This window comes from Phragmites australis, chromosome 22 (genome assembly GCF_958298935.1).
Source record: "Phragmites australis chromosome 22, lpPhrAust1.1, whole genome shotgun sequence".
NCBI classification, from domain to species: Eukaryota; Viridiplantae; Streptophyta; class Magnoliopsida; order Poales; family Poaceae; genus Phragmites; species Phragmites australis.
This window is the reverse complement of record NC_084942.1, coordinates 22,622,887-22,691,710: the sequence shown is the minus strand read 5'-3', so window position 1 is coordinate 22,691,710 and position 68,824 is coordinate 22,622,887. Positions and strand designations below refer to the sequence as shown.

General features: G+C 44.4%; 8 protein-coding genes, 1 long non-coding RNA gene and 1 pseudogene across 17 annotated transcripts; 4 read left to right on the top strand and 6 right to left on the bottom strand.

Moving 5' to 3' along the window:
- LOC133904623 (phospholipase A1-II 4-like) overlaps positions 1-7,578 on the top strand; it is a 14,306-nt pseudogene extending 6,728 nt beyond the window's left edge.
- Positions 7,579-8,948: 1,370 nt separating this feature from the next.
- LOC133904965 (probable mediator of RNA polymerase II transcription subunit 19b) lies at positions 8,949-14,403 on the bottom strand. Of its 9 annotated transcripts, none has more exons than XM_062346634.1 (8): positions 13,970-14,403; positions 12,241-12,308; positions 11,865-11,972; positions 10,857-11,143; positions 10,533-10,772; positions 10,139-10,435; positions 9,366-9,424; positions 8,949-9,291 (listed from the first exon to the last, which is right to left on the bottom strand). In XM_062346634.1, exons 3-6 carry the CDS (start codon positions 11,896-11,898, stop codon positions 10,295-10,297), a joined length of 702 nt encoding a protein of 233 aa, XP_062202618.1. In that variant the 5' UTR covers positions 11,899-11,972; positions 12,241-12,308; positions 13,970-14,403; the 3' UTR covers positions 8,949-9,291; positions 9,366-9,424; positions 10,139-10,294. The 9 variants fall into 9 exon arrangements, with proteins under 9 accessions (XP_062202618.1, XP_062202623.1, XP_062202621.1 ...); XM_062346639.1 differs by having other exon boundaries at positions 8,949-9,424; positions 10,139-10,281; positions 10,376-10,435; positions 13,970-14,399; XM_062346637.1 differs by lacking the exon at positions 9,366-9,424 and having other exon boundaries at positions 10,139-10,281; positions 10,376-10,435; positions 13,970-14,396.
- Positions 14,404-15,819: 1,416 nt separating this feature from the next.
- On the bottom strand, positions 15,820-19,417 carry LOC133905293 (hydroxyproline O-galactosyltransferase GALT2-like). Its single transcript, XM_062347053.1, has 7 exons — positions 18,475-19,417; positions 17,699-17,931; positions 17,301-17,591; positions 17,073-17,201; positions 16,806-16,979; positions 16,609-16,716; positions 15,820-16,523 (listed from the first exon to the last, which is right to left on the bottom strand). The coding sequence occupies exons 1-7, from the start codon at positions 19,274-19,276 to the stop codon at positions 16,317-16,319; spliced, it is 1,944 nt and encodes a 647-aa protein (XP_062203037.1). The 5' UTR covers positions 19,277-19,417; the 3' UTR covers positions 15,820-16,316.
- A 4,081-nt stretch (positions 19,418-23,498) lies between these two features.
- Positions 23,499-30,720, top strand: LOC133904727 (auxin response factor 25-like). The gene is made up of 14 exons (XM_062346233.1): positions 23,499-24,467; positions 24,835-24,947; positions 25,287-25,385; positions 25,462-25,518; positions 25,623-25,778; positions 25,891-25,975; positions 26,337-26,427; positions 26,533-26,697; positions 26,775-26,897; positions 26,961-27,036; positions 27,205-27,364; positions 27,451-28,598; positions 29,923-30,113; positions 30,213-30,720. The coding sequence occupies exons 1-14, from the start codon at positions 24,419-24,421 to the stop codon at positions 30,409-30,411; spliced, it is 2,712 nt and encodes a 903-aa protein (XP_062202217.1). The 5' UTR covers positions 23,499-24,418; the 3' UTR covers positions 30,412-30,720.
- A 692-nt stretch (positions 30,721-31,412) lies between these two features.
- On the bottom strand, positions 31,413-33,459 carry LOC133905094 (remorin 4.1-like). Its single transcript, XM_062346803.1, has 4 exons — positions 33,288-33,459; positions 32,307-33,198; positions 31,974-32,055; positions 31,413-31,801 (listed from the first exon to the last, which is right to left on the bottom strand). Exons 1-4 carry the CDS (start codon positions 33,457-33,459, stop codon positions 31,595-31,597), a joined length of 1,353 nt encoding a protein of 450 aa, XP_062202787.1. The 3' UTR covers positions 31,413-31,594.
- A 5,668-nt stretch (positions 33,460-39,127) lies between these two features.
- LOC133905086 (suppressor protein SRP40-like) lies at positions 39,128-42,083 on the bottom strand. Its single transcript, XM_062346792.1, has 7 exons — positions 41,796-42,083; positions 41,623-41,687; positions 41,467-41,510; positions 40,400-41,376; positions 39,808-39,897; positions 39,645-39,706; positions 39,128-39,473 (listed from the first exon to the last, which is right to left on the bottom strand). The coding sequence occupies exons 1-7, from the start codon at positions 42,024-42,026 to the stop codon at positions 39,368-39,370; spliced, it is 1,575 nt and encodes a 524-aa protein (XP_062202776.1). The 5' UTR covers positions 42,027-42,083; the 3' UTR covers positions 39,128-39,367.
- A 3,699-nt stretch (positions 42,084-45,782) lies between these two features.
- On the bottom strand, positions 45,783-47,779 carry LOC133904622 (uncharacterized). The gene is made up of 3 exons (XM_062346094.1): positions 46,944-47,779; positions 45,914-46,850; positions 45,783-45,827 (listed from the first exon to the last, which is right to left on the bottom strand). The coding sequence occupies exons 1-3, from the start codon at positions 47,777-47,779 to the stop codon at positions 45,783-45,785; spliced, it is 1,818 nt and encodes a 605-aa protein (XP_062202078.1).
- Positions 47,780-51,424: 3,645 nt separating this feature from the next.
- On the bottom strand, positions 51,425-52,218 carry LOC133904305 (uncharacterized). Its single transcript, XR_009907458.1, has 3 exons — positions 52,167-52,218; positions 51,775-51,838; positions 51,425-51,695 (listed from the first exon to the last, which is right to left on the bottom strand). It is a non-coding gene; the product is annotated as an uncharacterized LOC133904305 (long non-coding RNA).
- Positions 52,219-57,543: 5,325 nt separating this feature from the next.
- On the top strand, positions 57,544-59,854 carry LOC133904621 (cationic amino acid transporter 1-like). Its single transcript, XM_062346093.1, has 2 exons — positions 57,544-57,946; positions 58,464-59,854. The coding sequence occupies exons 1-2, from the start codon at positions 57,544-57,546 to the stop codon at positions 59,852-59,854; spliced, it is 1,794 nt and encodes a 597-aa protein (XP_062202077.1).
- Positions 59,855-65,142: 5,288 nt separating this feature from the next.
- Positions 65,143-67,682, top strand: LOC133904329 (uncharacterized). Its single transcript, XM_062345796.1, has 2 exons — positions 65,143-66,722; positions 67,353-67,682. Exons 1-2 carry the CDS (start codon positions 65,314-65,316, stop codon positions 67,369-67,371), a joined length of 1,428 nt encoding a protein of 475 aa, XP_062201780.1. The 5' UTR covers positions 65,143-65,313; the 3' UTR covers positions 67,372-67,682.
- Positions 67,683-68,824: the final 1,142 nt, after the last annotated feature.

The following is a 68,824-nucleotide window of genomic DNA, read 5'->3' as shown; positions in this document are numbered from 1 at the left end:
ATGTACTCCTACTCCTATGATAAATGGTCAAAATTGATCTTTGTGCCATGGCCGATGGCTTCTATTCGGTGACGAAAATTTTGTCATAAAGTAATTTTTATTTTTCTCAACGCTCTATCGATTTTAGTCACGAAAAGATTTCTTATATCATTTCACTTCAGAACGAAATTCTTTTTTCTATTCCTTTACGATTCTTTCGAAGAAAAACTGTTGAAAATAAAAAAATATATAAACTAAAAAGAGAATTGGAAAGAAAAAAGAATATAATTAAAGATGATCTTATATTATTGGTTGGGTTAACACTCCCTACCGCTACTTGGAGATCAGCGATTAGCTAGCTGCTTCTCGTTTCCAAAGCAGACGCTAGGTAGCCGGCTAGGGTCAAACGAAAACTGCAAAAGCAGACGCACAAGCCCACGTACGGACCGGCCGGTCCCGAATTCCAAGGAAAGGGAAGGAAAGTCGCCAAAAGCTTCGCAGAGTTCCAACGCATGCCATTTTCTTTCTCACTCCGTATCTGTAAACTTTTTCGCCCGTCGTCCATGGCGATTGGACTCCACTCCTCCTGATTCCTGAAGCTTCCTTCCAACGGCCAAACTGTTTCACCGAGCGCGTGCAGCACACGACATGATCACGTGAAGGAGAGGTAGACGACTTGGAAAGGAGAGCTGGCCGGGGAAGACAGACGCAGGTCACCGCTCGTGCCGTGCAGCGACGACGAGACGAGACGAGACGAGGCAAAGGAGTGTGCGGCCATCCGCCGAGATCCTCCATTGCATGCACTGACAGCCCTTCTGTTCTCGACCTAGGCTCAGGCGGCCGGCCTGCTGCTGTACGTAGGCAAGCAGGCGATGGAATCATATGCGTATCCGTCGGCGGTGGGGCCGCGCAGCCCTGCGTGTACGGCTCCGATCCCTTTCTTTGCTGCAGCCATTCATGCATCGAGTGCCTCGGTTACTGCGCCCATGACGTCACCCCCTCCCAACACAAGCGCGCTAGGTGTTTTTTTGCAGGTAACAAAGCCGGAACCATATACGGCCATGATCGCCCGTGTTTTTGTTTTGTTTTGTTCGCTTTTTTTTTTAAAAAAACATAGTATTACTTATATGCTCATAAAACGTTCATAAAAATTGAAGATACAGAGTTTAAAGATTAATAAAATTATCATAAGTGTCTCACATCAATTGATATGTCTTATATCACTGAAAGAAATTACGATTTTGTAAAACACGTCAGGAACAAACATAAGGTTTGATATGTGACGATAAGAAATACGATTACCTCCGCTAACTACTCAAGTCAAAAGCTTGGTTCTCGTTCGCCTGGTTCTTTTGATACATACCTTTAAAAAAAAATTGAGATGGTTCTTTTGAAAGTTGCGGTACTAGTACTTTTTTTTTTGTGTGTGTAGCGTTCTCGTTGGTCGACGAACTCGCATGAGATGAGACCCAGCAGTGAACGGGCCCGCTAGAGGCCCGTTATACCCTCCAAAGGCCCAACCACGACATCCCCAGGCCAATTATGCCTTTATTTGGGCCTGTCTACATGGTGTTTTGGGCCTGCTTTTTTTAATTCGGGCTCCGGCCCAAGTTATAAAACACCTACAGCTCAATTTTCCTCAATAAATAAATCAAGCAGCTTAACCGCCACGTGGTCGCTGATTACGAATGGTTGCGAATACAGCAGTATTTTATTTTTTTCAAACCATTTTTGGTATACTCGCTAGCTTATTGCAAATGTGGCCAGTTAACACGTAACACACTGGAAAGACTGCCATTTTTTAGAAAATAGGAACTCAAATTGGCAACGTAAAAGAGTCAAAATTGAATAATATAGACGTGCATCCATATCTTTAGGTAACTTTTGTTTGTTGAGCGAGGTGGGATGTTATAATTCTATTTATATATTTGAGAATGAGATGATTTTATTCTTATATAGATGATTGTTTGGTGGGTAAAATGAAACAAGTCTATTTTAGTATCTTGAGTTTATTGTTAGTGTCACGTTCGAAATAGAATGTCTACGTTCCATCTTTTTTTACGGTTTCGTCCTAAATCTTTAAAAAATATTCATTGATTCTAAACTATTTTATCACACTGTTCTCTATCCAAACATCTCAAAAACAAATACATCCGCTTCATCTCATCTCATCTCACAAACTAAATACTACCTTAACTAATTGAGCCAGCCTCAGTTGTAGGCTAGATGGGACGGGAATAAGAAATGAAGAACACGGTGCTGACCTGACCTGATCAGGGTGGTGGTCCTTGTGGCTGATCAGATTAAACAACAAATGCGAAAGATGTTGTTTAATCTGAAATGGATACTTGTTCTTAATTATACCGCAGTTTGAAAAAAGAAGCACCAGCAATTCCACTGTGGGTAGGAACATTTCTTCTGCAAGACCTCTTCTAGGAAAACGAAAACAACGTTGGCATATGCCTTTTCGAGCACACTTTAAAAAAAAAAAGCATGTATCGATCAGTAGGTTCAAATAGCCAGTAAAGATATTCTTTACTCCAATACAATAGTGTTTGTTGGAGTTACGCTATATTTAGCTAACAAGTTATATACAAATGTAATATCAAGTATGTTACAATTTGGAAGATATATTAGTACTCTAAATGTACTGAGATAATATCAGGTATGTTACAATTTGAAAGATATATTAGTACTCTAAATGTACTAAGATATGAAACTTTAGATTCAAATATCTCTTTATCATTATCCCAATGTTTAAATAGATTTTTATCCATATCAAGGGATTGAATGACCATAAGTTGCTTTGATGATATACTCATATTAAATTTCTTCAATATCTTCTAAATATATGCAGATTAGTATACTAGTATTCCTGAAAGAATATGCTCAAGTTGTAGATTTAAGCAAAATTTATTTTTACCTAAATTATTCATCTCAAATTCTATCTTACGATAATTGTGGTTCTTGTGTATTTTTGATGATATTGAGATCACCTATATACATTGAGATGATACAAAATCCAGTTGACGATTTCTTTATAAACACATATGAGCAATTATCATTATTTGAGTAACCCTTCTGCAGAAGGAACTCATTTAGTCAGTTTGTACCATCTTTTTTCTATTGTTTTAAGTCATAAATTTATTTTACACAATACATGCTGTGATTTACTTTAGAATTCAGAATTTTAAACCCTTCGGGGACTTTCATATATATTTCCAAATCAAATTACTAGATTCTGCCAATAATATTTAATATCAGAATGTTATTCCACTCATAACTAGAGATATGTTACATCAAAATCGATGTCAAGTCTCTACGTGAACTCTTGTACTACAAGTTACGCTTTGTATCTCACCACCTCACTATTTCATTCCAATTATGGACGAAAACTCATTTTCATCCTATTGGGAAGGTATTTGGAGAGTATGTATTACTGATACAAATACCTCTTTTTACTTAAGCGAGAGTAATTCTACCTCAATTGTCTCCTTCCATTCGATCCAGTCGAAGTGCTTCAAGCACTCTGCCATGGCCTTTAGTTCTGGATCTACCTTGAGATCTTTTTTTTTTGCTATTTTGAGGAGAAATAAATGTTGACAATTGTAATCTTTCTCTTGAATAAATATAATTTATGGATATTTCATTTACCGCTTTCAACTCCTTGTGATTTCCCACAACAATAGAGTTATGGTGTTCTGATATCTCAGTACCTAAAGTAGTGCGCACATTTGTGATGGGTCTTGGATGTAGAGCATCCGTAGACCCTGTCACGTCCCAAATCCTTAACCACATAATTAAACATAATCATGCTTCTTAAGTATTATGTTTAATTTTGTGCATTTTTATTTTGGAACGCTAGTGCAATTCATTTAAAGTCAATCGGCCGAGAGAAAGAATTTCGAGAGAAAAAAGAATGAAATTCGCAGTTAAAATTGACCATTTTTCTCTAACACGTGGACCCTACATGTGGCCCCACCAATCCATCTCTCCCTCTCTATGGGAAGCAACACAACTACTTCCTCACTCCACTCCAGTGCTCCCTCTCTCCTCAACCAGCCAAGCCAAGGAGCAAGAGCTCTCCCTTCCTCTCAAGCTCTCTCTCTCATTCTTCCCAAAAATCCCACCTCAACAGAAGGAATCGAGGTATGCATGTGCTAATAACGCATCCACTAGCTCCTAAGCTATACATCCATCCATCCAATTTATTTTTGTTTTCCTGAAGGATTCAAGCCGGTTTTGATGTCTTTTGATGTTCTTGGTTGAAGTACAAGGAGCACGGGTGTTCTTTCTCTTTCCGAGCTTTTTCTCCTTCAACCGACGGACCCCAAGCTCGGCAGAGCATCTTGGGTGAGTCTCCTAGGCTCCCATAGCATAGATGCATATTTTGGTTAGATGAATCCCGAGTTTGAAACTTCGGTTGCAAAGTGCCCGAGTTCTTGAGCTTTGGAGCTAAAATGAGGATTTAGGGTGAGATTTAAGTTAGGAATCGTGTTGCTACGTTAGTGAGTGAGTTATATACTCTATGAACTATCTTAAGCATATCCCCTTTTTGGTTTGGAGATGCTTGCAATCAAATCGGTCGAGATTTCAGCTCTTAAAGTAGCCTCTCTAGACAACCCAGATAACCCGGATTGACCCGGATAGCCTAGGTAAACCTAGAGAAACCATATTGAATTGCCTTTAGAAATCGTTAGGGTTTATGGTGCAATTTAAGTCTACAACCCTTTAGATAGGGCATATACATTTTGATGTAGCATAGATTTAGCGTGCAAGTTGTATCGACCGGGAAAAACACTTTAGAACTCAACTCGACCAGAACCCGAATAGTTCAGATTAACCAGGGTCCGGGTAAATTTAATTTAGATTTAGCCGAGAGCCCTCACCCGGAGGTTCACTTGAAGGTTCCGGAACCCGGATACTCCGAGTTCAACCCGGAGCGGCCCAATCCGGAGTATTCGGACACGACCCGAAGGTTCCGAGTTATTTCAAAAATAGTTAACCGAGAGCTCTCACCTGGAGGTTCCGGAACCCGGATACTCTGAGTTCAACCTAGAGTCTTTGGCTTCGTGTTACTTTTGTGATGTTGTTTAAATCGCAAGTTTCATTATTCCCCCGTATGTGCCAAAATGTACTCAAATATGTCTAAAAAGTACAGCTAAACTACTTTTAAACGGTTAGAAACGACGCGAAAACTACGGCTAAAAATGACAAAAACTATTTTTCTAGAATTATACCTATTTTTGCTAGAATTAAAACTAATTTTATATGCAATAAAACATATTAAAAGCATTTATTTTATCAAAGAAAATATTTTTAAACTTTATCAGAATTAATCTATATTTTCTAAAACTATTTCCCAAATTAAAACATTTATTCTAACATTTTTGGAATAATTTTTACACTAGAAAAACATTAAATAATATTGAAAGAAATAAAAACAGAGCTAAAAACATATTAAAACATTTATCTAAATCATTTTATATTTTTTGTATTTTTTTTCTAAACATAAAACGAATAATCTATTTTCATGAATTATTTTTCTAAAGAAAAATCGAATTGCTGCGCAACGCTGATGTCAGCACGCTGACTAAGACTGCCACATGATGAAACCGCCACCATGTTATTAAAACCACCTAAAAAAACCACTCCGGAGGGTAAAATAGACGGTATTGATAGTTTGGAGGAGTAAAATAGATGGTTTAAAGTTCCGGAGGTTATCCGGATAAACGTGATAGTTCGAGAGAGTAAAATGGATTTATTCATATTCACAACATATAATAAAAATACAATAAAAAAGGTTTTCCAATGTGATTTTATGATCTAAACTAATATAGTTTGGTCATTATATTATTGCACGTATTTAAAAAGTGCCACTATTTCTCTGAAATAAAAGAGTGCCATTATATCTTTTAATATGCCACTATACCCTTAAAGTCAGAGACATCATGGTTCACTAATGCGTTTGACCACCGATAACCCGTACAGTAATTTGGTAAAATTTGATAAAAATCGGATAAATTTCGTCAATTTTCTTAATTTTAAATTTGAGTTTGATTAAAAACTGATCGACTTATGAATGCGGTGCGGATCTAATCTACCGGTGACCAGTAACCAGCAGTTACCGACGATTTTTTTGAAACCTGAGAGACACCCGATGTTCTAAGACGAGGAATTCGATTATAGTTCAACGCTGAATACATGCACTATATACAGGGTGGGTGTGGAGTATGTGCCGCACCCCATGCAAAATTGTTGTTACACACTAGTTAGATCTTCACGTACGTGTATTGACTATTGAGAGAGAGAGTGAGAAGTTGGCCAGCGACCTCTACCGCGGCCTCTACTGGCCACCGCCGCTCACGTCCTCCACTGCCTGTGTAACATTGGAGATGGACACGCTCGGCCACCGTTCACCGGCGACCACGTCCAGTCGAAAGCGCTGCCGCCCGAGCTTGCCAACATCTCAGCTCGCGGAGACGAGCTCGACGGCGCCGGCAACTGGAACTGGTCCCGCGACGAGGTCCTCAAGTACGGCGACCTCTCACAGGCCGCCTACGACGCCTTCCAAGTGCGCGGCGGGCCGTCCTCGCACCGCGGCACCTGCTGCTACGGCCTCCGCCGCCTTCTACCCTCCCTCGGCCTCGCCGGCCGCGGCTACGTCGCCACCGCCTTCCTCTACGCCACCGTCGACATCGTCCCAGGCGTGGCGCGCGACGACCACCGGCACTGGATAGGCTACGTCGTGGTCGCCGACGACGCCGAGCGCGACCGCGCAGGCTACCGCGACATCGTCGTCGTGTGGCGCGGCACGGTGGCGCCGGACGAGATGTTCAAGGACTTCGAGGGGCGCCTCGTGCCGATGCAGGGCGGCGAGGAAACCGAACTGGGAACCACGCGGCGGCCACCGCCGGATCGCGGAGCTCCCGACGTGCGGGTGGAGCGCGGGTTCCACAGCTTGTACGCGTCCAGCTGCGACGCCTGCAAGGAGCACGGCAACCTCAGCGCGCGCAGTCAGGTCCTCCACGAGCTCAGGCGTCTGGTTACGCACTTCAGCACGAAGCACCCCGACGAGAAGATCCGCGTGAAGGCCACCGGACACAGCCTCGGCGGCGCGTTGGCCGTGCTCACCGCGTGGGACGCCGCCGAGGTGCTGTCTTCTGGCGGGGACAGGGTCCCGGTCAGCGCCGTGACTTTCGGCGCCCCGCGCGTGGGCAACTGGGCGTTCCGCGACGAGCTCTCGTCGCGTCGCGCGGTGTCAGCGTGCTGCGCGTCGTCGTCAAGCAGGACGTCGTGCCGTTGACGCCGCTAGCCAACCTGGGGTACGTGCACGCCGGCAAAGAGCTCGTTCTCGACGCGGACAGGTCCCCGGACCTGAAGACCTTGAGCCGGTGGTGCTTCCACAGCCTCGAGCTGTACATGCGCCTCCTGGACGGCCGTGAGAGAGCTAGGGGACCCGGCGCGCTCCGGTGGGACAAGGAATACTGCGTGATGCCGGCGCCGGAGCCGGACAGGGACGACATACCGCTCGAGGAGTCCGAGCTGGACCAAATGATTTCTGCCGATAAGCTAAATGATGCGATTTTATTCGTGTAGGACTTCTCTAATTTCCTGAGCTTCTCTTTTTTTTCCCCACTTGGTTGTAACGTAAGCGCCTTAAGAATAACAATTTGTAAGCCTTTTTTTACGGATTTATTGGAGGAAATCATGCGAATTTCATAACGTCGGATCGAGTTCATAAGGGGTAACGCTTCCTACAATCCCAACTGGCATAATGATCCCGATTTATCTTATGGCAATAATAGTGGTAAGGCAACTTTAATAATCAATCTTATGCTAGACCTCCCGTTAATGCTTATGGTCCAAATTATTTTTTTGACTAGATGCTCGCTATTACCGACATGTTCTAACACTGAATCTACAAGCTTCTACATGAGGCCGATGGGCCTCCTTGAGGCCTCCCTTCACAACGCAACCTATTCCTAGACAAGGAGCCCCATTTTTTTTATATATTTCAAAAATAAAAATTGCAAAAATAGGCATTTGTTTCAAAAAATTACAAAAATATGTTACTTCTGTCTGTTGGAAGCGTGATGGTCACATGTCATTAGAAAAATAAAAATACAATATTTCAATGCTCTCGAAATTTAAAATACTATTGAAAAAGTTATGAAAAATTCTTAAAAAATATATAGTGTAGAGGATGTTATAATCTAGCTCTCTAAAGAATTTCAACTAAAAAAAAACTTTACAGTAATAAAAAAACAAATTTTATTGTACATACAAATGTACAATAAAATTTATTTTTGTTTCTCATTGTACAAATCATATTTTTCTCTGAAATTTTTGGAGAGATAGATCATAGTATACTCTGCACCACCAAAACTTTTTTATAATTTTTTTTATGATTATTCTGATAGTTTTCTGAATTTTAAGAGCAATGATACAATTTTTTTTATTTTTAAACATATCACCCGTTGGAAGAAAAATAGTTTTATTTTTTAAAACCTATGATCTATTGGATGAGCGATAGGTGTATGTCATCCTTCCAACGACGACAGAAACCTATTTTTACAAAAAAAAAATCAAACGGACACCTACTTTTATATTTTTAAAATTTTCGAAATGAAAAATAGAAAAAACTCAAAGGAGGCCTCCCTCCACAGCACACACTTTCCTGGGCCTCGCCTCAGAAGAAAAAATATCAATGTTTGGACTGCCGTTTTAAATCACTATACCTAGGCTAATTAGGTTTTAAGATTTTACTCCTGGTAATGCTTTCATATAAAACTGACAGTCAAAGCTATAAATTACAGATGCCAGTGCCGATGTACAAAATATCATATGTTCTTGAACAGAACATTAGTAACTCGTGACACTGCTATCTCAATAGGCTCGTTTTTCGTAACCGGTCTTCCAGAGTCCAGACAGAAATAACTCGTGGAATAATTTGAAACAAACACAGGGAAATAATATTTTTCGACTGAATTGAGGAATAGAAGTTCATGTTTTGGCTTCCCACATAGGACAGCTTTCCTAAATATATCTACCAACCACTAATCAATAGTCATGCTACATCAATGGTCTAGTCAGACATTAACTTGAAAGAGTGCACTAGCCCTAGAGAAATCATGATTACAAGTCTTTCTAAACGTTCCTCAACCAATTTGGTCGGTGGAACGAAAAGCTGCACGGTACATTGGATTAGTCCCCTAATACACATTCAATTTTGCACGAACAGCCTAATTAGCTTGTAAAATTATCTTGTTCTTTCCGAAACAGCTCCAAATGATTGCCCATTCATGTTATCTGCACCATTCACATAAAAGTAAGATAGTTCGCTAAACTGCATATGCAAAAAAAAAAAAAAAAAAAAAGCCTACACTTGTTTGCAAAGTGTTGGTCCCAGTTAGCAGACTGATATTCACGCGGCAGCGGTTTGCTATATCATATTTGAATAATTGCAATGGTTATGAAAAGTAGAGATTATTAAAGACTTGCAAATGACATAATATCATTTCGTAACAAATATCAATAAGTGTTTGCAAGCAAGTATTATCAGCAATGCATCATGATGTTCCGCATCAATGATCCTTTGTTATGGTCTAAGCATTAGAGAGAAGCAAATTGAAACAGCCTACAAATACAGCATGATGCAGATCATGCCATAAGACATCACGACTGGTAATGCCACTTGAGAGATCCTCTTCCGGAGGTTGGCTGTAGTTTAATTCATCCAAGGAACATCCAAGTTTTCACGAAGTGAGCATGACGAGAAACAAAAGGTAAAGTTCTAAAATGACTGCTCCCACAGAAAATTTCAGAGCAACTGTGTGTCTGCGTCTACCATCACCAATTCCAGAATGGCAGATAAATATAAAATGAGACGATGTTAAGCAAAAGGCGGGTATAATTGTCACCAAGGGTTAAGCCAGGAAACAAATAAATATATAGAACCACTTAAGTTTGACTTAAAAAACACAAGCTAGCAACGCACTGCTATCTGAAACATTTGCATCTTCATGTTCCCACAGAAAGAACAAGAAAACCACAGACATGAGACACAAGTCATATACTCTATGGTCTGTCACTATAACCAAGCAAAGTTATAGGAAAAAGAAAACAGAATCCAACAGCAAATGAAAGAAGCACATACCGTTGATCTGCACTGGATTTTGATGACAGAAACCTTCCAAGTCGACTTTTAACAGCATATTACATGGATTCACAATAGAACTAAGAAGGAAAGTGCACCTAACCAAGTCCATTCCCCATCTCATCGGTTTTGGAACCCTTGTGCTGCCATATGTTGTTAAACCATGTCGACAAAAGAAAAATTTTGATCTATGAGAAAATGTATTACACCAGCAAGGAAAGAATGACTGTGTGCTACCTTGCTTTTCTTGTGCTTATGCACATCCGCCGAATCCTCCGGTCCCTCGTGCTTCCTCTTCTGAAATAAATTGTGAGTGATGCCCAACATAAGGAATATAGTATGTCATGATGAGTACAAGCTATTGGACTTTTAAATATACAGAACATGAACCGACCTTCTCATGATGTTTCTTAGAATAGTCGCCACCAGAATCATGATGCCCACTTTTATCTTTTTTCTTATCCTTGTCTTTGTCTTTATCTTTGTCCTTACTTCGATCTTTATGCCGATGTTTGTGCTTCTTACGCTCCTTGTCCTTTTCCCTGTCTTTGTCTTTGTGCTTTTTATGCTTCTTCTCTTTGTCCTTGGACTCACTTTTCGGTTTACCCGAAATAGTCGGTATACCTTTTTCAGCCTGTTGGTTCAAAAAAATGTTGTAAACAGTACAATGAGAATATCCAACAACATAAGGGAAGTGGGATGATAGAAAGGGTCTTACAGAGGGCAAATCTACTGGAGCTGTTTCTCGAAGTTGGAACGCTTGCCCCAATGTTTCCATATCAAAGGGCTGAATATAAGCAGGCTTATCCCTCAAATACGCATTTTGAACTAGTTGATCTAGCTCCATTCCTTCTCCTTTACGAATTTCAGTGTCTCCCACAACATTGTGAAGATAATGTGTATCTGAGATTGCCAGTGGCAAAGGCCTCTTGCAAAAGAAATCATGGTGCCCAAGCAGTTTGTAGTGGCTGATTAAATCAACAGCACCAGTGAGCTCCCTAGGCCCTGAAATCCAAAAATTGTATTATCGAATACATGCATAGCAAGAACAAGAGTCGAAAAAAGATAGATGACAGATAAAACCATCTAACAAAATTCAGTCCAGCTTACAATGAATACTAGCTGGACTATTAGGGTCCAGAAAACAACTTCTAGTGTAGCACAGCATAAAGTACTTATTGTCCAACAAAGCACATCGTAGACCACGAAGAAGTCAAAACAAGTTAATAAATGGCCATTGTAATGACCAGGGACTAAAAAATAGCGGTAACTGGCTGGTTATCTGTCGTACCAGTCTAGACAGGTAAAAATCATCAGCCCCAAAAGTTTGGAATTTAAATTCTGAGAAAATAATTATTACTATTTTATTTGTGTACAAGCTAGTGAGGACAAATCATGTTCAAGGGGGCAGTGAGATGATAGCTTTTATACTAGTCTGTCACTTTGTCCCTGTCTCATTTAGCATTTTGGATTTCCGTAATTGAATAATTGTCATGTAGGCAATATATGAATAAAAAATAATTATGTGTTTCCATCAAATAAATTTATCGTTGCTCTTTTTTCAGCAGTACGACCAGTTCCGTCGATAATACAAGCCACATGTTCAAATTTCAGATAGTGCTACTTGCCGATATAAAATTGGTAACAGCAACTGGTAGGCAAATTGTACTGGCTGAGGACTGGTATTATTCTGTATCCAGTTTCGTAATCCATGGTTAGGACTTACAGCATATCATATTGCTTATGCACTTGGAGATCATGAGTCAGGACCCCAACAAAAGGCAGCAACCCATATTTAACTACAGAAGTCAACCGAAAGCCTAGCTCCAGCCTCCTAATTGTCACACATTAATAGCTTTGATCAGATGAAGTGACATTAGCTGCTGTCTTGCCAAGATGCGAAGTATTCTTGGACAGTGCCAATGCCACCGAGCATTACTCTGAGGCAGTTAAAAACTAGAACAGCATGGTATTAACCATGGAATGATGAAAAAATGAAGCAAAGGTTACCCCGTGACTTAAACTTTAAAACCTTTTTTGCTTAAATTCTTTTTGTCTACCAATTTCAGATTATTTTTTCTGCATCTTAACCAAAACTCTACCTTTTCCAAATTTCTTGTCATCAGATTCCATCAGATTGGAGCTTGATCTACGCAAAGTGCATCTTCACCTGAAATTCAGTTAGGCAAAAATGTAAAACAAATATGCAAAGGTAAACTGAACTGGCTTTGCGATGAACTAACGGTTATATTTAATTGATTCCAAAAGCAGACTCTAGTATACAGCGTATTGAACCGCACAGACACATTCGATCCCACGACCACCCAAACATCAATAAGCAGTGCACAACCAGCTAAACTCCATCAGTCCATGAGACCATGATAACATGTGAAAAAAGATATTATCATCTTATGAACATATAGCTTAGTCCGATTTGCACTTCTTCCTGGCATAGAATCACACTGGGACAACTTAAATAGTTAAGTGGCACTGCTTAAATTAGTTTTCTTTCTCTTTTTTGCAATAGTGAAATTATATGTCATGTGTAAAGTACTGCAGTTTTTGCTAATTACAGTGTCGAGAACAGCCTTTCATTTGTTCCACACAGAGCAAGGTGGATGTTCCGGGTATTATAATATGGAGCACACCAAGAGTCAAGACTCAAGAGAAGGATCCCGCCCATGGTTGGTACAACTTCTTCTTTGGCATGTTCCGGAGGAAGTAACAGAGCTAGGATTCATACAGTAAAATCAGGGTAAAAAGGAGCCAAAGCATAAGTCCATAACAGCTCTGTGTTAGGAAACAGGATTCTTGTGTGATACAACACCAAGCAGATCCAAGATGTGAACTAAGCAGCAAAGGCCCTGAAATTGGTTCCAATGTCCAGCAATATAAACTAAAAGTTTAGAATAATTCATGTCATGACCATACAGCAGCTTGATCCTTGCTCAATTACCAGAATAAGGCAGCAATTTCTGCTCTGTTTTTCTTTTTTCCTTTGGGGAAGGGTTACATGAGGCATATAGTACAGCATTTGGGTTGCAAAAAGGAGTTAAAGAAAAGCTTTCAAGCAGACGAATTTTAGCAACAGGTGTTTACTTGCACTATGATATTGCGTCCACATTGTGCTAGAGGCATCTCCAGAAAATAGGGTGAGCGCTAAGTAGAAGACTTTCAATCAGCAATCATCTCACATACAATCACCAGTGCTAAAGCGCAGAAACAGCCAAGTACCACAATTGGCAAAACAAAACGCTATATACACCAGACAAGCATGCCACTATACCATTACATATATATATAGTTATACCATTACATATATATATATAGTGCTTCTGACAAGATAACTAGACAAGCAATTGCCCAAAATAAGAGCACCGGCAACCTACCTGTTCCGAGCGTTCGAAACTCCAAACAGCATAATGATTACCAGCATAAAATTCAGCATCGTAGCTATCGATATTGACATCAAGCACCTAATTAAACCACTAGAACTCAAAAACTCCAGGAATAGCCGCTGGACCGAACCGGGACGGACCTAGGGTTCGATAAGATTCAGTTGAGCCCAAAAATTCTAGGAAAATAAACTGCAGCTAAACACTGCCGAAATTGGTCTTGCAGGCTAAATAAGAAGAACCTAATCCAACTACGGATGGATGGAATGCACTAGTAGGGCTACGCGCAGCACACGAACCCGCAACTAACAGAATGGAGATACGAATTCGATTCCTCCCGGTGGCAGCACGGAACGGGCCACCTCTCGCAACACACTGAATCGATTACGAGCTCGCAACACACTGAATCGATTACGAGCGAGCTTGGGTTACTCACCAGCAGAAGAAGGAATCGACCCCGAGCCCGGGCGGATCTCCGCCCCCACGCCAGCCCAGCGCCAGCAGAGGGCGGGGACGGGGAAGCGGAGGAGAGGGACGCCAACACCTCCCGACGAGCAACGACTTCCGGCGGAAGGGAGGCCTGGTGTGCAGCGTCTGGTCAGTCGCCGGCGGCGGTAGCGGAGAGAAAGAGGGAGAAGGATCGGAAACCCTCGGCGACTCCCCTCAATTTCGCTGTTTTCCCGTTACGGATTTTTTATATACGCCACTTTAGGCATGTTTGGATGCAGAAAGGTTCCGTTTCTTGCTAGAATCACTTGAATCCGTGTCAAACACCCCTGCTAGGGATCGATTTGAAGGAGAAACGGATATAAACCTTTCTGAATTTTGGTTGCGCGAGAGAATCGATCGAAACCGAGTTTCGTATGAGAATTATCTCCCATCTCACATATAATCTTCAAAAATCCGAATCTATTGAACTAACTAAACAATTGAACGAATTTATTCTAATTCACTAGAGAAATATTTTCAGAAAAAATTCAGAACCTGCCAAATGGTCCCTTCAAGTTTGAAACCTACTAGTTCACTGGGGCTTGTTTGCATCTCGGGATTTTCAAAGAAATTAGCTTATCTTGAATTTTTCTCTAAAATGTCTCGGTTTCTTTGTTTTCACTGGCGGATCAGAATAAACTCATCAAAAGTACATACGACTGATAACAACAATGGCGATAACAACTCTCCTCTAGATCCACGGCGTGCACAATGGGACAGGGCAATGCGGCGGCGGTGGCACGACGTGCTAAGGCGGTAGTGGGCACCGACGCGATGAAGCGCACGACAAAATACCACTCTTGAGTCTCCTGTCACCCCACTCGGTCTGGGCTCCCGCTATGGTGTCTTCTAGATGGGCTTCTGCCGCACCTCAAACATCGAGAGGAAGACGACCAAAGGTTGGAGACAATTTGATCTTTGTGATGTGGATTTTATCGATGGCTGTTACACTTAGATTATGATGTGTCGGCTTCTTCTCCTCCTCTTCCGCACCTGTTGTGAAATAAGAGGACTGTGATGCATATGGTGCCGTGCTCGTCACTATTGTGGCATCCAATTGCAACTTGCTACAAGGATGAGGCAGAGGCAAAGAAGAGCGTGGGACATCGGCATGCTTGATGGATAGGGATTAGGGTAGTGTCAATGGAGTAGACCGTGAGGTCTAACCAACAACACTTACTAATGGTCGTACATGTCACAACGGACGGAGGGCAAGCACAACATCAACACCAATTGAGTTTTTTTAAAGAGTTGTTAGTAGACATAGTTAAATGTGTCCTAAAAAGTAGTTCGAAATATTATAAGTTTCCTATATTTTTTATATATTTGTACTAATAATTAATTAGTATTTAGAGTTCTGTGTTGGTGATGGTATCGATATCTAGGTGTGAAATATCAAGAACTATCGATTTCATTTTTTTTTTTTTGAAAGTTCGGTCACTCAGTCTCAACGTCAGATTTGGAATGATATCAAAATGATGCTTTTCCCAAGTGTCAACAGCACCCACTACTTCTCGTTGGATCATCCTTGCATCTTTCTATTTACGGACTCTTTTGCTCTGGACGAGCAAACAAATGACCTTAATTTTACTAGCTGCACTTTTTATGCGCTGCTTGAGCTTTTGTATTTCAAACATATTATGGCTACTTTAAACTTTCTTTGAATTTTCAGTTTTGTGCTTCAACGTTGTAATAGTATACTAAGCCGTGTGCATCTCACAATGCACAGATCAGAAGTTTCTTCCATTGTCTAGGCGACATGGGTCTTTATTGTGTATGCAGCAATGCAATGTCAAATACCAGTGGAGGATGTTTCTGTAGTTGAGTCAGCTAAACTGCTGGAACAGTCAGTGCACAACATGACCGCAGTGTCAAGGTGACAACAAGTCTGTCCCCAACACAGCGACACAACCACACACCCATTCTGGACAAGATTACACAGGCATGGCAACCGTTTCTTCCTCCATTTAAACTGCACACCATCAGTGGATACAGATTTGCAGTTCTACAAGTGGACACCCCTGTACAAGCAACCAGTGTGGATTCCCGCTCACTCCTACTCCTCCCACATGTTTGCATTCACCTCAATGAAGGTGAAGCAGTTGGTCACACCTATATATCTCAGTGTCATGATTGAAGAACTTGCAATGTCGAGATGGTCGAGTAGATAGAACTGAAGCCAAGCGAATGAAATGGAGATCCTGATCCATCCACCTGCCTGCTCTACATGATCGTGTGATGAAGGATGTCTCCTGAACCGCCATTTGTTCCACTGAAACCCCTGGGGCTTCGTGTTATCTGTAGTTACAGCAGTGTGCTCGCCCAGTCGACAGTTTATCCCAGAGGCACAGCATCTGCCTGGGAGACTGGTAATGCGCAGTGAAGTAGTTATCTACGCAGCCGTATTGACAGAACTTCCAGCTGTGGACGTACTGCACAGGGGCAGTGGCGTTGTAGTCCTCGACCCACATGCCCATGCTCACATCTTCCATCTTGAACAGCTGCAAGCGGCAGATAGCCATCAGGTGGCGTTAACAGTAGGTGCATGAGGAAACAGATGCATTGCAGTTCAGAATAAAACCTCACCCTCAGGGAGTGGTTTGCATGCCGGGATGCTATATCTCTAGCAATGCCGATCGATAGAACATAGCCAGGTCCATTGGCGTATGGGGGATACACTGCTTCAGGCCATTCCTGCAGGCACATGCGTTGTATGAGCAAACATATGCATTTAAAACTGAAAATCCATCATGTTTATGTTGGACAAACTGGCGCTAAGGTACCTCATAGCTCACAGCCCATTTGCCATGTCTTAGAGGCCTGTGTAAGAGATTTAAGTTGCCCAGATAAAGAGGTAAGCTTTTGTTGTAGGTAGAAATTTGTTGCAGTATTATATCCAGCCTCACAAAGGTGTCATCATCGCACTTCATGATATAATCTGCAGTAATATTTTGCACCTACAAACAAGTGATGGCAGTCAATATTTACAGATGTTGTAGGATAAATCGGCAGTAGCCATCTAATATGTAAAGAATTGCAGCATGACTTACCCCATATTGACATATCGCAACTGTTTTCAGAACCACCAGCTCATACCGGTCGATAAATGGCAGAATGACTATGTCTCCAAAATATTCCGCTTCCTTCTTTAGTGCTGCATTTATCTCCTTTCTATGGCTCTACAGAAGCAAACAAGCCACAATCTCAGTCTTGTGGTGCAAACTGCTATATGAAGATCAAACCATAGCACAATGTGAAATCATGAGAATTTTTCTTACCAGAGCAACAAAGAATCGAGCAACCACATTTCCCAATTGGATGGCAGGAAACTGCATCCAGGTTTTTCTAATAGCCATGCGCTCAGCGAAATGGTTTGTAGCTGAGAGGATGCCAATAAAAAGCTGAATTGGTTCCTGTGGCACAGGGCGAGCCGTCCACCTATCGGACATTTCCAAGACCTGCTGGAGAGAAAAACTAGGATGGGCCCTTGGAAGGGCGGTTGCATACACAGAGTGAACATCTATGCCCCCGGTTACAGCTAAGCCTGTGGCGTCTTCAAGAGCAAATCCCTGATAAGCATTGATAACAGAAAGAAGTGATCGGTGATTTCATTCCCAGAACTTTACAGCATCTCTACAGTGCGACAAAATCTTTGTCAAAGGAACAGAAAATATACCATCCTATGAGGAAATGAGGCAACATGGCGGCCTCCAACGTTAATATGGTATCCTTCAACACCAGCTTGGATAGTGAGAACAAACATCTTCCCCTCTGAAAATGGGAATGGCCATGTCATCTCTGGTTTCTTTGCTCGGCCAATGAACCTGTTCAACCATGAGCTTGTCTTTGTTTCGTTCGGATTAAACGAGTCCCGCCGCTCCCATTTCTCACATTTTTTTAGCCCATCGACTGCAAAGTCAACAAAACTGAAAGCATGAATACAAAAGCCATAGCATAGCAACCGATAGCATTTGGGATGCTGCGATGGAAGCTTGTTGGCACGAATCCTAACACATTTGGATATTGATGAAAACTGATGTAGGTAGTACATTACAACATGGCTTAAAACAAAACAAAATTTGGGATGTGTGGCAATTACACATATCAATTAAGAACTTTGAATCGATGCAGCAAAGTTTTCGCCTTTTGAGGTAACAGTGTGCATCCACCCAATACCCTAAACCTCTGACGGGAACAAACAACATCAACTTAACAGGTGACAAATTAGCTAGTATCTGGTTGAAATGATCCGAAACTTCAAGGAATGTGTCTCAGACGGCATATTATTCCATACAGCTAGTTACTTACCATTTCCCAAGAACAGGGAACTTGTATTGTTCAATTAAGCAGGCGTAAGTGTGCCACTAGTTGCAAATTGCAATGCAACCCAAGGTTTCCACTTGCATCGTTGTCGTCAATTCGAAACAAAGAACGGTGGAATGCGTCTCGTACCATGGCCATCGTCCTTGGAAGGGGTGCCGTCGCAGCGCTGCGCCGTGCCCCACTGCATTCGGAAGCAGGTGTTCATCTCCAGCACGGGGCGCCCGCTCCAGTCGCCACGCAGGCGCGGGTTGAGGTGGAGGATCCTGGGCGGCTCCTCGCCGTCGGCGGCGCGCAGCCCGCGCAACTCCACCGCGAACTGCGCCACCAACACCGTCCCGTTCCCGACGCCCCTCCGCTCCAGCGCCTCGACGTACTCCGGCCGCGCCGCCCGCGCCGTCCCCACCACCGTCACCGCCGACCCCGCCGCCAGCCCGCACGGCAGGAACGCCGCCGTCTCCCCTCCGAGGGCGATCGAGCCGGGGCACTTGGTTCCCCCGCCGTCGCGGGAGACGATGGACTCCTCCACGTCGCCGGTGAACGCGGACGCCTCCTCCCACGCCCTGGCGCCGAGCGTCCACGCCTCGGCGGCCATGCGCTCGAGCTCCGTGAAGTTCCCCCGCTCCCCGATGGCCTCGTACCGCCGGAGGATCTCGCCGGTAATGCGGCCGTACCCGGCCACACCACCGCCCGCAGCGGCTCGTGCGCGCGTGGGGGGCGCCGGCTCCTCAACCTGCCGACGCAGTGGCTCGCCCCCGCTAGCGGCGGGCACCGTGCTGACAACCGCCGCGGGGCCCGCGCTGCCGAGGCCGGCGAGCTTAACAGACACGAACAGTAGGTACGCGAACGCCGCCGCGGCAAGTAGAGGCGCCAGGCGCCGGCGTGCACGCAACCGGCCGCCGAGGAAGACCTCAGAGCTGCGCGCGCGCTTCATGGCTCCGGCGGCGGCAGCGGCGGCGGCGATCGCCGGCCAGGAGCGGGCGGGAGTTCCGGACCCGCAATCGGACCCGGATCCGAAATGGTGGTGGCGCTTCCTGGGTCTGGGATCCGAGATGAGACGGCAAGGGAAAGCGATGGGTTGGTGGTTATGAGATAACCATTGCTGCTGCTGCTGACCTGGCGCTTACTTAAAGTGGTGTTGCAGGTGAGTTACTTCTCTCTCTTTTCACAGCAGGTTAGTTACTGTTGTGTTTAACTTAATTACGTGGTATTTGAAGTTACTAACAGTCGAGGGGTTTTTATTTTGAGTTTAATTTGGAAGTTACCACAAGCGAAGTTACCGATACCATACTTCAACTACACACTAAATTTTAATCAAATTGTTACTCTCTATAAAAGAAATGGATTGAAAATACAGTGACACTCATTCGGCATAAGGTAACCACTATATACTGATGAAGTAAGACATACTTTTCATTGACATGTGTAGGCACACTATGATTTACTAGACGGATTTTCAAAATTTCTCAAGGATGAGCTTTGATGGACCTTCACGTACATATTCTCTATCAATTCATACTTTGATAGTTCGAATGGTAATTTTTACTATTACTATTTCTAAAATATTGACCATATAATATTTTCTCTGGTCATAAATACTTATCGTGTTGATTAAAATTCGATTAAATATTTTAAATTTTAACCGGTAATAACTTTCAAAATAATTAGTTTTCAAACATAAAAATATCACTAATAGATTTGTCATAAAAATACTTTCATAACATTATATTTTTATTATATATTATATAACATTTTCATAGAAAATATAGTTAAAGTTGCACGTTGAATACATAAAAAATAAAAAAACAAGTTTTTATAATCGGAGAGGGTAGCAGTATAAGTTACAGTAAAATTCATACCAAAAGTACCCGTACAACGTGCACCAGTAGATAGTCCAAATTCACAATGGACGATCCCAACGTTTTGTGTAATGAAACGAAACGGAGGCTCAAATTGGTTTGACTCCTGCCAGAAGGTCGTCGCTGCTAATCCAAATAGTGGCTGGCCACCTGTCCTTGGAGTTTTTTATTTGATATTTTTAAAATAAAAATGCAAATATTCCTAACCGACATCTATTTTTGCGATTTTTTTATTTTCGATATATAAAAATAAAAAACCCTGTCCTTATGTCCTCTGCACTGGACCACCCTGCACGTGCGCGAACTTCCGCTGTTGGGCCGGCCCAACCTCGGCTCGTCCATTCCGGCCCAACCGAGCGAGTCCCCACCTGCCCGACACGCCCTGCCTGCGCTCCTCCTCTCCCGGCCCCACCAGCAGCAGAGCTCGGGTCGGCACGCGCGGCGAGCGAACCGGCCAGATGACCCGTCCCGTCGCGGCCCTGCGCGATCGGACGGCCGCTGCTGCTGCTGCCGCCATTCCCCGTCGTCAGGTCCCGTCGTGTCGGCACCGCCTTCCCGTCCCGTCCCGTCTCCCGGCTTTCCACGCCCGACGCACCGCGCGGCGCAGCCCACGCACCGCGAAAAACAAAACCGACCCGGTGGGGCCGACAAGCCAGTGGCGGGGAGGGATGCGGGTAAGCTCGCGGCGAGGTGGGGGCGTCGGAGAGGACGGGCCAGGCGGGAAGGGAGGGGGTGAAAAAGGTAAAAAAACAGAGAGAGAGAGAAGCGCGTGCGTGCGTGCATGGAGGCTGGAGCGTGGTACGGTTCTGCAAGAAAGCGAGGTCGGTGCGTCGGGTAAAAAGGGTGTGATTTAGTGGAATCGTATTCATTAAAAAGAAAATAATTAATTAGTTGTACTAAATTGAATTTATGTTTAGTGGACTAAATTTAGTATCGTATTAGCGAATGTAAGAGTTAAGAGTGATTAAAGACTCGTACGAAGAGAATTTTGTGACACTAATCATTAATCTACTTACCTAAACAGATATAGCAGTATGTATCTGTAGGGCTAACCTGCGAAGGAAAGTTCTAATCGAGCTTCATGCTAAACCAATACTAAACACATATTTATATTCACTCGACCTGATTACAACAATAAATATGATTAACCAAATATATTTTTTCTTAAATGGAGAAGCGCGTGCGTGCATGGAGCGTGGTACGGTTCTGCAAGAAAGCGAGGTCGGTGCGTCGGGTCACACCGTAAATCGGCCGGCCAGCCGGCGTGCGCTTGGGCCAGTTTGGTCGCCGGCGTCACGAAAGGAACCAAAAACAGCTGCCACTTGAACTCCAAAGCTCAAACTGGAGGTCGCAGCACGTCATAAAACTGTACGATTGGAAAAAGATTCAACGTGAACTCTGTCGTCACGAGTACAACGCTACTTTTTACTGCATGGAGCGAGCGAGTGATGGAGTACAGGCAGGCGGCCAGGCCACTCCACAGGCCACACAACTACACAGGGCACCTGCCTGCCGTCCATCCCTCCTCTGACGGCCCAGATCATTCCCCCCCGCGCGGGGCACACCGCACACTTACGGACGGGATCCTCTGAGTTCGGGCTTTTCGGCACGGATTCAGATTTAAAAATTTTAAGTTGATTATATCTAGTTTTTAGAAATTTAAGATTTAAAACGGTAGATGGATTAAGAATATTTAATTAAGTTATTTAATTTCATTTTAAATAAAAAATAAATATTTAAATTATTTTATTTTATTATATAAATTTTAGATCTAATATAAACCTCGAAACTGAAGCTATAGTTAAACTATCTTCGCATGTCCCTTCTTTCCGCTATGCCTTTTAAATTATTTTATTTTATTATATAAATTTTAGATCTAATATAGATCTCGAACCTGAATTTGTTACTGTCTTCACATGCCACTTCGCTCCGCTATGCCTCCTTAAATAGTTAACGGATAGACATGATTTGTGATACATTAGTGCTACAATGCTTTATATACAGTAAAATCGTCCTAGTATATCACGAATAATATTGTGATATAGTATTTGACTGTAAAATTACTGAACACAATTAAAACTGTTACTCTCTTATTCCACCCACGTGAAGTCAGAGTAATAGGATCCCGCACCTACACCAAGGGAGCGAATCCTCGTACGACGCGACGACTGGGTTGCGTCAGAAATGGCCGTACTGCCCTTGCAGACGCACTGGGATCGCTGGGAGCCTTTTGGGCCGTTCGAAGTGAGTGCTCGTCGGGGCAGGTACTGCAAATAAGGAGGAGAGGACGAGGGTGGTACGGTAATTTGCGCGCTCGATCTGCTGCTATTACTGTCACGCACCAGATTCTCTTTTGTTAGCCAATGCACTTCGAGTTCGTGGACCTATGCACTTTAAATCGTTCCAGAAAACTGGTGGATATATGAGTTTTTTAATATTGATTAATATATTCTTATATTTTTAGAAAACATAATACATGTGTTGCAATACATGTATTGTAGTAGGAAAAGCACGATCTTTCCTATAATATATATCATAATATCTCGATATTGCTTTTTCTAGATTTTGAGTTTGTAGATTAAGATAAGATGATTTAATTCTATATTTTTAAATAAAATAGAATCAAAATAGTTCACCAAAATATTTTCAATATATCTATAGCTCCGGCTTCACAAATTTCCGAATTCTTACATTTTAAGCTCCACCAAAATTACACTTAGGCCTGTAAGTGAGCTCTTTCAAAAGCCACCTTTGTCTGCAATTTTCAAGCATTGCTCGTGGCAGCAATATTAATTGGTGGTAGAATGCTTATAACCATCTATATAGTTATTTAATATTCAACCATGTTTAATCATTTTACTTGTTTTCTCTAACCGAATCACTTGTTGTGGTACACATGCTAAAAAATTTGTTAAAATATGCTACCAACAGTACTCTCAACCGCTAGATTTATTCGAGGGAAGTAAAGACAAATCAAGATTTAATCACGATCCGCCGCGCCGTCATTTGTAAAGCATTTGCAAGAAAAAAATTAAGTACCTATACCATTTCCCTTTTAAGGTGTATTGAAATAAACCACATAAAAAAAAAGGTGGGCTTCCATATTTCAGTCTTCTAAAACAATTCACTGACATCTTCCTTTTTTTTCATTGGAGAAACCCAGTCAAAACCTTCAAAATCACATAACAAATTTAAAATTTTCAAAGAGGGTAAAGCGGAAGAAATAAATCTGTCCTTTTTCAGATATTTCTTTACTACCTCCAAGAAGCTCTTTTTATTCTTGGCTTTCCTCAGAAACCGAGAAAAAGGGAAAGAAAGAAAGAAAGAAACACCACACAACTCCACTCCACACTCCTCGATCCAGCCATGGCGGCCTAGCCCCTAGGGTTCGCCCGGCCCCCACCAGGCGCCTCCTGGAGCTTCGTCCGCCCCGCTCTCAGCTCCCGCCTCGTGGTCGCGTCGCCCGATTCGGCCGCCGGTGGCCAATGGGAGGCCGCTCGGTGCTCGGAGCTGGACATGACCGTCCCCCGGCGCTGCGGTCAGCGGTTCCCTGAGCTCGGCGGCGGGTTCTCGAGCTCTTAGGGCTCGCGCTGCCGTCGCGGCGCTGCTTGGAGTGGGGGGTTCTGGGCGCGTGCTTGGTTTGGGGCGGCCGTGCAGTGTCGAATTGTGGGCGGTTCCGGTGTGTCGCTGCGGCGGTGTCGGTGGCGTGAGTGCTATCGCTGAGCTCGAGAGGCTGCGACGTGGAGCTGCTTCTTGATCTGATGAGCTCCGGGCTGGCCGCCTGCCTCGGTTTCTCCGCGCGATTGCTCCGTCGACTGCCAAAAACCCAGCTTCTTGGATCAAGCCGTGCTCATTTCGGCGCTTCTCGTAGGTTCTTGGGGGAAAGGTTGGAGCTTTGAGGTGGTGTTTGGCGGGAGTGCTCAGCTCAGGATTCGGGCGGGATGATGTCGGCGATGGCGCGTCTTTGACGCGATGGTCCGGGGTTCGGTTAGGGGTTTCTTCAACCGGAGTTGGCTGCTGCTCCGTGGGAAGGGGAACGCTAGCTGGAGGAGGCGGCAGCAGCAGCAGAGGAAGAGATAATCTGGGCGCAGGGGAAGCAGGCAGGCATTGCTGTTGGAGCATGGTGAGGTGCTGAAGAGGAGCGGCTCCTGCGGTCAGTCGTTCTCCGGTGCGACGGAGCTTGGTGTTCTTGGCGTGGGTTGTGTCGGTGGTGGGATATGAAGCTCTCCCCGTCCATGATGCCGGAAGCCTCGCCGGAATGTGACGGTATATCTCGGATCACAATTTCGGCATTGATTCAGTTGTGAACATCTCGAGTTGTATTCCTGTCTGCACTTTGGTGGAGTATGGGGTGTCGTTGGGCATTTGTGGGTTGAAGGAGCCAAAGAAATGAGCAAAATCGGCTTGCTCTTGGATGTGCATGATTACATTCATTCATCTCCATTATTGACTTACACACAAAAAAAGAAAAAGGGCTCGCATTGCTTGGTTCCAGGCATTGCTCACATGTTCTAGCATTATTGATATTCACTGAACCTCCTCTTGTCTGCAGCCAAGTACAAATAGTAGCTTCACATGAACTCTGCTTTCTGGTGGCTTGCTATTCCGCTCATGTGTGTTTGGCATTTTGCAGGGGAACAAAGGTGTCTGAACTCGGAGCTGTGGCATGCATGCGCTGGCCCCCTTGTGTCTCTACCTGTGGTTGGGAGCCGGGTCGTCTACTTTCCACAAGGCCATAGTGAGCAGGTCGGTCTCTCAGTTTGTGCATCAGTATCTTTGAATAAACTAGACATGGTCGAGTTTGTTGACATCCGTTTGTTAGATTTTGCAAACAAGGAATAAAAAGAAGCTCTTGTGCTTGTGCCTTTGTGCTTAATAGGTTCTTTTGATTGTTTACCAAACGCATTGTCCAGCATAATATGGCTGAATATTCTACGGACACATTACTTTGCCCAACTATATGCTTAAAGATATCATTATGTAAAGAATCAATTTGTTGCAAGAGTGTTATCATTTGAAGTCTTTTAAAGTATTTTTTCTGTGCGGGTTGATGAAATCATTTAAAGTAATTTTATTTTCGTGCAGGTTGCTGCTTCAACTAATAAGGAAGTTGATGCCCAAATTCCTAACTACCCAAACCTTCCTCCTCAGTTAATCTGCCAGCTTCATAATGTCACCATGCATGTGAGTTCACAATTGATAGACCATCATGTAGTTTTTGTAAGAAGCGTTATGGAATGATTTCTTGGTGCTAACGCAGGCTGATGCAGAGACTGAAGAAGTTTATGCCCAAATGACACTGCAACCATTGAGCCTGGTATTTTACCACTTAGTCGATGCTTGAAACCTGAATTCTTGTGAAAAGTTCATTAAAAAAAGTATTACAACGGCTATGCATTCATCAAGCGATTCCATGGGCAGGAAGAGCAAAAGGAGCCTTTTCTTCCAATTGAATTGGGTGCTGCTAGCAAGCAGCCAACTAATTACTTCTGCAAGACGTTGACTGCAAGCGATACGAGTACCCATGGTGGCTTCTCTGTTCCGCGCCGAGCAGCTGAGAAAGTCTTCCCTCCATTGGTTTGTAGTTTGAAGTCCTTGAGTGAAAATTTAGTTGCTTTAAGTTTCATAGCTTTATAAGAAATGATCATTTGGTGTCATTCTTAAAACTGATACATTTAACAATCTGCAGGATTTTTCGCAACAACCTCCGGTACAGGAGCTGATTGCAAGAGATCTGCATGATAACGAATGGAAATTTCGCCACATTTTTCGTGGTATGTACTCAAGCCATGGCAACTGCTTTTGATGATTATTATTGATTATTAAACAAATGAAACGAAAATGTAAGTGTCCGCATAAAAGAACAAATGAAAAATAAATGCTGTGCCTGAGCAGCTTCCACTAGCTATATATCTCAATCGTCCAAATCTTTCTGGTTTCTGCCACCAAGACTGTTACTGTGGTTTTGCTTGGATTAGTAGAGTTTAGTTGGAAAATGTTATTACGATGATATTTCTCTACCTCCTTTTGCTCTGTATTGTGAAGTAGTTGATGCATCAAATTCTATTCTTGGATATATTGGTTGGTTTGAACTCTTAATGGGGCAACGTTTTGGCCCTTGCATTTTCTGTGCAGGCCAGCCAAAAAGGCATCTGCTGACAACAGGTTGGAGTGTTTTTGTAAGCGCGAAAAGACTAGTAGCAGGGGATTCTATTATATTTATCTGGTACTTTCTAATTTGTTTTTTGACTGAACTCCATCCTTTTACTTTTGTTACAGCATTAGAGGTTGCACGTGTTACTGACAGTAAGACCTTTTCAATTTTTACCAGGAACGATAATAATCAACTTCTTTTGGGAATTCGTCATGCAAATCGTCCACAGACTGTTATGCCCTCTTCTGTGCTATCAAGCGATAGCATGCATATAGGTCTTCTTGCAGCAGCAGCTCATGCTGCAGCCACAAACAGTCGTTTCACTATTTTCTATAACCCCCGGTATATATACTATGATCACACTATAATATATTGCTCACCTTATTTCCGCACTTAATTAACATGCTCTCTTTTGTCAGGGCTAGCCCTTCGGAGTTTGTCATTCCACTGGCTAAGTATGTGAAAGCTGCTTACCACACACGTGTGTCTGTTGGAATGCGGTTTCGGATGCTTTTTGAGACGGAGGAATCAAGTGTCAGACGGTGAGTTGAAACTGTGCAAACAGCATGAAAACTACATGATCTTATGGCTTCCTCTTCTTTCAGATACATGGGTACAATCACAAGCATAAGTGATCTAGACTCAGAACGGTGGCCAAACTCACATTGGCGTTCCGTGAAGGTGATTTCTTTTATAAGCTGTCATGATTTCAAAACAACTGTCATTGTTTTATTTCATTCTTCACCTTTTTCTGCCAAATCTGTTGCAGCATGCTTCGTGGATCCATTTGAGAGAACATGTTTACATATTATTGATGGTTGCTTTAACTTTGGATTTGTGATACTTTAGGTTGGTTGGGATGAGTCTACAGCCGGTGATAAACAGCCAAGAGTTTCACTCTGGGAGATTGAGCCATTGACAACCTTTCCGATGTATCCAACTTCCTTTCCTTTAAGACTTAAGCGTCCGTGGGCTTCAGGACTGCCCTCGATGCATGGCATGTTCAATGGTAGACTGATTTTTGACTGGAACACCAGTATCATGTTGATGATTCTATTCAGGCTTTCTCTAACCAAATTCTCTTTGTATAAGCAGGTGGGAACAGTGATGATTTTGCTCGTTATTCTTCTCTCATGTGGCTTCGAGATGGAAATAGAGGGGCTCAGTCATTGAACTTCCAGGGGCTTGGAGTGTCACCATGGCTTCAACCAAGAATAGATTATCCATTGCTGGGTCTTAAGCCAGACACTTACCAGCAAATGGCTGCTGCAGCACTGGAAGAAATTAGAGCTGGGGATCATTTGAAGCAGACCTCTGCTCTCCCACCAGTGCAACAGACTCAACATTTGAATGGCGGAATCAATCCTCTTTATGGAAATCCTGTTCTACAGCAGATGCAGTATCAATCTCAGCAGTCACCCCTGCAAGCTGTTCAGCAAGTTTATAGTCAGAACACTGGTAACTCTGGGTTCCTTCAAAGTCAGCTGCAGCAGCTGCAGTTGCATAATACCCAGCAACTGCAAAAGCAGCACGAGCAGCCGCAGCAAACACAGCAAGTTCTGCAACAACAATCGCATCAGGAGATGCAACAGCAGCTCTCATCTAGTTGTCATGGTATTGCCAATGTAGCTTCTAACATGTCCGAGTCTGGATCTGCTTCTCAGTCACAATCTTCTTTTCTTCAAGGATCCTCATTCTACCAGCAGAACATCTTAGAAGGAAACAGTGGTCCTGGTTTGCATCTACACAACAGTTTCCATAACTTCTCAAGCCAAGAAGCCTCAAACCTTCTTAATTTGCCACGAAGTGGCCAATTAATGGCATCAGAGGGATGGCCTTCGAAGAGGTTGGCTGTGGAACCCCTTGTTAATCTTGAAGCTCAGTCTGTGCACCACAAACTTGAGAAAGTAAATCACCAGACTAATATATCTCACATTTCTGGCACCTTGCCACCAGTGTCAGCAAGAGACAGTTCTAGTGCCCAGGCTTGTGGTACAGATGCTCAGAGTCACCTGCTTTTTTCGTCATCATTTGCAATCCATGATGGCCTGACAACAGTCAGGAGTGGTGGTGTTGGCAGTGGAACCGATTCTATAACCATAGCTTCACTGAGATACAGTGATGTGAATTTGCTACCCGAAAACGCCATAGCAACTACCAATTTTTTGGGTGAATCAGGGACTTTCAATTCTCTTGATGATGTTTGTGGTGTGAACCCCCCACAAGGTGGAACCTTTGTGAAGGTATGTGTTTCCTATGTATGTGGTCAATTCCTTCAAATTCTTCAATGAGCATTCTTTTCACTGATTGGTGAAGTTGGTAACTGCAATAGTCTTTTACTTTATGATGGTAAAAAGTTCAATTTTTAGTGCGTTGATGGTAGCAAAACAGTCAACTACTCCCTCCATTTCTTTTTATAAGGCGCACATGCATTTCAAGGTTCGAACTTCCTAATCTTTGACCACTGGATTCATATTTGAATGCGTTTTCCTATTATCATAATTTTGTTGTCATGAGCTATGTAGTATTAGAGAAATTAATGGTAAAGTGTTGTTTGGGAGATCGCATGAAGAGAAGTGCTCCAGTGTTTCTTTCGTTAAAAAGTTTGCGAATCTCAAAGTCAAGGGCAAATCTGTATTTAAGAGAGGTAACCAAACTTTGAGTAGTTATAACAGATAAAAGTGCTAGGTATGGACCTGTTCGTTAAGCAAATCCCATGGATTTGTTGGAGTGCCATTTCTCTTCGTAACGTATGTACTCGGCCACCACTTCATGGGCGTTTGCATTGATGTCTTCTCTCATGTCCATGGTAGGATATGGAGCTAGGAACACGAGTCTCAAAACTGAGGTTAGGGGCTTGTTTGGTGGAGCTTCCTCTGATCCAATTTCTCTGGGAGCAGTGATTCTCCATGAAAAGTGATTTTGTGACTGAAAGTGATTCTTTAGTCATTTTCTAGGGTAAACTCTATCGATGAAGTGATTATATGGGGGAAGTGGATTAGGGGAAAGTGGTTTTTTCAGCTCTCAGCATCTAGTTTATTTTTAGGGAATCACTCGTACAGAATCACTCTGGGATCTAAAAACTGCAAACTGCTGTTTGACAGAGCTCCCACTGATTCCACTCTGGTAGCTAGTCTGGGAGCTCTGCTAAACAGGCCCTAGATTGAATGTCGTTGCATGGCTTCATAGAAGTGTAGTTTGTTGGCCTGACTGAGAATTGCTTTTATTTAGAGGAGACGAACATGTAGTTTGTTGGCCTGACTGAGAATTGCTCGCCTAATTGGGGCCACTCGAACAGACCCGCCGACTAGCACTTCTATCAGTTATACAGACTCGAAATCTGGTTAACTATCTCGTATACAGATTTGCCCCCTAATTAGAGCTTTAAGATTTGCAAATTTTTTAATGAAAGGAGCACCAGAGTACTTCTTCATTTTGATATGGAGGGAGAACATCTTAAGGTTCTGAGAATACTTAAGCATGAGCATTAGATACTTGAATTAGCAATCACAACCTTTTGACGACATTTGCCTGCGTAAACTGGCTAATTTTTATTTGCTCTACTAGGTTTACAAATCAGGGTCCCTTGGGAGATCGCTCGATATCACAAGATTCAGCAGCTACTATGAGTTACGTAGCGAGCTCGAGCGATTATTTGGTCTTGAAGGCCAACTGGAGGACCCTGTAAGATCAGGCTGGCAGCTTGTATTCGTCGACCGGGAAAATGATATTCTTCTTGTCGGCGATGATCCGTGGCAGTATGCACATGCAGAGCTATCTTCCTTTTGTATACACATAAATGAATTCTTTCTGAATTTTCATTCAAGCATGATCTTCGGATGCCATGTTTTTTTCAGGGAGTTTGTGAATAGCGTATGGTGCATAAAGATACTCTCGCCACAAGACGCGCAGCAGATGGTCCGTGACGGAGTCGGCCTTCTGTCTGCACCTGGAGCAGGGATGCTAACGAGCAATGTCTGCGATGACTATTCTGCAAGCCATGACATGCAGAACCTCAGTGGCAATATTGCGCCAGTAGTGCCTCTGGACTATTGAGATGAAGACCGGAATCCAGACCAAACAAGCAATTTGGCACTGAAGGATCGCTATCTGTGATGACCTGCGTTTCCTGTGATCTCTAGTCCATTTCGCCAGGAATAACTTAGTCGTTAATATAGCTAGATGATCTATTGTATCACACTAGTAATGGACATGTTGTATGATAACTACTCTAGTTATGTGATAGCCATAGCCTAAGCTCTAGATGGCAGACAAGAACTATTCAATGAATTCAGGCAGTCACGGTAGAAGTGACCTATTCCTGTAGCTATATATATATATCTGAAACTGATGATTCCATGTAGAGCCTAAGCCATTCAAACTTTCACCTTTTTCATATCTGAAACTGATGATTCCATGTAGTGCCTAAGCCATTCAATCTTTCACCTTTTTCATTTTTTAAGCCGTTGGTTGATGTTGCAGGCCAACCAAGTCAAATTTTTGTACTGTTTGTACTCTGTAGTCCGTAGGATTTGATCCGTTAGTCTGCCTAGATTCATGTCAGCTTGCATGATTTAGGGGTTTGTTATCTGCTAGACCAAATCATGATTCTATGCATGGGTAGAATCAGCCCATAGGAGACAGGGTCAATGAGCTCCCTATTAGCTCCATGTGGTGTCATGAATAATGTTGAACTCATGCAGGCTTGACTCCATTGGGCAAAAGCAGTTGAAAGGGGTGATCTTTTGTTTTTTCTTTGTTGCAGGCTTGACTAGCTTATTGAACGACTTCACCATACCATGAATTCAAAAATGTTTAGGCCATATTTGTAAGAGGGAGATCGGGCCAGACTCCAGTCTAAATTCTCCTCACATCCTTGTAAACAACCTGGAGAGAGGCTCTCTTGGTTCTGGAAATGTTCATCAGTTAAAAGAAGAGATGATCTTAACACACTCGAGCTGCTAGCTCCAGCCTAAGTTTATCGGTGAGAACATATCATGGCCTAGATCAGGCTACAGAACAATTCAGATTATACAAGGCAAGCAACAGACAGCACATTTATCAGAAATCAGGAGCACTGCCAGAGGTAATCTTGTAATAATTTCATGTACAAAGCTCATGCCATGATGCTAGTATGATGTTCTGAAACTCTCGCCCCAGAGGGTGCATTGAGACCTTCAGGCTTCCACTCAGCACTCAGCTGCAACCAGAGCAAGTCTAGCCTGCGCTCTGAAGTTGGTCACAGGAACCAGCTGCAGCACCGCCGGAACCGGCAGGGCTCACGGCCGGTCTTGCGGATTCGCTCCACCTGCCGCGCCAACCGGGCCGCCTGCCGGCTCCGCCGTGCCTCCACCCTGGCCTGCTTGACCTCCACCCTGTGGCTCAGGACGGACAACCTCTTCGCCAGGTTGTGCTTCGCCCGGGCTCTCATCTGCTCAGCCTGCGCCTGAAAGTGTTTGCACAATTCAGTCAGCCAGCCACTCTGTACGACATACTGCAACCAACAAATTGTTGCTGAATTAAACCAGAATGAGTTCAATTATCAGTCTACGAAGAGTGCAATCAACCAGGAGTGTGTGCCAAGTTCAGATGAAAGTTCAGCAAAATCTGAAACTGACCTCAGCTTGCCTCATCTTGGCTTCAAATTTGGATTTCTGGCAACTCTCCCATTCCTGTATCTTCACCTCCTTCCTCTGATATCTGCGACATTAGGCACATAATAAGATTCAGAAATATATTAACTGTATATGGGATCATCCATAAGGAGAACAATTCTTGAGGAATACCCGTGTTACAACAGGGACTAAGTGTTTACGATGAAATTCCAGCGTTCCCCCGAATTCCGACTCTCCGACTCAGATTCGGAGTGTCCCATTTGGCCCAAAAAAAAATGGGCACGCCAGGCAACACTGCATAGGAAGGGAGAAAAAAGGAAAATAATTTTTGCACACCTTGAGGCGAGTTTACACTTATGGGACTCCTCCCACGCCGCGGCGCGCGCTTCCAACTCCTTCCTTTTGATCTCGTCATCGATGGCTCCGGGGCTCTCAGCCGGCGAGGCGGCTCGGGCGAGGAGGCCCCCCTCATTGCTGGCCCACGACGCGATGTTCATCTTGCCCAGCTGCAGCCCGAGCGCGGCGATCTCCCGCCGCGTCCTGAGCCGCAGCTCCCGCTCCGACGCGGAGGACGACGAGGCCGAGGCGCCGCCCCTCGGGCTGGACGGCACGGAGCAGAGCGGGCTCAGCGACGGCGTGGCAGCGCCGGCGGGGGTGCTGCTCCGCGACTGCTCCTGGCTCGCGATCGGCGTCGTCTCCGTCCCTACGTCCCGCATCGACACCGGCTGCGCCGGCGGCAGTGCTGCGGCGCGGAGCCTCTTGTGAGGAGGATTGTTCACCGGCCCGCTCACCGACGACGGCGATGAGGACTTCGACGACAACTCGGTTAGCGCACTGGCAGCACCTCCACCGCGCGAGCTCGGGTTGTCGCAAGGGGTGCCGCCCTTCGGAGCCGCGGACTCCGGCGCGACACGGCCGCCGCCCGCGGGAGCGTGGGGCAGCGCGGCGGGCTTCTTGGAGAAAATAGGGTTGGAGTGCACGACGTGCCGCCCCGCGATCCACTTCTCCGCATCGTTCCACTTGGACGGCACCTGACGGAAGAACGGCCCGGACACCACCGCCCCCCTCACCTCCCTGTGGAACTCGAAGTTGCTGCCGCCGGCGCCGGTGCCAGGGCTGCCATTCTCGTGCCCGCTGTCGCAGCCACTCCCACCGCCGCTGTGCGCCGCCCTGCCGTGGCTCGCGTCGGAGCGCGACCGCGAAGAATCCGATCGGTCCCTGGGGTACTCTGGAGATAGAACAGCTGACGTAAAACAGACTGAACTGCACAATCCAACCGAGTGCAAAGATGCAATTTTTACCAACAGAGGAACCCACCTTCGTCGAGTTCTTGGGCCAGAAGGCTGCTCTTGGGGTGGTCAGCGCCGTCGTCGACGACGAGCCTCGACGGCGACGCCCGCGGCGACTTGCCACTAGCCTCTTCCTTCTTGCCGCCTCCATGGGACCCCAGCAGCTTCACCCTGAGCTTGGTTGGAGACATCACCCCCATCTGCATCAGAAATCACAAGAGCAGGGAATTTGATACTAGTAGGAGCATGCTAGTAAACATTTTGTTTCCAATGAGGTGAAGTTAATATCCATACTAATCACGCCATTGCACCACTAAAACTACTATTAACAATTTTATTAGTGGTCAAACAGTAGCAGTCACCGAGACATTGGAAAAAACTGATCACATAGGAATCAAGGAAAGCTGTAAATGTAATGTTTAATTGCTCTTTAATGTCTTTGTAAATTGTGGTAATGGCTGCAAAGTTTATGTCTTGCTGCTGCAAAGAACAGTCGTATTAAATTAGCTGTTAGTAGTACTTCTCAAGTTGCCATTAGGGAGTAATATGAGGAGCGAAGTGAATCTTGGGGCAGCTCCCAACTATACTACACTACTTTTAAACTGAGCAGCCATGAGGACTACTCTCAGTTCATGGCATCCAAATCCAGGGCACCACAAGTGGATATTCGAAAGTTCTTTGACCACCAAAAATGTTCATCAGAGAGAGAGAGAGAGGGAGAGAGACGTAGCGGTAGTACACACGGCATTGGCAAGCTTCAGCTACAGAGCAGAGAAAGAAAGAAGAATAACAACGACATCAGTATTCATCTCTAAGATTATGAAAGTTGCATCCATGTTCAACTGTTCACCACACAACGGGTAGTCTAGATATGAACAAGGCCATACAAAACCAAGCGCATTTACAAAGCAAACAAAATGGTCATCGGAAAATCATGCTGCATTACAACCCAATGGAAACGAAGAACAGTAGTATAACTTAACAAAGGAACTCATCAGAATTCAGAGAAACTAAATTCCAGGTGAAGGACAAGAAAAGAAAAAAAAAAGGCATAACTGCCCTGCAATGTCCAAATCACGAACCCAGCCAGACAATGCTGATAAGGCGCGGTGCATCTTTCATGCAGAATTATGACGGTGCCGATTCAGCTAAGGTGTGCATGACCCATTACCTGAAGTTTGTGTATCCTCTCATACCCCATGCCACCCCTCTCCTTCCTTCCTTCGTTCCCAGTGAGCTGAGCCTGCCTGGCTACGGCGACAGCAAGAAGAGCTAGAGCAACACGACGAGCTCAAGCACCGAGCATGCCGGGCAGAGTTTATAAACACACAGGGCTAGGATTGAAGCGTGCGGGATCGAGTGCGGACCACCGCGGGCGCGCTCCTCGGTGTGGCTCCCCTGTTTCTGCTCTGCCCTGCTCTGCTCGGGCTTTCCTTTCCTGTTCACTTCCTTTCCGGTCGGTCTACTAGCACTCTCTTCTCTGACACCGTGCTGCTTCATTTTGATCACAAAGGATCGTTCGCGCGCGTAGCTAGAAACACTTGCCTTGCGTTTTGAAAGTTTCGGAAATTTGTACAAAACTCTCCAAATCGGACAAATGTGTCAGGTGTCTGGTTTTTCCTTTTCTTTTCAAACAACCAATATAAGCCATTCAATCTCAATCGACAATCCACATTATTTCTTTTACCTTATATCCCGGATGTATTGTTCTTCTTACTACTTTGTCCTAGCTACTCCATCCCTGCCGCTCTAATCAATTTATTTTCAGACGTTTGAAAATTAGAAGGTGTGAACAAATTATGGTTAAAACGGTGCAATACTTGCCTCGCACTGTTATAAGTATCTTTTACACTGTTGGTGCTGCTTGTCCTTTCTTTCTTGTTTTGCTGCACCAACACGCATTGCATCGTTCCCGAGAGAACTCAAGGGGAGCTTCAGCTTCAGTTTCAGCCTCAGCTCACCGCCCCCACGGAACCACGTTCAAAACCGGCAAATTTCTGCGCTGCTTTGCCATATGTCTGTCCCTCCTCGTATTTTAAACTTTTACTACTGCCAGTGTAAATTCCACAGTGGCCTATCGCCAGATGTTACGTGTGGTCAATCGCTGCTGTACGTGACGGAATGCAGGGTTTTTTTTGTCACTGCTCGATCTGCTGCTGCTGCATCGCCATTGATTCCGACAGGTCTAGTTCACCGCAGCACTATTTTAACATCACAGCTGGAAATGTCGAACATGCTGATGCCAGTAAGAACAAATTTGTTTACTCTGTTTTTGTTGAGAAAGGCATCTGAGAACGTGGATTTCCCGTGAGAATTGTTGGTGTGGATTTCTTTAACAGTTCATGAGTTTTCCAACTTATTCCTGTGATATGGTGAGCAAAGACCTGTGCTCATATGTAACTCAACTTTTTCAGTCCATGAGTATTGTTCACTGTTCTTTCCAATAATTCTTTCTTCGGTCCATGAGTATTGTTTAGGGTCATTTGCATATTTGCCCCAACTTTGGTTCCTAAATGCTTGTTTGCCCCATTTTTTTTACTTTGCACCATTGTCCCTACTTTTTTAAAATTAGTAGCGACGGGTCTAATACCGATCTGACAAGTCCGAGTCTGTAGGTGACAAGGAGAGCGAATGAATCGGGGACGAACCAATCCAATGGACAGTGAAGGTCGAGTCCGCACCCGAACCGCCCCTCATGCACCGCACCTTTTGCCTCCACGCCCGCAAGCAACGCCGCCAGGGAACCGATTTCGGAGCCCAATCAATTTAGGGTTAGAAGTGAGTAACCAAAATGAGGATTTAGTGCTCAAAGGTATGCAACATAAGCCACGAGGGGCATTTCGATCTTTTCTCCAACTCACTCTAATCTCCATCATATTATTTTATTTTATTGTAAAATGGGTATATGGAGCAGGATCACACGCGGCACAAAAGAGGGGCAGACCACACATTTAGTATCTCAAAGTAAGGGCAATGATTTAGAAAGAAAAAAAAATGAAGGCAAATCGCATGCGCATATTAAACTTCAAAATATGGGCATGGAGCAATTGCTTTCTCCTTTCCAATATATTTTTTCAGTCCATGAATATTGTTTACTGTCTCCTTTCAAATATTTTGTTTCAGTCCATGGGTATTATTTACCGTCTTCTTTCCATTTTTTTCAGTCCATGGGTATTGTTTACACAAATCCTTGACTTTGAGTTTGAAGGACACAGGCAGGATTTCCCATCGAAGTCCAAATTGCAAGAAGAACATCAGAAATTTTTAAACATTTTTCCTTTCAAAACCTTCTCTCCTCCCCACCCTATCCAACACTAGACCCCATGCATCCATGCACGCACCCAAGAAAAAGCCACAAGGAAAGGAGAGGGAGAGAAGACTCCAAAGCCCAAAACCCAACAACAGGAGAAGCACCCTAACACACAATGAAGCCACAACCCTGCTTTGTTAATTCATTCTTCTCCTCCTTACAGGACAGAAGCCACACACAGCTGCCCCTTGAACCTCACTTTTATTCTAGGGTTTGGCAAAGTTATCAACTCATGTCCTCATACCCTCTGCAAGAGTCCACCAAACCCATTTCTGTTTTCTGGCCATTTTTCTAGGTCACACACCACTGTGGTTTCTTGTCTTGATGCTTCTAGTTAGTTTCACCACCATGTAGTTTAGCCTCACAATTGTCTTTTTAGGTTTTTGAGGTCACATAGTCCAATGCTTGATGTCACCCTTATGCAAATCTTCATGTAATTTAAATGTTTGTCTAACACAACAGCTCAAGGATGACTGTTAAGCTTGAATCGTGCATGCTCTCAACTTGGAGTTGTTGATTTGCCAAGGGAATTCCAATTTGTCCTGTCTTTGTGGGTGCTAAATTTTGGCGCCAACTGCGCATTTCAAACGACAAGGCACTACTCGAGTAAAGTATCACTCCTCTATATGGCAGTTGATTCTTCTGCTATGGCACCTCAGAGGCATAGATATCACTAGCTACTCCTATATCTTAGGATACTATTGCTATACTTTTAAGAATGCTGTAATCATTTCAGAGCTGCCATGCCCTAATAGTATCTGAGGTGTGTCCTTTTATGCTAACATAGAAAGGCATCAATGGGGAATGCATCATCTGTGCACTGCCACCAGATGAAAGAAGGCTACTGGCTAGGGTTCTTGGCTTGCTTGCAATCCAAGAGAAAGATCTGCAAAAGTGCAGCGCTAGTAGTACCTCTCATTGTACATGTTGGAAACCCCACTCAATCTAGCTGCAGTGCAGCAGCAGCAGGTGAACTCCCACAGGCTGTTCCTCACTGAACTGTGGCAGTTATTGTGGTGTGTGAGGTGGTACAAGGCAGCAACAGGATCAAATTGCCATTTTTTTTCTTTGATTGTTGCAAACAGTTCTGCCAGGTTTGAATGGATTCTTTCGGTGGTTGAAGATAGTAGTAGAAAAAAGTTTGCGTCCATACGACGATATGCACGCAGGCAAAAGCTGTGCATGTAGTAGCAGTAGTCTGCAGTTCTGCAGTAGGAAGTTGGAGCTGATAAATGACAACCTGGTTGCTTGTGCTAATTCAGAGCCATTCTCAGGTCAACAGATGTTGACAGCAACTATCAGTCATTGTATGGAAAACGTGTTCTTTTTGTGTGTGTGCCAAAACCAAAGTAGGATTCTGACAGAAAGACACTCACGGACCTGAATATGGGACACCAGTCTTTCTCCTTTCATGTTTGACATCTTGAGCTGATCTCTGCCTCTCCTGCTTCACAAAGCATATACAGCAGTCCATGTTTTACTATCAGCAATCCAGCACTATGCCCGCCCTTGAACTACTCCCCAAAAGGCCAAAACAATGAACATATCTGCATTGTGACTTTGTGAAACACAGGAAGATGCATCCCAGAAAGAAAGGCAGTTCTTCCAAGAACCAGGCATGGCTACAGTGCATGCAACATGTCAAGACATCTCTTGGAAGTGACTGGTCTAGGTTTTTGGATGATAGGTTAGGCCCTGCAAGGTCACTGCAGTGGCACATCTTCTCCTGCTCTGGTGATCTGGTCTGGTCTGGGAGGATCTTGACCACCACTCATGAGATGAGTACAGCAGCAGCAGCGCAATCAATCAGCTCCATGCTTTGATTGCATTTGAATATTGTACTTCCTTCTTTTCGTAATACTTGTTTTGTCACTTTTGATTAAAAGAGTTTTTCTAAAATACGTAGCATTTTAAGTACCTCAATGCATTTTTTATCACTCTTTCCTATTTTGGCCTCTTTTCTATTTTACTCCTATCAATTCATACTTTACCTCATTATTCGCGTATCAATACTAATCATAAAAAAAGTATTTTGGTTATAAAATATTTTGCCAAAAATTACCTAAATCTCCGTGATTGGTTAATAGTGCCAAGTATTAGAAACAGGGGAAGTACTTGAATGGATCGATCAAATTCAAAAGGGGCCAGGGTCTCCATTGAACATATCTATCATCATCATGGGTGTAGCTCCAAGGTTGCTGTGGTCATCATGGCAGACACAGCCACTCTCATGACAGCAGCGGCAGGAGCACTGCTTCTCTCACTCTACTGCTGCTCTGGCCTTTGACCCTTGTATGGTATGGGCCACTCGTGCCCTGCCCTGGCATGGCCCAGCATTAGCCAGTACTAGCCATGGCCCAGCTCACCATGAGCAGGCGAGCAACTTGATGGCCTGCCCATTCACTTTGCCTGCATCATGTTTATTACCTTTTGCATCTTATTTGAAACATGAAAATACGATCTGAACCAACAGCAACTAGTGTAGACAGATTACCAACTGAAGGGCACATAACGTTTGCTAATTTCCTATCATCGTACGCAAAGCGCGGGCAAAAAACTAGTAGAAGTAAATGATAATATGTAGTAGTACGGTATGTCGCATCGGCATTCAGCAGTGGCAAAATTGATACATCAGCGAGCCCAACACAAAATTTAGACGATTTAGCAGCACATTCATCATAACAAAACTACAACAGTCTGGTGCATCGCATCCATGGCCTCACTTCTTTCTTTCAGCATGACTGATCAGGTAATGGTCACAAAAATGGTGAACTACCAGCTTGGAGAAGCAAAGCTGGTCACTCATCATCTGAATTGTTGAACTTGATCGAGTGGGTTTGTAAATCAATTTGCCCACCCCTGTAGGTTCCACGCTTCTTCTTGGTCTTCTCATGCCTGAAACCCCTGCAGCAGGGAAAATCGAACCAACATGGTGTTAAGCTACCTAGGATAGCGAAATCAGAAAGGAACATATTTACCACTATATATATAGTTATTCAGTAGGGTGGAGGGGGGGGGGTCCTCCCCTACACTGTTCTTAAAAAAAATCAAAAGGGGACTGGAAGAAGCACCAACCTTCCTCTGACTTGGCCAAGGACCTCTTGTGCCTTTGCACCGTAACCAGATTCTGCACCACTCTATAAGAGAAGATAGCACAGATAGGACATAAAAGGTTAGTAGAGAAGTGTTAAAATCTATGAGCATATGAATACATGATAAATAAAAAGCAGTAAAGCACCTTAGCCCAATATGAGTTATCCTGAAGTCTTTCATCAGCAAATTTGACATCCTCCATCTTCACCCGTTGAAATGCATTCACAGTTTTAGGCTGCAGTGAAACATGGAAGAATTAATCTTAATCATAATGTCAAGTTCTCAACATTTGTCAAATAGATGAAATTTTGTCATTATCAGCATCCTAAGCATAAGACAAATGATGGTAATGTTGGTTGAACTACCTATATAATCTCCATATCCAAGGTATTGAAATTATCAAACTAGATCAATGTCAGCTTATCTAGAGAGTCTCAGTTATGACTGCTTACATTAGCCTTTGTGTCTGTTATGAATTTCTAAGCATCACATGGTCAAGTTGCACTATTGGATATAGCATCAACCAGCCAACTAGTTTCAAGCAGATTTTGACTTGGAATAAATGATGGAAAAGCAAGAGGTTGAACAAAATTACAAGTAAATGAAGCTATCATGTACGAAAGAACTCCCGATGAATTCTGGCAAACAACTACGATGATGAACAAATGTAAATGAAATAAGGTGTAAAACTAAGAAACCATATGAAGTGATGATGGAGTAAACAGAAAATGACGTACTTCAGATGATTGTTTCTGCCTTTTACTCGGATTTGATATGGTGCTGTTCTCCTTTGAATTATCCTCAAAACCATTGCTGAGAGTCTGGTTGTCTGTACCATTTTCTTTCGCAAGGGGGTTGCTTCCTTCTACTTCTTCTAGTTTCCGTTTCTTGCCAACAACTGCATTCTCACTTGAAGGCCTTCCATCTTCACTTTCTTCGATCTCCATTCCACTCTTGTTCTCGTCATCTGGTTTTGGAACTGAACCTTTCCCCTCATCTTCTTTGCCTTCTACCTGAACATTTTCTTCAGAATCAGACTTCTTTCGCTTCTTTTTAGTCTTTTTCTCATTATAATCTTTCACTGTTTCTACCGCATCACTCTTTCCCTTGTCACCATCCGCCCCAGCAGGTGCAGCTCCTGCATCAATCTTCTTCAATGTCTCAGAAGCTGATTTCCCTTTCTTCTTTTTCTTTGCTTTATCCAGAGCACCATCGGCATCATGATTCTGACTCTTCTGTTCTTCCTGTCTCGAGGTATTGCCATCCTCTTTAAGTTTATCTGCTGCTTCAAACTTTTTATTAATCGCAAATTCCACCTTTTCCAGACTAGCTTCAACATCATCATCCTTTTCCTGCTTTTTGCTTTTCTTTTTCTTGCCATCAAACTTCTGACCATCCCTCTTCACTGTTCCATTTGCTTCATCACAACCAGCATTACCCGCTAAAGAGTCACCCTTCTTCTTCTGTCTCTTCTCTTTGGTCTCACCACCCGTATTTTCATTGGGCTTTTCCTGGGCAGAAGGCTCACTCGCCTTGCTCTCGGATTCACAAGCTTCAGCACCACCTTTCTTCTTCTTATTTTTCTTCCCCCTAATTTTGTCTTCTTGGAGAGAAGAAGGCGCACTCGCATTTGTGTCAGCTTCATTCAATACTGTGTCACCATCCTTCTTCTTTTTGTTGCCAGCATCTTGCAGCGCACCGTCAGTTGCTTTATCTGCAACAGCAAATTCAGGTCAGCACCAATAAAAAATACGCAAAAAGCTTATGCCAAATGACAGAAATTCACAAATAACAAAGGTGCTACCTTGCTCATCGCTTCCCACGATGACGGCTACTGGAGCAGAATTGCTGTATACAACAATCGATCCATCAATCATATACCATGGTACACAGCTCACCATCTACTAATGACCAATTGAAGCAATGTAACAAGACTAGTATTCTGCCACTGTTCAAGTACCTCGATTCCAGGAATTTGGCGACCAGACCTTCCAGGCTCACCGGCGACGACCTCCAAGCACCCGCCTGGAACCAGCAATTCCCCAATTCGGCGCATTAACAACAGCGCATCGAAATGGCGACACGGCGCACGCATGCATAAAGGGGAGAGAGATTAGCGGTCACACTTAATACCTCGAGGTTGGCCTCGGATTGGAGGGCGGCGAGCGTGCGCGGGAATCCCCCGGACTCGAGGAAGGCGGCGACGGAGGCGACCACCGCGGCCCTCGCGTCGGGGGCGGCGGCGGAGCCCTTGGCCGCCTTGCTCTTGCCCTTCTTCTCCTTCCTGGGCACCTCCTTGGCCATGGCGGCGGCGGCGGTAGGGTGGGAGGAGGCGAGTGCAACCTGGCGCGGGACGAAGAGCATCAGGCGGCGGAGGCTAGGGTTTGGGCCACGGGGTTTATACGCGGAGGGACGGGGCGTGCTGGCGAGCAGGGGGGGGGGGGGGGGGATGGCCCGGTAGGCCTATCTGACATGTGGGCGCGAGTGTTGGTGGGACCCGGTATTCAGTGAGTAAGTGTTTCTTTTCCTGTTATCGATCAGCAATTTTCATGTTTTGTGACTGCTATTTTCTTGTCGCTAGAAAATACTGAATTCAAAACAATTGTCTTGGGTCAGCGCATAAATATTTTCCGGTTTAAGTAAGTGTTCTTTTACGAGCAATTGGCTAGACCTTCGGGAGGAATTGTTTGGCATTATTTAAAGGGCAAATCGTCACCGTGTGAGGGTTTATTGTTAGATATCACCATGCATACGAGTTGTTAGGCTGAACACAACGGAATTTTTTGAACGAAAATCCTGTCGTGAAGAGATTTTCGTTTCCTTCAGCATTTCAACGGTTTCACTTCACGGTTTCCTTCACGACAGGATTCTCAGGGTCATTCCTTTTATGATAAGATTCTCTCTCATTTCCCTTCGCGATTCCTTTTGAAATGAAGTTGTTGGAGATGAGAGAAAATAAAAGAAATATGAACGAGAAAGAGAATCGAGAAGGAAACAAAATAAAGAGAATATTATTAAGGATGGCCTTATGAAACACGTCCCTTATTTCCTCCCCCGTACATAACTATCTAACCACACTCTGAATACAGAAAACAGAAAAACAAAATGCATACAGGTTACACCACATAAAAACTTGCGAGGAAAAAAATGGGGCGGCCGCACCAACACCGTGCCTTGAAAAAGGATGAGGGAGCACCAATGAGCAGGACAGCCCAGTGAGGAAATAACACTGCAATGTCGGCCATCTCCAGAGCGCCATCGTTTTGGGCATTTCGGCGATCCAACTGCACCACCATGTCGGCCTCCAGAGGTAGCAACATCTATCTTCGGTGGTCTTCAGCGTTCCTTCCACCACTTCATCGACCACTACATCCATGACTCTGAGATTTCAACGCCCACAACAGGTGCACGAAGATAAAATTGTTGTTAGAAGAGATAGAAATGTCCTCCACGAAGATATTTTACATACATATATATATGTGACTCACAATAGCGAATGTTGCGCAGCCACAGATCGAGGGCCTCTTGAATTTGCAGTTCCTCGTTTGCCAATCATAGGTTGCATCCCATCTTGCGGTCGTGAACAACATCCCGACACTACCAGTTGATGTCACCAATTTGGTCGATGTCCACTGTTAGCCTGATATCGGTGGACGATATATCATGGCTGGTGGTTGGGAAAAGCAACCTATTGAACACGATCATAAAGAAACACTTGATAGACACGACGTTGACTCTATGCTTCTGTATCTGTTGCTGAAGCCTATCGATGGATATTTTTCGATCATTTGGAGCAAGAGCAGTTACTTCCACAAAATTGTGGTGAGAAATATTGCCTCCAGCCATTGCCATGCCCAGAACTATATTGACATCGTGCTCGGTGATCAAAAGTACCTTGCCATTTGGCACATGCAATTTCATAGACTCTATATCAATCTTTTTCATCAGCCAGTAGAAAAGATCCAACTCCAGGAACTTTCCCCACCCAAGCATCCTAATATCTTCATGCTGGTCTGACAACAACATCTTGATTGTGTCAAGAACATCAAATGGGTTGGATCTATAGGTTAACCAAGACATCAGATTGCGAGCAAGCTGCATAGAAGTAAACTGGTTCTGAATTGTGCTTTACATCAAAGAATATGATGATACATAAACATAACAATTGATTTACTGAGTAAGGGAACTATATTTTCTGGTTCAAAAAAGGCTACAAGTGCACAAAAACATGACAAAGTATTTACAGAGTAAGAAAGGTATATTTTCCGGTTCATATGGAAACTGAAAGTTTCAAAGAAAAAAAATGGCTGTGAGTTGTTCGACAAATGGCTCCTCCTGAACTAGATCAAGTGATGGCCGACCTGGAGATCTCTGTCATGATGGTCCGGCCGCCAATGTACTTTTAGAAAAACGTGTCCTCATGGGGCGGGGAACATCCGAAGCATCCACTGGCGTCGGTGCAATGGCTTTCCTCTTCTTTCCGGGCATAGTCTTGTGAAGTGAGTGCAACGATAACCAAGAACATCTTGCTGAAGTTGAGGGAACCACATATGACACCGATGTCATTATAATGTTAGAGGATACAACATCGGCATCAGCAGCAGCGTCGGCTCCAAAGGACTCAACGATGTGTGCTCCGGCTACTGCCTGGGCCTCAGCAGTGACTACTCCAGCTACCACATGAGCATCGGTGGTGACAACTTCAATCATTGGAGGAGCAGCACCTACTGTGGTTGTCTAATCAGCTGGCACAGGAGCGCTTGAGCCACATGCACTGTTAAAAGGCATGTCGAAAAATTTCTAGCTATTCTAGAAGATAATCTTTGTCATGCGCTTGGGGGGTTTGTTGAGTTTCTTCATCTGAACACAAGAATCACGAGAAATTGCAACTAAAACCATGAAAAAGCCAGAGATTTTTTTTACCAATTTTTGGCGGGTTATGCTTGAATGAAACAATTAAACCCATACAAAATAGGTCAAATTTGGGTCTATGATAATGTCAGGTTATGACCTAAACATGCTGGACCTACGATAATGTTCGGCACAAACAACACATGGTTGGGGTAAAAAAGAGGAAAAACTTCAAACCCTAGAACTACAGTGGCATGTGGTCAGGGATCTTGATTAAGCAATGTACATTGTGGTGCTTTGATGCGGGATGGAGGGGATCACCGTGGATTGGGACACCGTGAATCGCAATGGATTGGGATGCCCTGAATCGTGGTGGAATTTGCAATCTACTTGGGTGGATAAGCTCACATGTGACTACAATCTGCCGGTGTCTCTAAGGAAGGGGAGGTGAGTGGCCGAGTGGCGGAGATTACGGAGGGGATCGTTGAGGGGTGCAACATCATGGCTCATAGGGGATTGTATCGTCGTGGTTGCAACTGACCATCGTATCCAAGAAATGGAAGGCTAACGCCCCCATAACAGTGATTATGTGAAATGAGAACTACCCCATAGCCAAGACCCACATAACCGTACCAAGCGGTGTGGTTCCCCCCAAAATTTCAAAACATTGAAAAGCACCAATATTTTTTCCATTTGCACTACACAATTGTTACAATTAGAAGGGACAGTTGTTGCCAAGATTTTAGTCCGGAAATATTCGTCAAATTTCCGATATGCAATTCAAAAGTTTCCGTTCGTGTGAGATTTTCCGGTAACAAGTTGCCATTTTTCTGGTTACTAGTTGAGTGCCCGTGCGTTGCAACGGTTTTAAAATACAATGCAAAAAATACATACATCCAAGTTTACATACTTTGCATCATCATCTGTTATTGATTTGTGATACGTATGTGCAAAAATACATTAACCCATGCTTAGTAGAAGAATAGCAGGCATGAACATTGAGCTTGCGCATTGCGCATTAACTTCATGGGTTGTTACTTTTGCCTTTACCCTTTCTCTCTACATCATATCAATTGGGCACCTTCTACCATTGAGCCTGCGCAAACGAAATTAGATGCATCACATCAAAGATAAGCGAAGTATAGACAACAGCCACAAATCGATAAATAAGTAATAAAATACCTCGACTATGGTGTGAGGATCTCTCTGTAGACGATATTCTTAGTGCACGTCCCACTCTGATTTGAGCGCTTCTCCTTTTTCTTACTTTCATTCGGGGCGGCGAGGATCTTGATGTTCCTTCTGGCAGTGGCTCTAGATAGTGCGACGTATAGCTGGCCATGAGAGAACACTGGCTGGGGAAGGTACACACCGATGTTCGGGATGGTCTGTCCCTGTGCCTTGTTAATTGTCATGGCGAAGCTGAGCCTGATAGGAAACTGCTTTCGCTTGAACCGAAAAGGGAACATCTCATCATCAGAGGGACATAGGGGGATACGAGGTAGGAAAATTCTCTTCCCAGCATGCTGCCCGAGCACGATCTCTGCATCAATAGCATTTCTTTGGAATCCCCGGACCACAAGCCTTGTCCCGTTGCAAAGTCCATTGGCGGGGTCAATATTTCTGAGCAGTATGACAGGACAATTAACCTTGAGCTTCAGCACATGCGGAGGCAGCCCGTTTGGGGTCAAGGAGTTAAGGAATTCCGAGGGGTAGTAGTTGTGGGGGTCATCTTCAGCACAATCAAAACTATGGTACACCATCTTGTCCCCCCGGAAACGACTAATCATCTTCATGTTAATCGTATCCACGCACTCGTTTCGTGTGGATAGGATGGCTCTCGACGTGATGTAGTTCGGGTCAGCTAGGTTAGCGTCGAGCATCGGAAACACGCTATCTATAAGTTTATCAAGGTCTGTGTCCTTTCCTGTATACGGCACACATATATCATCAGGAAGTCGTATATTGCCATCACCATCACCCTCCTCAGTGCCATTACCGATGCGCAGTAGGTATTCCGCAAACCATGGGTCGCTCTGAGCCCTCATGTTACGCATGAGCCTTAGGTGTCGCATGCGCTCCCACAGGTAGGACCTGTGTAGCATCGAATCAACTATCTGAGACCTTGACCCCTTTCGAACAACAGGGAGGACCTGTCTAAAGTCACCACCAAACACAACTGTCTTCCCGCCAAACGTGACATCTGGCCGACCCATTATGTCACGCATGCTGTTGTCCAGGGCCTCCACCGCCTGCCTCTTAGTCATGGAGGCTTCATCCCACATAATCAGTGATGCCGCCTGCAGAAGCTTAGCCGTCCCACTTTGCTTTGTGAAACTACAGTAACCCCCATCATCAATGGTCAGAGGTATCTTGAATCGTGAGTGCACGGTTCTTCCTCAGGGCATTATAGAAGCGGCAACACCAGACGTAGCCGTCGCCACGGCGATCTTCCCCTGGCCGTGGACCGTCGCAAGCAGTGCCTTGTAAAGAAAAGTCTTCCCTGTGCCTCCAGGGCCATCAACGAAGAACAGGCCTCCTTCGCCGCTATCAACCGCGGCTAGAATCTCGTCGTAGGTGACCCTCTGCTCGACGTTGAGGGAGTCAGATAAGGCTATGTGCTCATGGTCCACACTGATCATAGACTCCTCAAATATCTCCCTCGGCACACTGTTTGCCATGTCAAGTGCCTCATCGATATCAGGAAGAGGGAACGATCTTATATCATTCCCCATCGACTGTAGCATGTTCCTAATATCTATCAAAACCTTCTGCTCGACCGTGTGTGTGCATTGATCGGTGTGGCGGTAGTCATCCGACATTGCCTCAAGGTGTCTGTTCCAGAGGCCACGCACGTCGCCGGGCTCACAAAATACCAATATTGTTGCAAAGAGCCTTCGGAGCGACGATGGCATCTGGAACAACTCGGCCTCCGTGAGGCACTCGTCCAGCGTATTGTCTACCTCAATCAGTCCCCTTCTCTCCGCAGCATCACGGAAGGACGGTAGTATCTCGCCATCAACTGTCCTCAGGTCCTCATAGGATGTGGCACTTGTCACGTGGTTCAGTAGAACCCGGAGGTAGTAGCGTTCCCCCTCGGCCGGATGGGCCGTCACAATTCTACCGACTTGTCCACCACGTTTCCTCGGTTGCCAAAACTTTCTATTTTTCCCTGTTTGCCAAGTAAACCACTCGGGGAAGTCACGGTAGAGGATGCCTCTTGCTTGTTCGTGTACTCTGTTTGCCTTGAAGTACTCTGTCAGCATTGACTTCTCGGCATCATCACGGTCGAGCACCTCCTGTATGTCCTGGCCCCCTCAGTACGAAACCATGTGCATGTTCGGGAGATGAAGTTGTAGTTGCATCACAGGTGGAGAGTTCTTGCTCAGGTCAAAGCCGTATATCCTCCACAAGGCTTCCGGAGGGGTAACCCACCTCGCCTCCCTGTACTGCTTGATCTCGTCGATGTCATTGTTGTCGGCCTCGTTCACAGATACGGACGCACGGTCGTGGCCCTTGTATATATACTTGAACAGGTACTTGACAGCCTTTATGCTTGAGCAGACCTCAACATTGATATGGCAGTTGAACAGCCGCAAGAGGTAAGGGTTGTAAGGGATGACCCACCTGTTGTCCAGCTGGCATTTTCGAACCATTGCATGGCGACCGTCATCGCGTCTCCTGTACACCGGGTAGGAATCCTTGCCTTGCATGGTAACCGCATTGAAAGGACGCGGATAATGGTTCTTGCATGACCCACGATCCTTTGTACAGGGGCACTGGGAGTTCAGCACACCACAAGGGCCATGCATCATATGCTTGACGACCATCGTGTATAGCTCTGAGTACTTGTGCTTGTCCGAGAGCTCGGCAGAGATGATACAGTCATACTGCTCCGGACACACCAGCTTATACTTGCCCTGCATGATCAGCAGGAAGTGGGCGTGAGGCAATCCCCTCTTCTGGAACTCCACAACATAGACATAGGCCTGAACCTTGCCAAGCATGTGCTTCTCAAACAACTGTTTCTTTAGTTCCTCGAGCTTCGCCCTGAAAACACGCACGACGAGATCTGGACGATCCTGGGGTATCTGGTCATGCTCGAGCTCACACGTGATCTCTTCCCAGTTAGGGTTGCAGGTCATCGTGAGGAAGACGTCCGGCTTTCCGTACTTCCGCACTAATGCCATAGCATCCATGCACTGACGCCTCATATCTCGAGGTCCTCTGATAAACGATGTAGCCAGCACGGTCTGTTTGCCGACCGCATCTGCTCTGCTCTCTCCAGCATTAAAGCTGTCCACCAAGCCTTGATAGAGGTCCGCCTTATCTCCTTCTGATGATTCCATATGTAGTCTAGCCGCGAACTCTCGATCTTGATGTATGTATCGACCGCGAACTGTTGGAAAAGACGTTTACCGAACAATATCGGGTTGAATATCCCTGGCCTCATTTGGAATTTGTAGCAATAGTAGTCCCTCACAGAGACGCACAGCCTGCTATTTGAATCTGCGTGGAGCGTATTACGGCAGATGTTAGTGCGAGATATAAACGAATGCAAAGGCAAAACCCATGCTAAAAATATTAATTGTACGAGAATATCAACCTGGATCTTCGTTATTGTTACCACGAGCCGCACGAGCCGCCCTAACCGCATCCATGGATACGCCAACCTTTGGGATATCGGGATGCCAGCCAATTTCGCCTCTCGGGAAGAAGAGAGGGTATGACAGGGGGTCATAACACGCATGATATGGCCGGATACCATACGTCTCGTTGTTGTTCCCATGCAGGATAACGCTACAATCGAAGTTTTTCCGTTGCTCGCTGCCCTCGACCCACACGGCTGCCACCTCTGAAGTGAGCGGTACGTTATACGTCCTTTGGTCGAGCCTATTATCAAGATTTAGTGTCACACGATAATCCTCCAGGTTTTCGACCTGTCCCATACTCCTAAAATGCTGAGAGTATGGGTTGTCACGAAGTATGCCAACCAGCCTCGCGATGACTTCTTGGTCTTGTCGGTATTGCTTCTCGCGGCATCACCGATATCGGTGCTCTAGACTTGTGTCGTCATCATAAAAGTACATCTCTAGATGCTGGGGGTCCAAGCCATTAGTTCCAAATGAATGTATGTTGTGGTACATTTGGCCGTGGGCTCGAAACGTATATATACCACTGCTTGCCATGTTGGTGGTCTCGCTGTCAAGGCGACAGTAAAGAGAAGTGAATGAGAAATGACCATTGAAGAACCTAATGCTATCCCGAAAGTGTTTGGCGTCTAAATCTGCGCTTGACCATAGCCTCATAAGTTCGAGTGGTGTATTTGGATTGGACAGACTGATCTTTCCGTTACGGCAGCAGAACCCTTTAGGCTCACACTCAAACTTCTTCGCGTCACAGAATTCACAATTCGGTTGGGGCTTAAGCACGTGCGTGCTTTGGGGTATATTGCTATACACGTGGTCATATGGATCGGGGACGCTTGAGGCCGCAACAGTGGAATCGTCAGCTTCATCAAATTTGACATCATCATCATTGTCCCCATCTGAAGAGATTTAGCATCAATAGGTTAGAGACTTATATGATACTAACAGGGATGCGACCAGGGCAAAAAGTACCTTGACTAGCGAACATGTAGTCCTCCTCGTCCGTGTCCTCCTCGAATATGGCTTCATCATCACCTATGAAACATTATCGTAAACAATAGTTCCTTTTGCGTTGCATTGTATTACCGTCTTCATTGTATTTATATTTGTCAAAAGTAAACAAATACAACTAAGAACCTTACCGTCTTCATTAACGGATGGCTGTGTTGGAGGCGTTGTGGCATTGGCAGGTTGAAAAATTGAAGATGGGTTTTCTATCAAAGGAACATCATTACACGTACATGAGGGTACATTTCACATTGGAATATATGAGGACAATATACACAACTAAGGGAATTACCATTATCCGCAATGTCTGGCTGTGTTGGAGGGTCCACACAACTGGTGGATTGTGTTTCTACTGTACGATTTTCTTCGAAGGGGAGAGAAGCTCCCGTGTCTCGTCTAGCTGCGAATTCTGCGTTACTACGGGCTAGCAAAGCTTGCCTTTCTCCTAGTGTTACAAGTTGCCTTCGTGATATTTGACAAGCATTCATATCCCGGATCTCCATTTCCACAGGGGAACCTTCGACACCAGGGGCAAAGGCGCTAAGCGAAAGGGGCACATCCGATTGGTTATACAAAGGGTTCTCCATTGCGATGGAATTTTTACTTGGAGTATTGCGTCGCAATGCATGAAGCGTGATTGTGCGAACTATCTTTGCCTGCTTCTGCTCGGGTGTCATATTTGTATAGCGTGCCCTATCACTTGCACGCCTTGATTCAACTTGCGCGATTGTTAATTCTCGTCTACGAAGACGTTTATTCCCTACATTTTTCCATTTTTTCAAAGATTTGTAATAAACCAAGCAAAAGATTCAGACACTAATCCACTAAAAACTGATAACTGCACTTAAATGGAAACAAAATAATAGCTACAATACATACCAAATAATTGTAGTAGGGGATCATATAATTATACACGGTACCTGGCAATTGAACAGGAGAATTGTTTGACTGAGTAATGTTCATGACGCTCTCTTGATCTTGATTCAGAATAGGAACATGTTCGATCTCAAAGGCATTATTCTTATGAAACCAATCAGTATTTTCTTCAGGGGAATTATTTTCCTTGTTGCGTCCAAAGACTCCCTCTGAAAGAGATGGATTTGTCGTACAATATGCAGGAGAGCAGGACTGCTTTAAAATGTTGGGGGCGCCTACAGACATTGTGACCAACCAAAAAAATTTATATACTGAATTAAAACCGGTAATGTTTAGTATTGAATGTAATATGATGATTGTGTGTTAGCGACACCTTTCACGGTTGGTGTGTTCTGTAGCTCAGTCAACCCAGATTGTCCTGATCCCATTTGGCCTATCGGAGACTCATTTGTTTGATGGTTCTCAACATTAGCTTGGGCTGCTGATGCTTTCTTTTGTTGACGGGCTTCGCGACGCTTTTTTAGTAATTCATCTTTATTTTGGGCATACCGCTCCCTTTCTCTTTGTCTCTTACGTTCTCTGGAATCTAAGATTGATGGCTGCACACAGGATTGCATAGATCCACCAACTGTGGTAATGTTGAGACCATCTAAAGGAAATACAACATCTATTTAGTTGTTTAGTACGAGAAGACCCCTTTAGACAATAGTAGTTGATATAAACATTACTGCTGGTGGTGTTGGTTATGTCTTTCAATGGAGTGCTAACCTCGCCTCGTTTCGAAGATGCCATCTGCAAGGAAAACGCCAAATAAGACCAGCACCACCATGCCAAACAATTTTCTAACTGACCAAAAGCTCTCTGTATTGAACATATTCGTGCTATAAATAATAATATATATGGTTCACGCAACATAGTATCATACTTGTCCATAGCATTCATTTGAAATTCTTGATTAACTGACAATAAAATCAGAGATGCATGAAAAAAAATTCTCATTCAAGCATATCCACCACCACAAGAAGGATTTGAGGCCTCTGCCCAGTGCTCTTCAACATTTCACACATAAACACATAAATTGGTAAATCTAAAGCACCGATAGAGAACAGTTGTATTTAACCTTGCAAGTGAAGAAGACCCTTCACGTGATTATAAACCGAAAAGGTTACTTGCAGACACACAAAAAGGTAGGTTTACTTATTCTGCTGCATAGTATGTACCATATATAAAATTGAGAATTATCAAAGAAAATTCAATGAATTGAAGCGCCTAGACCAAAGATCAATCATCATCGTTTTATTTTCCCCATAGACACCAGCTTCAATATGCACAAAGTTTTTCATTAATACAGAGTCCTAGGTGGTTCAAACTGGGAGCCAGAGCGAAAATTCTAAAACAAGAAAAAAGAACATCACATTCTGCAGCGGTGTTTTTACCTGCTTCTGAAAACAAGTAAATGTTTGTTGGAACGTACCTACTCAAGACCTTCTCTCTGCTACATTCTGAACACATACTTAATAGATATTCAAACTCCATCAGGTGGTATACTCATCCAAGAGGATTGGAATCACTAATTTCTACTATCAAAAAGTGCATATTCCATCTGTCCACTCATTGCTGACCTCCCACAGAAAACTGCTACAGAAACCTTAAAAGAAAACACAAAAAAAGACCTTGTGTTCCCTTAAAAAATTAGAGCACCGGCAAATAGACCCTCCCTGCAGATCCCACAGACCCACATAAACCACTTGCCAACAAACTACCAATGTTATCCTCCCTCGTAATAAAACTCCATTTAGATGAGAAGATCAGTCAGAAGATTTTAACTAAAACATTCAGTCACTCAGAGAGGCTCGGAATGATTTGGCCTGAACAGCCATTGGATATGTTGGTTCAGTGTCTTCCTGACAACACAAAATCATTCGCTTCAGGGAAGGCACTAATTACATATTTGTCTTTCAAGTCAGTAAATGGAGACTCCGGTCCTTTTTCAGAGGATAATGCACTTCATGATTTAAACATCAACTGTGCGGTAGTTAAAAGGAAAAGACCATATTTTGTAAGGATAATAAGCAAGCAGATGGTTGGAGTATTTCGTTCAATCTGGGTACGAAGAAGCCTCCGAAAGCACATTCAAAATCTGAAAGTGTCAACTGTAGGCGATGGTTCCTTCTGTATTCATCTAAAGGAACTGTAGCAGTATAATGATGCAACCAAATTATTGGTCTCGAACAATTACAGAGAGAATAAAAACTAATTTCACACTACTGAAAATAGAGATTGCCCCTATACTTCTGAAATTCTCTTCTTTTTGGTAGTTTTGTCTGCACTTCTGAACTTCTCTTATATCAGTTTTGTCAGAACATTTTGATACATCTATAAGCTCTTTCCCAAAGAAACTGAAAATTGTTACACCTTATGTACCTACTCAAGACCTTATCTCTGCTACATTCTGAACACATGCTTAGTAGATATTCAAGCTCCATCAGATGGTATATCATCCAAGAGGATTGGAATCACTAATTTGTACTATCAAAAAGTGCATATTCCATCTGTCCACTCATTGCTAACCTCCCACAGAAAACTGCTACAGAAATCATAAAAGAAAATACAAAAAAAGGCCTTGTGTTCCTAAAAAATTAGAGCACGGGCAAATAGGCCCTCCCTGCAGATCCCACAGACCCACATAAACCACTTGCCCAACAAACTACCAATGTTATCCCCCTTGTAATAAAACTCCATTTAAATGAGAAGATCAGTCAGAAGATTTTAACTAAAACATTCAGTCACTCAGAGAGGCTCGGAATGATTTGGCCTGAACAGCCATTGGATATGTTGGCTCAGTGTCTTCCTGACATCACAAAATCATTCGCTTCAGGGAAGGCACTAATTACATATTTGTCTTTCAAGTCAGTAAATGAAGACTCCGGTCCTTTTCCAGAGGATAATGCACTTCATGATTTAAACATCAACTGTGCGGTAGTTAAAAGGAAAAGACCATATTTTGTAAGGATAATAAGCAAGCAGATTGTTGGAAAGGTTTTTGGTTCAATCTGTAGCAGTATAATGATGCAACCAAATTATTTGTTTCGAACAATTACAGAGAGAATAAAAACTAATTCTGTAGCAGTATAATGATGCAACCAAATTATTGGTCTCGAATAATTACAGAGGGAATAAAAACTAATTCTGTAGTAGTATAATAATGCAACCAAATTATTGGTCTCGAACAATTACAGAGGAAATAAAAACTAATTTCACATTATTGAAAATAGAGATTGCCCCTGTATTTCTGAAATTCTCTGATCTCCAATTTTGTCTGAACTTCTCTTATATTCAGTTTTGTCAGAACATTTTGATACATCTATAAGCTCTTTCCCAAAGGAACACAAAATTTTTACACCTTGCGTACCTCCACTGTTATTTATCAAAGAAGCTGATAAAGCAGCAGGTAAACAATGATTCAACACTGTCAGTTGGTCAGATATTTCAAGAAATAAGTAGCTAAAACGGGGTAAAGAAAGATTGACCTTTTCAACTGGTTAGGCAACAACATTTTATTACTCAGATATACCTGACCATATCACTAAAAATAATATCAAACGCATGAATCCACAAATGAAACATAGACCGGAAACAAATGAAAGTATTCAAGGAACCAACCCAGACTCTGTTGTCCAAATTAGATCATCAAGCTTCCAAACAGCAAACAAAATTCCCATGCATGTGCTTTGTCAAGTGCATCTTGACAAGCCAACGGAAAGTGTAATTAATAACAATTTTAATTTCTATTGAAAATTTGTAGGGCTATCAGCTCCCAGAGAATTGTGTCGTTATCATAAATTTGTGTCGTCAGCTCCCAGAGAATTTCTATTGAAAATTTGTAGGGCTATCGGAGGCGGCGGGGCCAGGGAGAAGAAGCGGCGGCTGAGCACGGAGCAGGTGCGCTCGCTGGAGCGGAGCTTGGAGATGGAGAACAAGCTGGAGCCGGAGCGGAAGGCGTGGGACCTCGGCCTGAAGCGGCGCCAGGTCACCGTCTGGTTCCAGAACCGCCGCGCGCGCTGGAAGACCAAGTAGCTCGAGCGCGACTATGCTGCGTTGCGCCACTCCTACGACGTGCTCCGCGTCGACCATGATGCCCTCCTCCGCGACAAGGACGCCCTCCTCGCCGAGGTACGGCGCCGCAGAACTCCTCACATGCGCGAATAAAAAAGGCAGAAAACGAGGAACGCACCTGGCGTGAGCGTGACGGTGCCCTCGACCTCGGATGTGCCCTTGAGGACAGCGACGGCCTTGTTGGTGGAGTCAGCGACGACGAGCGTCCTGGCGGCAGCGGTACCCCCTGGGCCGGCGACGAGACGGAGCGAATGGAAGGGGCGGTCAGAGGAAAGAGTAGATAAGAGGTGGGGAGGAGGAGCGCCCTAGCTTGAGGATGTGGATCTGGGAGGGAGGAGGCAGGGAGGAGGAGGAAGCGGGGAGGCGGCGTGGATCGGGGAGGGAGCAAGCGGGGAGGCGGCAGGGAGGAGGAGCGAGCGGGGAGGCAACGGGGAGGAGGAGCGAGCGGGGAGGCGGCGTGGATCGGGGTAGGGGAGACGTGGGCGGTTATGTTGAACAGAGGTGGAACCGAAGGGATCCAGCGCGACGTGCGGGGAGGGAATGAGGGACCATTTGTCAGAGCAGAGGGATGGCAGGACGTTTTGTCTGGTGCGGGAAACACTTCGTGTTTTTTAAGTAGTAGAGATAAGCGACAATTTTTTGGTTGCGAGTAGCCATTTGGTTGGGACGTGTCGATCGTTGGATAGCTCGCGCGTCGGTTGGGTCTGACGAAAAAACTGGATGAACCCGTCATTTGATCGGAAAATATTATCTGCGATCAGAAAAGGTTTCTAGAGCTTCCGCCGACCAGAAAAACCTAAACCAAAACAGAAAAAAAGTTGCTGAGAAACTGCCCTAACCGGAAAACCACAATCGTCGCGTCTCCTTGACATGAAAAACAGAATGGATGCTTCGTGTGGCCGAAAATTTGACACTACGACCGGAAAAACAAGATGCTCGAGTCACTGTGACCGGAAAACATAACGGGAAAAAAATACATTGCACATATTAGGATTTTGTAACGTCTTCGTTGAGATTTTACAATTCCACAGAGATATTTCTCCTAAGGAACGATGCACATGACTTTATTAGACGGAAAGTAGACAGTTTACCTTTTGGGCCTGGGCATCGACCAGAAATCATAAAATAAACACTAAATGAGTTTTCTACATGACAAAGCTATGAAAAATATGGAAGGCACGAGGCAGCTCTCTGTTTGGGCTGGCTTTTCAAAAGACAGCCGTGGTCGGCAACACACAACAGGAGCTACGTACGTATTTAGGCTGGACATGGAAAGCCGGCCATGCATGGAGTCGTAAAGAGCTTTTTTTTTAATTTTTATATTTCGAAGATCAAAAATTGCAAGACTTGGTATGCGTTTAAACAAATTACAAAAATAGATATTGTCATCCGTTGAAAAGCGACATCACGATTAAAAAAATCATTGTGTTTCATTACTCTCAAAATTTAAAATAATATCGAAATATTCATAAAAAAAATTCTAAAAAAAGTATGTTGTAGAGGATGCTATATTTTTATGCTATTTTTGTAATTTTTTCAAATAGACGTCTAGTTTTATAATTTTTTATTCCAAAATAAAAAAATAAAAAAATTGCTAGTCGTAAGAGCGGCAGGATTCCAGATTCTCCCATGCAGGCATGCATGCATGCACGTAGAAGTGGTCTACACGGCTGACTGACTGACCATCCATGGCGGCAGAATCTCGCATTGTTACCAGCCACAGCCACCCAATTCCAGCGCAACGCCACGCTTGCTTCAATCTTGCAACCCGATCGAATCTCTCGATAGCCAATGAGCCAGATAATGAAATACTCCCTCCCTTCACGAATATAAGGCTTATTTTATTTCCAAAAAAATCAAACTTCATATACATTGGTCGATAATTAGTTAAACTATATGAATTTTTAGTATATAAAGTTTGTTTTGATAAATTTGTATTCAAAATATTTTTAATATGATGCTGATTCTATAGCGATTGACAACATATTATAAAGAAAATTAACAATTAAAATTTACTTTTAATGATTTTAAAAAATGAAAAATATGATTTATATTTTTTAACGGAGGGAGTACTTAATTACCATTGATTGATTAATTCTTTCAATAGTCAATGAATCTAGACGCCCAATCTCTAAAGGAGGGGGGGGGGGGGGGAAGAATCTATAGGCCCAACACGAATCTTGACGCCCAACCAACTTCACCGGGCGGCGCGCGGTTGCAACGACCACTGGTATCGTAACCACCCTCGGTTCCGCGCCATCCGTCGATCACAAATCGTAAGGCCGAGATCGCCCCTTGGGTGCGCGCCCTCCGCTATATAAACGCACACGTGTTCACCCTACCCTGCAAAACCTCGTCGATTAATTAATTACCCTAGCAGCATGGCGGCGGCGGCCGACGGCGAGGCGCGGCGGCGCGGGTGCTGCGCCCCGGGGTCGCTCTTCCCTGAGGAGTCCTTCAGCAGCTGGTCCGCGTACGGGCGTGCGCTGCTGGAGACGGGGCCGCGGCTGCGGGACCGGGCGACGGCGCGATCGCTCGACGCGACGGAGCTGCACGACGTCCGCGCCCGGAGCGGCGCCGAGATGAGGCGCACGCTGACCTGGTGGGACCTCATCTGGTTCGGCATCGGCGCCGTCATCGGGGCGGGCATCTTCGTCCTCACGGGGCAGGAGGCCAAGGAGGCCGCCGGACCCGCCGTCGTGGTCTCCTACGCCGTCTCCGGCGTGTCGGCCATGCTCTCCGTGTTCTGCTACACAGAGTTCGCCGTCGAGATCCCCGTTGCAGGTACAGATATATCCACCAGCTGATCAGAAAACATGTCAAGCCGCAAGAAACTGTTACAAAATTCATCTTTTCATAGAATCCATCGATCGACGATCCCTTGTGAAGATCAGTGCATTGATTTCGTCTCAGTGAGCCTTTTGGACGATATTTTATGTTGTTTTTAAGAATACAAATTGTTTCATTCAGTTATATATGATTCTTGGGAATGAGAATGACCTGTTTTATTTTTGTTTTGCTAGAGCTGTTTTTTACTTTTAAAATAGAGAAAATTAAAGCTACTTTTGTTAGTTGGCTACACTAGAATATCGGGGTTTGCTAGCTAGTTCTTTTTTTGGGCAAATGTTGATTCGGCATTACAGAACTAATCACAATCCTTCCCATTTTGTTCAGAATTAGATCAACATAATTAATTAGTAGTTACTTTTTCTGATGATTTCAATAGTAATTAAGGCAATAAAATGTTTTTTGGATAAAATCAGCGACTGATTAGTTAACTTGTGTAACATGATTCATGCAGGTGGTTCGTTCGCGTACCTCCGTGTGGAGCTTGGCGACTTCATGGCGTTCATCGCCGCAGGCAACATCCTCCTGGAGTACTGCATCGGCGGCGCGGCAGTGGCGCGGTCGTGGACGTCCTACTTCGCGACGCTGCTGAATCACCACCCCAACGACTTCCGCATCCACGCCGCCTCCCTCTCCGAGGACTACTCGCGGCTGGACCCCATCGCCGTCGTGGTGATCACGCTCATATGCCTCTTCGCCGTGCTGAGCACCAAGGGCTCCTCCCGCTTCAACTACATCCTCTCCATCGTCCACATCGCCGTCATCGTCTTCATCATCGTGGCCGGGCTCACCCGCGCCAAGGCCTCCAACCTCACCACCGACTTCGCGCCCTTCGGCGTGCGCGGCATTTTCGCCGCCTCGGCCGTGCTCTTCTTCGCCTATATTGGCTTCGACGCCGTGAGCACCATGGCCGAGGAGACCAAGAACCCCGCCAAGGACATCCCCGTGGGGCTCGTCGGTGCCATGACGCTCACCACCGCCGTCTACTGCGTGCTCGCCGTCGTGCTCTGCCTCATGCAGCCGTACAAGGACATCGACCCGGACGCGCCATTCACTGTCGCCTTCACCGCCACCGGCATGGACTGGGCCAAGTACATCGTCGCCTTCGGCGCGCTCAAGGGCATGACCACCGTGTTGCTCGTCAGCGCTGTGGGGCAGGCCAGGTACCTCACCCACATCGCGCGGACGCACATGGTGCCCCCCTGCCTCGCGCAGGTGCACCCCAGGTTTGGCACGCCCGTGAACGCCACCATCGTCATGCTCGCGGCGACAGCTGTGATCGCCTTCTTCACCGACCTCGGCATCCTCTCCAACCTGCTGTCCATCTCCACGCTCTTCATCTTCATGCTCGTGGCCGTGGCGCTCCTCGTCCGCCGCTACTACGTCGCCGGAGAGACCACTGGCTCCGACCGGAACAAGCTCGCGGCGTGCCTCGCCGTGATCATCGCGTCGTCGGTGGCGACGGCGGCGTACTGGGGGCTGAGCTCGGGTGGCGGGTGGGTGGCGTACGCAGTGACGTTGCCGGCGTGGGTGGCCGCGACGCTGTACCTGCAGTGCTGCGTACCCAAGGCGCGGGCGCCCAAGATGTGGGGTGTGCCGCTGGTGCCGTGGCTGCCGGCGGCGTCCATCTTCATCAACATCTTCCTGCTCGGCTCCATCGACGCCAAGTCGTTCATGCGGTTCGGGATCTGGACGGCGGCGCTTCTCGCCTACTACTTCTTCTTCGGGCTGCACGCGTCATACGACACGGCCAAGGCGCTCGCTGCCGAGGCCGACGCGGCCAGGGTGGAGGAAGGCGCCCGCAAGGCCGTCGACGGCGCCGGCGCCGGCGCCGGCGGCAACTAAACTGATGATCAGAGCTAGAGCCGATGAATGAACTCGATCAGTGTGGTTGATTTATTAAATTTATCTGTTATGATTGGCTGATGTGTGTACAAAGTGAGTGAAGAATTGTAGCTTAATATCTCCAACCGTCGAGGATTAATTACCGACAATCTATTTGTAATCAGATAAGGAATCGAACAAAAGATAAGATGTATGATGTATACAGGTTCGGGTCGATAGTGAGTCCTTCATCGTGTCGGCCAAGGCAAAGTAGCTGAATCCGATTTGAATATTAGTCATACTCAAGTCAAGTAATCCGATCGAGACCTTCCTAATATATCTCTTCCGATCGAGACCTTCCTAATATATATCTTTGTGATCTCTGAGTATATCGGGTCATACAGATCCGGGTTAGTAATATATAGAGTTACTAAGTATGTGTATGGTATATTCTGTCTGTATACGTTATACTCATTATGTACATATACCTCATAGTTAGATATTCGATAATAACAAAAGAATTTGAATATTTATGACCTGTTGAAAAGGACCTAAATGCGGGATAGAAGCTGGAAACCCTCCTGGACTAGGGTACACAAATTCGGTCGATATTCATGAAATTCAACCAAATATCAACGATTTGAGCCGCATCGGTTTTCGAATTTTGAATTAAAAAAATTGAAAAAAATAAAAAAATATCACAAAATTCATGAAAATTCTAAAAATACTTGATACAAACCTAACAACTTCTGTGATTTTTTTTTCCAAAAATAATGTCATTTGCATCCTATTTTATATGGTCAAAGTTTTTTTTTTTAAAAAGAGAAAAAAAGGCCGAATGAACCGGATGATTTGGCTCATCACGTTAACAAAAATCTTAACATGCAAGCACATATTTTTCTTGTGTAGAGCATATCTTAAGAGGATCTTTAAATTTTGTTTCACTTCATTTAGAGTTTTATTAGTTTCTCTATGATTTTTACAAAGTTCACAAGCATAAAGTGAACATGTTAAGAAACATCAATGTAATTAACTTTTACATGTCTACCATTATTTTTCCTACATAAAGCATAGTATAAGTAAACTAATAAAAGTAGTTTCACTAATTTTAGAGGTGTGAATCGGTTAGTTATGAATTAATCTAGTTGCAACATATTTACACAATTATGTATGTTACAATAACCATTTCATGAGTTTATGTATTTTTAAAAGGCATAGGATCATGTAAGAAGACTAACAAATTTGGTTTCATGATTTTTAGATTAGTAAAGAATTAACTATGCATTTAACTAGGTTTAGCAAATAAATTTTCTCATAGAAAATATTCAACCTTTTCATGAGTATAAATACTTTTATCATGTAGATCATGTTACAAGAAAACTAACAAAAATAATTGTTTCACTTGATTTGAAACTCAGATGAATTAGTTATTGATTTTACAAGGTTGAGTTGTTTTTTGTTTTTTTTTTGTTAAACTTCGCTGAAATTCGAGAAATGAGCTCGGTTTTCGAAGAAATGCGATCGGTGTTGGAAAGAATTCGAGCAGTTTTCGACATGGATTGAAATGCGAAAAATGTGATAACATATCAGTGGAATTCGATCGGATATTGACAAAACCGATCGCATTTCAGGAGTCTGATTCGAGCGAATTTTACCTCGGTCAACCGGGTTTGATCACACGAATTTGTTCGAATTCTTTGAATTTTCGGTCGATATTCACGCATTTCACGTATTTTGGGAATGTGACAGGGCTCGCATTGCGGTCCCCGGTCGAATTTGTGAACCCTGTTCTGGATCTTGTGGGTAAGTGGAATTTTTTTGTGAAAATTGAAGCCGGGCAGCTCACTGAACAATACAAGGCGTTACGACTTGACCCAACAACGCAGTTAATAATTTTGACTGAGACATTTAGGGTCAGTTTGTGGTTGTTGCATTGTTTTGTGCTGCAAAATATAGCTTCTTCTATTGAAGATTTTTTTTACTTCACAACTCTTAAATCTATGCATCTAAATAATTGCTCCATCCAAATCTAAAAAGAACAAGTTATTCACCCACAATACCAGTAGTGATACGGTGATACCTCACTAGCTAACCACATTTCTGTACACTACAATATATGCAATAATCCCCAAGGGTTAGGGCAACCACAATATGCTAAACAACTAAGTAGTAAGCCCTTACTACCCGGTAATAGCCATTATGCAACCAGGTAGCAAGAAAATTTTAGCTAATGCCGACCATAGCACTATGACCAAGTAGTAAGGAACTGAATTTCTTTTCATTCTCCCTCTCCTTACTCTCTCTCCCTCTATGGCTCACGGGAAGTTGCAGTTCGCGCTATGAGAGCCACCACCGTCACAAGCCCGATGGCTGCCATGGAGACCAGGAAGGCGCCGCCATGGAGCTCCTCACCTCCAGATCCAGCCGTTTGTAGCTGGATCCGGCAGAGAGTGCGCGTGGAGGCCGAGGAGTGGCAGTTGGTTCTCGAGGAAGGCCATTGCTGCTAATTGCCCGTGGCCATCGCTGCTCGTAGCCTCCCCTTTGTTTGCCTACACCATGGCCAGGGCCGGTCCTGAGATTTTAGTGACACAAGACAAAACTAAAAATGGGTCTCCCATTGAATTGAAACATCAAAAAATAATTAATATATAAATTATAAAGATAATATTTGATATATTAAAAAATCATTTCCGATAAACTCGCAAAAATTTATATCTCCAACTCATCAATTGATGCCTTACTACAAATCTGTGATGGGTGGGCAACCTTAAAGCTTGGGTTAGAGACAATCGGAGGAAGATGATCATACGTCAGGTCAAGCATTAGGCATACCTTCGTTTTAGGAGGAAATGCGGGGATGAAAATAGGCGAATTGGGGTTTGCAAATGGCAAACGCCAATCGTCAAGTCGTCGAGCCACCGATTAGGGCCTTTACGGTTTGCGCTAAGTCATTAACATCGCTGTGTACATTGCTGAATTCAATCACCGTCGAACGAAGTAAGTAAGACTGTATGAGAGGAAATGATCTCATCGACTTCTCTGCGTACGAGAGGATTGCTAATTTGGGCCATTGCTAACCTACTATCAAGGAAACAAAGCAGCAAAACTGCTTCTTTTGGACCGTCCAAAGGCCAAAGCTCATGCACAATTATGTAATTGCGGCCGCTAGTTGATTGAAATTTAGACTGCTATGCTTTGTTGGATCACAAGTAATATACATGTATACCTATATGAGAGGACCCCTGGGTTTTGGGGGGCTGGGGCGGCCACCCTGCTTGCCCCCCTCCAGGGCCAGCCCTGACCATGGCCATGATCCGAGGGAGCTCAATTGGTCATCCACCTCCTCGGGAGATGTCGAGGTCGGGGAAGAGGGTCACCTCCAAGTGATGCCCCACTGCTTGGATTTATACGATGACGAGCTCGATGAGCTCCCAAACCTCTGACGCTGACTCCGCCTTCTTTGTTTGCTGCCATCGTCGCACTGTCAAATCTGGTGGTGGTGCATGTCGATTTCATTGGATTTGGGGAGGACACAAGCAGAAGGGAGGGGGCTAGCAGCGCCGAAAGAGAAATCGGGGAAGAGGTGGGGTGGTTGGATGGGCACTTTTTATTTTCTCGTGGGGCCCACCGTATAGTGGAACCGGGCTTTAAACATTGCGAAACTTGCAATAACTAATGCCCAATCACGTGAGTCCCATTTCAGCAATATACATTGCACGTGTTCTTATATAACTAAATAGCCGATAGTTTAGTACATTTGCATCGAGGTAGTTAAAGTAATAGTAAGGTCATTACATGGGTACCTGAGACGAGGTTTATCTAGTAGGGTTAGCTTAGTCGGCTGTTGTTCTTCATCGTTGCTCCTGTCACCCTCGTTATCACCGCAATCCTCATTGCTCATGGGTGGAACCGAATCCTCTGCAGCAATGAGTATGTGTGAACAGTAAACATGATGCCGAGGTCTGCTGAATTTGACTTGAATTTGCCAGAAGATATCACGCATCAGGTAATACATTACTCTGTAGGATTGTCCATTTCTTGCGAAGTATTTGATGATTATATCCCTTTGTTTTTAAAAGGCTTGCCCACATTATGCAGATTACTTGTCTAGCAAATCCAACTCTATTCAGTTCTAACGAGGTACGCTACATAAATGTATGAAATGAATTATGTGATGGACATGTAATGGTTGGACGATGCAAAGTACATTCGGTTGTCCTTGGACTCATATCTTACAGTTATACCTGTATTTCAGTAACATTCTTTTTGCTCTTCTGCTATGATTTTTTTTTTTGAAACATATCATTTAACTTAAAGAAGATTTGTCTCCTTACTCAGATATATCTTAAGATGCTCCTCATTTCCTGCATTTTCTATCTAGTTGTTCCATTGTGTAGCGGAGTCCATTCAATGGTTGGATATTTCTAGGCCTGAATGCTGCCACAATATTCCTGTGTTTGCCCGCTAGATATTTGTCAAATTTAGAACTTATTGGAAGATCAAGCTTGCTTAATACATCTCATGCATATTATGGATAAATAAAATTCATGTCGTATGATATTTATTAAAATTTATACTTAAGTGCAGTCTTATCCAGAACAGTTTCTTTTTCTGGTTCCAGTCTTCCAGATACATTTTGGCCGTTGTACAGTAGACATCCTGAAACAGCTTAGTGGTGAGGAAAATTCTCGCAAGCCACCTGCCGGAAAGCCTGTCAGGATTGGGAGACTTGCTACGCACATATTATTGAAGCAACAAAGATGATTCCATATATCTTATGCAGTTGTATCCATATACCTTGTGAAGGAAATGATGCTGATCACGTATTGTGTGCAGGTGCTTTCCCTTGGCGAAGGTAGCGAAGATCAGAAACGGTTTACTGGTGGAGGCACATTTGTGGAGCTTTACTACAACGAGGACATCGACAGGACGAATGCCTCTTATCATCCGTATGTAGTTTAAAACTATCAGGTATATCATCTAATATTAGAAGAGTCATCTAACATTAGAAGAGTCTATAATTTATCTGCTGCTAAATGTTAAAACAGATTGCAGACCAGTGATCTTGATCAGTCATGGATGTCGTATTTATAATGCCGAACCTCATCAATCATGTAAATATAGATAGGAACACAATCTTATTATTTCAACTTGATTATTTACACAATTACCTCCACATCTTATATCCTACCAAACCCTAGTGTGTAGTGACATCATTATATAGCTAAACCTCTGGTGGATCCTACCCTAGAGCCTCTATATATATATTATTGCTTCAGATAGGTGGTCTTCATCGAACGACTGTCTCCTGAGGCTTCTTCGCCATGTCTCGTCAAGATCCGGAAGGCTTCGGCCCTATCATCTTCGTGTTGCCTCCTCCAAGATTATCTTCTCGCGCCGCACAGATCCCTGCAAAAGGCGGCATTTTAGATTTGCTGTGAGATTTGTTGTGAGATTTGTGATTGCACAGGTGTCGCTTGATGAGAAAAGGACCCCAAATCCGGCTCGGAACCGTCTGGGTCGATCCGGCCTCCTTCATATCCAATCCCCTCCACTTTGGATCTCCTCATCCCCGGAAAGCCATGGCCGCCGCCTCCTCCTCCTGGATTCTGCCTACCCTTCCCGAGTGCGACGACGCCCCAGGCTGGGTCCTACTTGACATGCGGTGCTACATCGCCGACCGCCCCAACGCTACCACCGCCACGGGCGTCACGAGCAGCGGGCTGCCCATCCAGGTGACCTTCCGCGCCGCCCGCCCGCCGATCCTCTCCTACCTCTGCGTCCACTGCCCCGGCATGGAGTTCCCCGGCTCAGCGCCCAAGGTTGTCGCCACACACGCCGACCTCGTCCTCCTCCGCGTCCCCATCAATCCCGACGCCCTCTTCTTCGCCACGACACGGTTCTGGGACTACTTCGTCTACAGGGCGCACCCCCCTCTGCTGGACCTGCTCCCCAACCCGTACCCCAAGCGCTTCAACGACTCCTCGGCCGCCCTCCTCGGCCGCGACGGCGGCGGCGGGTACGTCGTCGCCGCCCTCCGGAGCAGGGTCCCAAGGCGCGATCCCAACGGCGGCGCGCTAATAAGGACGGAGTTCGACCTCCACCTCTACCGCTCCTCCAATGCCGATGAGGGTTGGATCTCCAAGCGATTGTCAGTTGAGGAGCCGGTGAGGGACACGCTTGTCCCGTTACCTGACGCGGTGGCCGACGACATGCTGTACCATGAGACGGGGAAGACGATCACGGTCGGCGGCAAGCGAGGCACGGTCGCCTGGGTGGACCTCTGGCGTGGCATCCTCCTGTGCAACTTGCTCGACGAGTGCCCAGTGCTCCGCGACGTCCCACTGCCCCTGCCAGCGAGGGGCAACTGGGATCGTCTGCTCCAAGAATGTAACCCCAACTTTCTCCGGGATATCACCATCAGCCGACACAAAGACTCTATCAAGTACATTGAGATCGAAATCCGGCCACCAAGAGAGCTGAAAAAGACCACCCGTGACTCCTACCTGGAATGGGTGCGCCAAAACTCAAGAAACTCCCAGCTGGTGCGACGTGATGGCTGGAGGGCAACAACATGGAGCATGCCTCTCCCGGTTGGTTCATGGGAGGATTGGCGCTGTGAATGTGACGTTGACGTCAATGCCCTCACCATCGACGCCAAAGCAATCCTGCACAGTCTGTCAGTGGCATACCCCACCATAAGCATGGATGATGATGCTGTCTACTTGCTTTCTAAGGTGGATAATTTGGAGGTGGTTGTTGCTGTTGATGTGAGGAAGAACACGCTGCGAGGAGTAGCTGAGCTTGATATCCAAAAGGACTTCAGTTTGATGCCCACCTACTGCTCCAGTGAAATCTCTAGTTATCTCTTATCTGAAGAAGACTATAGGTAACTTTTGTGTACTGGTACTCCCCGCCTGTTTGCTTGTTTTTGTGCATACAATATGAAAGCCCTTCTCAAATGTTGAACATCTAGGGACTCATCATGTTAGTTTAGTTCTGGTTTAGAAAGATCTGAATGACCAATTAGTTAAGGATTGAACTTGCAAGCTCGTGGACTTAATTCAGGAGCCTCTGCTTATTGATGGCAAATAGGGATGCAAGTGGGGACCCGATGGGTACCCAAGTACCCTACCCACTCTAGTTCATAAAAAAATATCCACCATAACTAACTAAGAAAATGAACTAGCATTTAGAACTGTTGCAAAGGATAAGCGCCCAAGAAATGGTGTTCAACCTGTTCCTGGCCAAAAGCAGCACCTTATGAGATGCAATATATAAGTTACATTTAACATAAATTAAGTTTCTTTGGTTACTTTAATAAAATGATATTGACCAACGTTTACCTATTCAAAGCAATTTACGCGAGGGATTTCTTGCCGCGGGCTTTTTGTTTCTTTGTTTGTTTGTTGTGCTAGTAAATGAAAACATGAGTACTTGTTCTTCTTGATCTAAAAGAAACCAATTCTTGCTCTGGAGCATTTGTTAAATTTAAGATGAGCTATTCTATTTGATGCAGGCACATTAGAAGCGCTTAAACCAACTTAAAAAGAAGCGCTTAAACCAACTGTGGTGCGCGAAGGAACTGACCAGCAGAATGAGGCGTGGGAAGAAGCATGTATGGCGGCGTATACCCCTGAATGATGCTAAACAATAGCAACTTGTATGATGCATGTGTGGCGGCGTATTCAGTTAAGAGCCGGTGAAAAACCGATGTTGTTCCCACGCGCGTCAGCTAATCAACAACGTAGTTCAACAGAATGCAAACAAATACATCGATGTAGGCAGGGAATTTCAACCTTGAACAATCTAAATGCTCGCCTATGCTACTGCTGACTCCTTGTTGCTACTACATGTCTTCAGTTCAAGAATCCCTCTCTGCCAAGGTATCTTTGACTGTTGTGCTTGCGGAGAAGATCATAGTTTTTGGTGCACATAGAAACAATTTTGCTCTTGTCCTATATCAGTGTTGGTTCAAAATTGGTATCACTATCAATTTTTGAACCGGCACTAAACAAGCTAATAGTGATAATTGGACGATTATCACTATCGATTCGGAACTGGTAATAACGATGTTGTCACCACCGGCTCATGACTATCATCGTGACTATTGTTGTCGGTTCATCAAGTGATAATTGGGTCCAATCTTGACTATAACTTTTTGATGCTAAAAAAATAAAATAAATTCTTTACACCTGGAGCACCCCTTGCATTATCTCATGCAATTTGAACATAAGACACTTCGCGCAAAACTACCTTAACATCCTACTTCACAATGTTTGCTAATGGCAATAGAATAGTTTTTTCCCCTTTTGAACCTTGTTGTTCAAAACTTTTGATGTTTATTTCGACATATAAATGACTTTAAATGAAAAAGTTGTCAATACAAATTTTTAGATCTCATCGAAAGCTACAATTCTCGTATAAAATATTCTTTATCTGACCCTATAGGATTTTTTTTTTGAATTTTCGGATATCTTACTACAAACATACAAACCGACGCTTGTTTCCTCCAGCTTCAACATCAACCAACTTAAGCATTACATATAATAGCATTTCACCATGTAACAACTACCATTAGAGGTGGTCATTTATTTAACTTATATTTTTGTATTATTACATATTTCATCCAATTTGGAATTGAGTTGACCAACTTGAAAGTCAGCTAAGAGTATCAATGAGTGCATTTTATATATACAAAATTATCGAGGGTAAATCCTTGACAGTGATTCCGGGGTGTGTTGGTGGGTACGTGAACGGCGTTTCAGGAAGAGAATGTGTCTATTCGTGTAAATGAAGGATTTTGGGACACCAAGGGTTATGCAGTTTCGGGTCTCCCGGAAGATAACAATCCTACATTCTGGTTCTTTTGTGTGTTATAGTAGATCTGACTTGGTTATAGTGGTGTTCTAAAGGATTGCCAGAACTGATTTGCCGTGGTTTACAACGGGGTCTTCATCCCTTTATATAGTAGGAAGAGGGAGAACTAAC

Bases quoted from the DNA above. Each gene is read 5' to 3' on its own strand.
- LOC133904965 (XM_062346631.1), bottom strand. From the start codon at position 11,898: ATGATCTCCAAGTGCATAAGCAATATGATATGCT. The intron at 11,144-11,864 runs GTAAGTCCTAAC...TTTGGATTTCAG, and splicing joins CATAAGCAATATGATATGCT to GGCCTAGGGAGCTCACTGGT. The intron at 10,773-10,856 runs GTAAGACCCTTT...TTGAACCAACAG, and splicing joins CTCCAGTAGATTTGCCCTCT to GCTGAAAAAGGTATACCGAC.
- LOC133905293 (XM_062347053.1), bottom strand. From the start codon at position 19,276: ATGAAGCGCGCGCGCAGCTCTGAGGTCTTCCTCGGCGGCCGGTTGCGT. The intron at 16,717-16,805 runs GTACCTTAGCGC...ATGTGCCTGCAG, and splicing joins AATGGGCTGTGAGCTATGAG to GAATGGCCTGAAGCAGTGTA. The intron at 16,524-16,608 runs GTGAGGTTTTAT...TGCCGCTTGCAG, and splicing joins ATGCAAACCACTCCCTGAGG to CTGTTCAAGATGGAAGATGT.
- LOC133904727 (XM_062346233.1), top strand. From the start codon at position 24,419: ATGAAGCTCTCCCCGTCCATGATGCCGGAAGCCTCGCCGGAATGTGAC. The intron at 26,698-26,774 runs GTATATATACTA...CTCTTTTGTCAG, and splicing joins ACTATTTTCTATAACCCCCG to GGCTAGCCCTTCGGAGTTTG. The intron at 28,599-29,922 runs GTATGTGTTTCC...TTGCTCTACTAG, and splicing joins AAGGTGGAACCTTTGTGAAG to GTTTACAAATCAGGGTCCCT.
- LOC133905094 (XM_062346803.1), bottom strand. From the start codon at position 33,459: ATGGGGGTGATGTCTCCAACCAAGCTCAGGGTGAAGCTGCTGGGGTCC. The intron at 33,199-33,287 runs GTGGGTTCCTCT...TTCTATCTCCAG, and splicing joins GGCCCAAGAACTCGACGAAG to AGTACCCCAGGGACCGATCG. The intron at 31,802-31,973 runs GTCAGTTTCAGA...AAACACTTTCAG, and splicing joins CCAAGATGAGGCAAGCTGAG to GCGCAGGCTGAGCAGATGAG.
- LOC133905086 (XM_062346792.1), bottom strand. From the start codon at position 42,026: ATGCTCTTCGTCCCGCGCCAGGTTGCACTCGCCTCCTCCCACCCTACC. The intron at 41,377-41,466 runs GTAGCACCTTTG...TTGCTGTTGCAG, and splicing joins CGTGGGAAGCGATGAGCAAG to ATAAAGCAACTGACGGTGCG. The intron at 39,707-39,807 runs GTGCTTTACTGC...CTTCTCTTATAG, and splicing joins ATAACTCATATTGGGCTAAG to AGTGGTGCAGAATCTGGTTA.
- LOC133904622 (XM_062346094.1), bottom strand. From the start codon at position 47,779: ATGCTGACAGAGTACTTCAAGGCAAACAGAGTACACGAACAAGCAAGA. The intron at 46,851-46,943 runs GTCTGGTGTTGC...GGGTTACTGTAG, and splicing joins ATCGCCGTGGCGACGGCTAC to TTTCACAAAGCAAAGTGGGA. The intron at 45,828-45,913 runs GCACAGGGACAG...CGCACTATCTAG, and splicing joins TCGCCATGACAATTAACAAG to AGCCACTGCCAGAAGGAACA.
- LOC133904621 (XM_062346093.1), top strand. From the start codon at position 57,544: ATGGCGGCGGCGGCCGACGGCGAGGCGCGGCGGCGCGGGTGCTGCGCC. The intron at 57,947-58,463 runs GTACAGATATAT...TGATTCATGCAG, and splicing joins CGTCGAGATCCCCGTTGCAG to GTGGTTCGTTCGCGTACCTC.
- LOC133904329 (XM_062345796.1), top strand. From the start codon at position 65,314: ATGAGAAAAGGACCCCAAATCCGGCTCGGAACCGTCTGGGTCGATCCG.